The sequence below is a fragment of the Neolamprologus multifasciatus genome, chromosome 4, assembly GCF_963576455.1.
Source record: "Neolamprologus multifasciatus chromosome 4, fNeoMul1.2, whole genome shotgun sequence".
In the NCBI taxonomy this organism is placed as follows: domain Eukaryota; kingdom Metazoa; phylum Chordata; class Actinopteri; order Cichliformes; family Cichlidae; genus Neolamprologus; species Neolamprologus multifasciatus.
In genome coordinates, this window is record NC_140442.1 from 31,742,898 (window position 1) to 31,814,986 (window position 72,089).

The window sequence follows — 72,089 nt, forward strand, 5'->3', positions numbered from 1 at the left end:
ATGTACTAACAGAGACTTGGAGGAGAGAGACCTAATATTTAATAATCCACATTTCATCGTTTTACTCTTTGGTTCAGATGTGGATACTGCATTGTTCTTTCTTTGTGATTGTTTAAGTTGTTTGTTGCTGGTTTTTAGTTTGTTTTTTGTCTTTTTGGAAGCAGACACAGTCTCTATGGAGATGGGTTTTTGGGGGGGTAGCAGGAGGAGAGAAGCTGCAGAGAGGCGTGTAAGACTGCAACTCTGCTTCCTGGTCCCAACTCTGGATAGTCATGTTTTGAGGGGTTTAATAAATTTGTCCATATTTCTAGAAATGAGAGCTGCTCCATCCAAAGTGGGATGGATGCCATCTCTCCTAACAAGACCAGGTTTCCTCCAGAAGGTTTGCCAATTATCTATGAAGCCCACATCGTTTCTGGGACACCACTCAGACAGCCAGCAATTTAAGGAGAACATGCGGCTAAACATGTCACTCCTGGTCTGATTGGGGAGGGGACCAGAGAAAACTACAGAGTCCGACATTGTTTTGGCAAAGTTACACACCGATTCAATATTGATTTTAGTGACCTCCGATTGGCGTAACCGGGTGTCATTACTGCCGACGTGAATTATGATTTTATTGAATTTACGTTTACCCTTAGCCAGCAGTTTTAAATTTCCTTCAATGTCGCCTGCTCTGGCCCCTGGAAGACAATTGACTATGGTTGCCGGTGTCTCTAGCTTCACATGTCTGAGAACAGAGTCACCAATTACCAGAGTTTGACCCCCGGCGGGTGTGTCACCGAGTGGGGAAAAACGGTTAGACACATGAACGGGTTGGTGGTGTACCTGGGGCTTCTGTTTAGGACTACGCTTCCTCCTCACTGTTACCCAGCCTTTCCCCAGCTGCTTGGGGTATGCCGGGGAACAGCTAGCGGGGCCTACGCTATCTTCGGCTGCACCAGCTACAGGGGCCTGGCTAGCTAAGGGTGAGAGCAGGGTGCAAAGCCGAGTCTCCAATTCAGTAATCCTGGCCTCCAGAGCTGCAAATATGCTACATTTGTTACAGATATCATTACTGCTAAAGGAGGCCGAGGAGTAACTAAACATCTGACACAATGAGCAAGAAAGTGCAGAAGGGACATGTGAAGTAGCCATGGTGCTAACGGGTCGGCTACGAGCTAAGCTAGCGAAACAGTACAGAGACAGTGAGTGAATACTATAAATTAGGTAGTGAGTACACAGAAAGTGTGCTTCGGATGAAGCACGTGAAGATTATACTGTGAAAAAAGAATGTATTTAAAAGTTGTTAATTAAACTGCTAAGCAAATAAGCTACTCAGAAACACCACTGTGTTTGAGCAGGAACAGGAAGCGATACTATACCACAGAGCGAGCGAGCGAACACCAAGTGACAGCGCCACCGACAGGGCTCAGAGAGCATCAGAGAGAGGAATATAAAATATATTTTATATTTCCCGATTGCAGTGGAGTAGAAGAGGAATTATGGAAGCAACAATTAATAGGAAGGACTGTAGATTTTGACCAGTTAATTGAGTAATCTGATATTCTTGCAAAAGAGTTTATCAATTCAATCACCCCAGAGATATTGGTTTGTGAATTTTGGAGAAAGAGTAACACATCATCAGCATAAAGGCTGATTTTATGTTCTACGTTCTTGCATTTTATGCCCTTAATTGCTGAATTCTGTCTAATTGCTGCTGCTAGTGGTTCGATAAAAATTGCAAACAGTGAAGGGGAGAGTGGGCATCCCTGCCTGGTGCCCCTCAGGAGACATAAGCTGGAGGATGTCTGGTCATTTGTTCTGACACAAGCTGTTGGGGAATTATATAATATTTTTAACCAGTTGATGAAAGAAGATCCAAAACCAAATTTGTGTAAAGTTGCAAATAGAAATTTCCAGTTAACTCTGTCAAACGCTTTTTCTGCATCTAAGGAAAATATTGTAGTTTCAAGGTTTTTACTGTATGAGTAGTCTATCAAATTAAGTAATCTACGTGTATTTGTTGATGAGTGCCTACCTTTTATGAAACCAGTTTGGTCAGGATGAATTAAAAGGGGGGTTATTTTCTCTAGTCTCTTCGAGAGAGCTTTGCAGATTATTTTGAGGTCTACATTAATAAGGGATATTGGACGATAGCTTGAGGGATATACAGGGTCTTTGCCTGGTTTTAGCAGGAGATTAATGTTTGCAGAATTCATATTTGATGGAAGTCTGCCCTTTTCTTTGATTTCTAACAACGTTCTGTAAAAAACTGGTGCCAGAATCGTCCAGAATTCTTTGTAGAATTCTGCAGGAAAGCCGTCTGGACCTGGAGCCTTATTATTGGACATATTTATCAGGGCTTCCTGGAGTTCACCTGATGTCAGTGGCGAATCCAGTGCCATTGCTTGAGAGTCTAATAATTTTGGGAGAGTTATGTTGTCTAAAAATTGATCAATTTCATTTTTAGATGGGTTTATTTGTGGTGAATACAACGTTTTATAGAAATCCCTGAAAATGTTGTTTATTTGTTTCGGTTCATATATTGTGTTCCCAGATGAATCTTGAACAGCACATATAGTTGTTTTTTCTTTATTTATTTTTAACTGGTTTGCTAGAAATTGACCGGATTTATTACTATGTTCATAATTTTGTAAGCGTAGTCTTTGTACTAAGAATTTTGTTTTTCTATCAATTATCTCATTTAATTCTAGTTTTGTTTTGCGTATTTTGTTCAATGTTTCCTGATCTTGGTGGGACGCGTAGGCTTCTTCTAGTGATTTGATGTTTTTTTCTAATTCCTGAATATTTTTGTTTTCTTTTTTCTTTTTATGTGATGAGAAAGAAATTATTTTACCTCTCATCACAGCTTTCCCTGCTTCCCATAAAACAGAAGCTGATGTTCCGGGAGTGTCATTAAAGTCTAAATATGAAGTCCACTCTTTTTTAAAATATTTAATAAAGTCTTCATCTTTAAGCAGTGATGTATTAAATCTCCAGTTTTTACTTGGCATAGTATTATTCTTGTGCATTAGTGTTAAAGATACAGGAGCATGATCGCTGACAACTATAGGGTGAATCTCAGTGTCTGAAACGTCACTCAGCAGTGAGCTGCTGACCAAAAAATAATCTAGACGAGAGTAGGAGTGATAAACATGTGAAAAAAAAGTATATTCCTTACTGGTGGGGTGAAGGGAGCGCCATGCATCGCAAAGACCAAAGTCGCTCATATACTGTTTGATTATATTTGTGGACTGCCAATTACGCTGAGTTCCTGCTGTATTGAGCCTATCCATTTCTTCATTCAGTCCAAGGTTGAGGTCGCCTCCAAGCACAAGTGTGCCATCTAAGTGTTCAGAGAGTGCACTGAAAAAACCGTGAAAGAATGAGGGATCATCAACATTTGGACCATATACACTTACAATACATAGCTTTTTATCAAGTATAGATAGTTTAATGATTAAGAATCTGCCCTCTGGATCTATAACTGTATCGAGTACTGTGAAATTAATTTTTTTATGGATTAAAATTGCTACTCCCCTTTGTCTAGAATTATAACAGGCTGAGAACACATTAGGAAACTCAGGTGTTTTAAGTTCATTCGAACCTGTAAGAGGTCTGTGGGTCTCTTGTAAAAGGACAACATCTGCCTGTAGTTTTTTGAGTTGGTTAAATATTTTTAACCTCTTTTCTCTGGAGCCAGCTCCATTTACATTCCATGTAACGAATCTTAGTGCACCCATAGATGTCTGTGCATAACTAGGGGTGTACTCTGTGTGTATCGCTTAGACAGGTGGAGAGAATATATCACTTGTTCATAAATAAGGAGAGGGAGAGAGAGAAAAAATGTGTGGCGAGATGCTCCCCGAGTCTGACTATGTGTTTGCATATTTACTAATATGAGTATGCTTGGCTTAAGTGTGTGTATCCTGTAGGTCTGTGTGCGCTGTCTGACTGATGTAAATGTGCTGCCGTTGAGCGCATGACTGTGCGTGATCGTGCAGTGAGTAAGTGTCGAAATAAATGATGTTGTTTGTGGATGAGTGTGGAAGCAGGTGATCGAAGCAGTGAAAGAAAAAAAGAAAGAAACCAAGGACGAGGGTGAGCAGCATAAAAACAAGAGGGGGAAAAGAGAGGGAAAAAAAAAAAAAAAAAAAAACGAGAAGAGAGAAAAGAAAACGTAAACATTCCAATTAAATCACTGACGGAGAGTGACGGTGTTAATACTGCTATGAAATCACACTTAAGATGCGATTTGTAAGTTAAACAAATGTTAATCCAAGTTAGTGTGAGTGGATAGGGAAAGGGTGTAGCGGATTCTTATCTGGTCTGAAGTTAATACAGCCACGGAGTGATGTTGGGGTCGCGGTGGAGCTGTCCGTCCACGTACAGCCGGTCCACAGCGATGACAGCGCGGGAGCCTTTCTGGATGAAGCCGCGTCGAATTGGGAAGAGGACCCTGCGTCGTTCCAGGATCTCTTTGGGGAACTGATCGTTCACGCTGAAGTCCGTTCCTTTTAATTCCCTGCCGCGGCTTTTCACATGTTGCTTTTGTTTGAAGTGGCCGAATTTGGCCACGATAGGACGTGGTCTCCCGGCCGTAGCCCGAATGGGGCCGAGGCAATGCACCCTATTGAAGACGATGTTCTTCACCGTGTCCTCCGGCAGCTTCAGGTGGGTTTTGATGAAGCTTTTTACCGTGGTCTCCGCGTCCTCTCCAGCGGCTTCTGGAATACCAGAAAATACTAGATTATCACGCATGCTACGAGCTTGTAGATCAATAACCGTTTCTTTTATTTTTTTATTTTCTCTATTGAGCTGGGTAACATTTTCTGTGAGAGATTTCACCGACTCCCTTAGCGTGGCATTTTCAGCAGCGAGCGTTTCCACTTGCTGCTGGCTGAACTCCAGGGATTCTCGCAAGCATTTAAATTCCCGGTGAAGAATCTCCACCAGGGACAGCCTTGCGTCGAAACTGGACAATCGCTTGTCGATTGACTCCAGTATGTCGGCAATATCTTTGCCAGCTGGCGATGTTGTGCCGGGGGAATCTGCCGGGCGTTGTCTTTTCGACGACGGCGTCTCAGATTTGGCCGGGGAAGCTGCACTCTGGGCCTTCTTCATCACGAGATCCTGAAAGCACTGATCAATATAATCTTGGAGAGCCTCTAAACTCTCCCCGTTGTTCTCCAGGGTGTTGGAGATAATTTAGACAAATATTGTTAGTTATGAGACAATTGATAAGTGTATTTGGTAATACTGAAGCTTAAAGAAATTTGTTCAAATCTAAACTACCATTTGCTTTAATTTTCCGCCAAAATCTCCGGCGTCTGACGTCAGTTACAACATTAGTCGCTTACCTTGACTGTCACTTCCGCTTACCTCTGCCTGACTTGTGACTTGTGAATTCTTGTGCCGGCGACCTTCGGGTCGGTCCCCCGAACTGTTTTTCTGTTGTTGCCGTCTTCACGGCCGGCCCCCTGAACTGGCCTTTCTTGGGCTCCAGTGTTTCCTGTGCACTGCTTTTTGTTTTCTGTTCCTGGCCCTCCGTCCTGGGCCCCCGCCGCCCGCCCTGGTTGGGTTGTCTTTTGTTTTTCCTGTTGGGCTGTCTGGGGCCAGCCCTTGAGGGGGGGGGGGTACTGTCACGGTCCTGGGTCAGTGACCCAGTGTTTTGAGTTCTTGTGCCTCTGTGATTTTTGTATTATGTTCTTAGTTCACTTTGTTGTCCCAGCTTATTCTTTAGTGTAGTGTCTTTGTTTGGTTTTCTTGTATTCTGTTTAGTTCTCTGAGTATTTAGTAGCTCCCCTCTGTGTCTCTTTGTTGTTGGTATTGTCTGTGTTTCTTAGTTGCTCTGTCTCCCCTAGTCTAGTTTGCGTCTTCCTGTTTTACTTTGAAGGTCTGTGTCTCATGTGAGTGTATCCTACTTTGCTCCCTGTCTCGTCAGTTCTGATTTCCCCCAGCTGTGCTCTCCTTCTGTGTCTCATTCCCCTCGTTACTTCCCAGTGTATTTAAACCCTGTGTTTCTCTGAGTCAGTGTCGCGTCGTCCCTCTTGCTGTGTGGATCTCCCTGTGTCTCCCTTGTGAGTTTAGTTTGAGTTTAGTTTGAGTTTCCAGTTTAGTTTACTTTGTACGCCTTTCTCCCGCCAGCAAATAAAGCTGAGTTCTTTGTGTTTAAACCTCGTGCCTGAGTGTCTGCATTTTGGGTCCAACTCCTGCCTGCCGCACAGCGATACATGACACTGTAGGTGTGTTTGTCAGCACGAAGGATCTGTCTCTCCATGCAAGCGCTGCAATAGGCGAATGTCCTGTCTATTCCTCTATTCCTCCTGTCGCCCCATGACACCTTTAACCAGCTCAGCATGTCTATTGTGTATTATTGTAGGGTCTTTATCTTACAATACAAAAATGCCTTGGATGACTGTTGTGATTTGGTGCTATATAAATAAAACTTAATTGAACTGAATGTCCCTGATGTAAATGATTTCAAATAGTGCCCACAAAATTGTGCAGGACAGAAAAAGCATTTTGAATAAAATCCAGAAACTCAAAAACTAAGCATTTTCAGTTAAGAGAACTCCTGAAAGAAGACGTTTAAACCTTACACAGAGTAGCACTCGGACTCAGCAGACCATAAAATAGGAGTGAAATGAGTCCTACTCTGTTTCCTACAATCTGATTTACACACCCAGTCTCACGGAGGCATTGTGCTCCAGCATCCAAACATCTGGGACTTGTCAGAGCGCTCAGTACTAAACTAGGGGAGTTGGTTTTTTACATATTCACATAAATATGTCCTCACGATGAACACAGAGCTGTGAGAATCCAGTACAACGGCAGATCATGGCAGGCCATAAATGTGGTGCTTTTTTCTGGAATCAGTTTAAATTAAAGGGAAGTTTAATGACCACTACAGTCGAGATTGTTCATTAATTGTAACTTTATGTTTGCTGGCATGGCTCTGTGTTCTCACTGCCTGTGTCCATACACCAAAAGCTGGAGAACAAAAGAGGTGGTACTTAAGTCAAACGGACTGTTGGTGTTTTACAAATGCACAGGAACTAAAACAGCTGATCTGTTCTATATTAGACACCAAATAGATGCCTAGAAGGATATCAGCTGATACAATAGTACCTGCTCTGGTGTTATAGTGCCCATACCCTGAGCTTGACTTCATAGCCTAGCTGAACAAGTCTTTTTGGCTTTTGGCTGTAGCTCAAGAGGTCTACTAGGAAGGTTGGTGCTGCTCCTGTCTTGATCCCGAATATCCATGTGGAAGATACTAACCCTGTGTTACTCTCTGATGCACCCATTGGCATGTGAATGGGTGTGATGAGATTAGCGAGATTGTTTGTTCATTCAAGGCTCAATGTTGAAATGGCTCAGGGGCTTGTCTTCTTATGGGAGTGTTGGCAGTTTGATCTCTGACTGCACCTTGGGCAACAACTGAACCCAAAGAGGAGGAAATGTTTGGGAACATTTTCTATTGTTAAATCAAGCAGCAAAGATGGGAAAAAAAGATGTGACTTAGTGACATGAAAAATAAGAGCAAAAGTTGGGTAACAGAAAAGGTGACTATGTTTGATTGTGGCTTAAACTGCAATGTGTTTACATAGCAACACTTTACTGATTATTGTCTAACTTTAAATGTTATTGATAGTTGTAAATCATTTTCTCTGTGAAAACAAATGCCAATAAATGCTCACAGTAGTAGTGGAAGGACCACTGCTTAAGATTCCTGTGAAATGCCAATGGAGCCGTTATCTCCAACTCAGAGGATTTAAAAGAATTTTCTTCCTGCTCCTTCGAAGCAGGGAAACATTAGGACCAGGACTGAAACTTTGCTCGTGCTGAATACATAGACAATTTTAGAGAATATAGTTTGTTCTGGACCCCCTGAGGTTATTACTCCAGCCTCTACTCAACACAGCCGACCCAGCCTCCTCCTGTGTCAGCTGGGAGCTCTGGAGCTCAGTTTCAGTGCAATATGTTGCAAAAATGCCCATCAATAGGATGTTCCAACCTCCTCCTTTTGAACTTTAAACATGGTGTGGCATTCAGAGAGTTCCGTTTTTGTCTCATCTGACCAGACTATACTCTCCCAGTATTTCACAGACTTGTCTAAAAATTGTTCAGCAAACTTTAAATGCGCTTGTGTGGTGAGCATGCATACAGGCCATGGCAGCTGATTGCATTACTTATTGTTTTCTTTCATTCTTAGTCTCTCTGTAGCGCTCCACAAGTGGTCCCTTGCTCTTGGACAACTCTTATGATAATTACTTTTTACTCCTCAGCTTGAAAACTTGGAGGGAGCTCCTTGATGTTCTTTTCACTTCCATAATGTGGCTCCGTCGGTGCTCAGTGGAACCTAAACCTTACTTTAAAAATGCTTCTGTAACCAGTGCCATCAGAATGTTTTGTAAGAATAAGGTTGTGACAGTCTTGAGAGAGTTTTTTTATGGGATGTTTATTCTGCGACTCCTTGGTAATGAGACACCTCTTATGTCTATATATAGATATTTCTATATATAGACCTGTATTTGCTCCTTTGTGTAAGGAGGAGCAGGATGAGTTTGTCCAGATCCATACAGCACGAATGTCTCTGACCAAACAACCAGAAACAGACTTCATCAGGGTGGTCTCAGGGCCTCACGTCCTCCATAGTGGACCCTGTGCTCACTGTCCAGCACCACTGAGCCCAACTGTGCTTTTCACATGAGCACATGTGGCAGACATGAAAGGGTTTGGAGAAGCTATGCATAGTGTTATGAGAGCTTGCAAAGGTTTTTTAAACACCTGTAACTACCATAACCATACCCATTTGTTCAACTGAAAGAATTTCAACACTTCCTAGAGACTCCTCATAACTCTTGAAACACAAAATATTTGAGCTTTCAGGAATAGTTCAAATATTTTGTGTTTCAAGAGTTATGATGAGTTAATGCTTTAAAGCCTGAATCGTGGAGTGTTTATTGAATTGCTTTGACAAAATGTTTTTCAAAATTAATTAAATATAAATTTTCAGATATGGGTTTTAGTATGATCATATTTTACATAATATTTTGCTGTACCATTTTTATTTATTTATTTTAGATTTTATTCCTTAAATCCATCCATCCATTCGCTTCTGCTTATCCTGGCTGGAGCCTGTCACAGTTGTCATAGGGCAAGAGGCAGAGTACACCCTGGACAGGTCGCCAGTCTGTCGCAGGGCCAACACACAGAGACAGGCTGTATCCCAATTGAGGGTCTGCAGCCTTAAAGGCTGCATTTTAAGGCCGATTACGTCACAGCGACGCGACGAAGGCTGTCCCAATTCAAAGGCTGCTCATAATGCGGCCCTCAAATGCGTCCTTCATTTCCCTGAATTTTAAGGATGGGTCAGTGTAGACTTCGTGGCCCAACATATCCCAGACTTCATAGCACGGCGGTGGGTGTGGGCTGAAGCGGAGCGGCCGAAGAGCAAACATTTAAAAAGTAAGTTCTGAATATCATGTCACTTATTTATGTGCGAATGTTTAATAATGAAGAACATTAAAACATTACTGTTGGCAACATGTCGGCAGAGTTATGTGACATTAGTGATGTTTGTACTAACTTGGTTTTAGAGCCTTTACTTTCAAATATACGCCGTTCAATAGTCGACCTTAATCTTACAGAGAATGTGATGATTTTATGGATAATTAAAGTCAGTCGTATATCCACAAACACAACAAGCTGAAAGTCAGTGATGCTGCTCGGTTTGCAGTCCTGAATATCACGGCACAAGCAGGATTCACTGCACTGTTAATGTTAGCTATGTTGGTAGCCACACTAGTCTTCATCTTAGTGGCACCAGCTATTTTAGCTAAGTTGTTACATAGTTGAAAATAAAACCTCTTCTAGTTGAAATTCTGGTGTTACTCTCCATATTTATGTTGCAGCTTTTGAGCCGTTTCGCACGTCACTTAGGTGTGGAGGTAAGGGACGGAAGTGACGGGAAAAGGTAAGCGACCCATGTTGTAGGTGACGTCAGACGCCGGAGATTTGGCGGAAAATAAAGCGAATGGTAGCGTAGAATTTAACAAAGTTTCTTTAAACTTCAGTGTTACCAAATAAACTAACCAATCGTCATATAACTAACAACATCTGTTCTATCATCTCTAACACCCTGGAGGACAACGAGGAGAGTTTAGACGCTCTCCAAGATTACATCGACCGGTGCTTCCAAGATTTAGTAATGAAGAAGGCCCAGAGCGTGTCTTCCCCGGCCAAAGCTGAGACGCCGTCATCTAAAAGATATTGCCCGGCAGACTCCCCGGGCACAACATCGCCTGCCGGCAAAGATATCGTCGACATCCTGGAGTCAATCGACAAGCAATTGTCCAGTTTTGATGCGAGGCTGTCCCTGGTGGAGATCTTACACCGGGAATTTAAATCTCTAAAAGAATCCCTGGAGTTCAGCCAGCAGCAGGTGGAAACACTTGCTGCGGAAAACGCCACGCTACGGGACTCGGTCAAATTTCTAACCGAAAATGTGACCCAATTAAACATAGAAAATAAAAAAATAAAAGAGACCGTTATGGATTTACAAGCCCGTAGCATGAGAGATAATCTTGTGTTTTCTGGTATTCCAGAGTCTGCCGGAGAGGACCCGGAAACGACCGTGAGAAGCTTCATTAAAACCCACCTGAAGCTGCCGGAGGACACGGTGAAAAACATGGGGTTTGAAAGAGTGCATCACATCGGGGCTCCGAAGACAGGAAGCGGGAGACCACCTCCTATTGTAGCCAAATTCGGCCACTTCAAGCAGAAGGAGCAGGTGAAGAGTCGCAGCAGAGAGCTGAAAGGAACGAATTTCAGCGTGAACGACCAGTTCCCCAGAGAGATCCTGGAACGACGCATTGTCCTCTTCCCAGTCCGACGTAGTTTTATCCAGAAAGGCTCCCGGGCTGTCATCGCTGTGGACCGGCTCTACGTGGATGGACAGCTCTACCGCGACAAGAGACCCACATGCCTGTCACAGGTTTGTGCTTGCTCATAGGGGGTCATATGATTGTTGGGCTTTTCTCTGTATCTATGAAGCGCCTTGAGGCGACATTTGTTGTGATTTGGCGCTATATAAATAAAATTGAATTGAAATTGAATTGAATTGAACAGGTTTGAATAAACTTAAAACACCTGAGTTTCCTAATGTGTTCTCAGCTTGTTATAATTCTAGACAAAGGGGAGTAGCAATTCTAATACATAAAAATATTAATTTCACAGTACTCGATACAGTTATAGATCCAGAGGGCAGATTCTTAATCATTAAACTATCTATACTTAACCAAAAGCTAGGTATTGTAAGTATATATGGTCCAAATGTTGATGACCCCTCATTCTTCCACGGTTTTTTTAGTACACTCTCTGAACACCTTGATTGCACAATTGTTCTTGGGGGAGACCTCAACCTGGGACTAAATGAAGAAATGGATAGGCTTCCTGTTTCAAAATCAAACACCGGTTTGTGAGAAGATGATCTTCTTTTTTTAACAGGCAGATAAAGTTTTGCATTACATGCTCCTCCCGAAACACAGAGGATGCTGGGACTTGTAGTTTTTTCCTTCCGGTGCGGTCTTCCTCTTTGTTTGTTTGTGTTCAAGTTATTTCGATCATGTAAACATCAACAGAACACGTGAAGCCACACAGAGTTTGTATGTCGAGGTGGGTAGGAGGGTTTGAGGGTTTGGGGAGGGGTCAGAGGGAAGAGGTCTCTCAGTCTTGACAATCCACATTGATGGCATTGCATCTTTCAACGTGTTTGTGGGTCGATTTGGATGCTCCAGGTGTAAGAGCAGCCACTCAGCCTCTACTGCAGATGTGTGTCACAAGTTCATCTAGTAGTAGGCTATGGCACTTGGCTCTGTTTATTACTAATTACTATTGTCTCCCCAGAAACACTTCCATTTTTTTTTTCCTATTTGTGTTTTCGTTTTTTGTATTTGTGTTTTCTTTTTTCCTATTTCCGCTGTCGATTTTTCTATTTCAGTTGTGTTTTTTGTGCTTTTGCAGCATTTTTCTTATTGCTGGTGTTTTCTTAAGTTGCAGTCCGTTTGGCCTCTCAGGGCCACCGTAGATATAGGCCAAAAATAAATACATAACATCATTTCAGTCACTTTAAAGGTTTATTTGCAAGACACAAAAACAGAAAACAGTAAAAGTTACAAATGTATTGTGCATGAAACAAGAATTCAAACGTGGCTCAGATGTGTGTCACAAGTTAATCTGGCTGTAGGCTATGGCACTTGACCACAGGTGGCGCTAATTGACTTGACTCCATTTGAGTGCACACAAAGGAAACTGCACACTTTAGTTGTGAAGCGAAAACGCTGAAATCGCAGTAACACGTACGAGGGGAATGATAACGAAGACAAGATGCTCCTGATCGTTACTCTTGCTGTCCTGTGAACAGCATCGGCGTGGTGTTAATTGTTTGCTTTTGTTTTGGCGATCGCCCTGTGAATGAGAATATGACCAGGTAAACCCGCGACATTTTTAAATAGTTTGTCGTTCAACAGCAACAAGACTGACAGAGTATGTTTGAGGAAACCTCACAAATGTCACAGATTAAATATTTGGTGTTTATTTGCTGGTTTGTCGGTAGCAGCTCCTTAAAAGTAAGTCTACCACACATCTGTTTGACCAACACCAGTTGATTTGGATCACCGGTCCAAACAATTTGAACGATTGTTATGTTACGTTATGTTACCTTTTGTGTTGAGTTTGACTGATATTTGCTGGATAGCAAATGTTTTAAAGCTATGCAACCTTTATCTGTACATAGCAGTTAAACTGTTGAGATCAATCTTTATTGATAATATACATTATTTATTTATGAATTACTGTGTACACAAGAATAAGTTAATGTATTAAGCTAAACTGGCTGAAATTTTTGTATTATTCTTGGGATTTTTTTTTTATTGGCCCTGTTTATTTACAGGCCAGGTGAGCCTTTAGGAATTTAAAATGCCGAGCCAATGAACGGCTGGGAGCAGGAATCTTTCTTCACTGAAGCTTCCACTTCCACGGGTCTGGTAGGAAGTTGTCGAAGACGACGCTCTGCCCCCTCCCCCCCCCCAGCTCATTATTCAATTACACTGATTTCCTTTTCTTGTCTTTTTTTTCTTTGTTAGAAAATTTACTATTTATTTAAGTTTTTTAAGACAATCTCCATAATCTTTTTAAAATCAAAACTTTAAGTCAGGATGAGATTGTGTTGTTGGCCACGAACACATTTGAATCCGAGGGGATTGAAGCCTCCAAGAAAGTTTTGTTTGAGCTCTGCCCCACTACCTCACAGCGGTGCGTCGGATATAAAGGACAGCATAAAGACGCCAACAATATTAAACTCTGTCTTAAAGTGCTGAATGAGTGTGGGGAGAATATCCCAAGATTTGTATCTCATCACCTGGATGATTTGCCGCCTGTTACATACTCCAGCATGGATGTGTGTTGTCTACTACGGCGAATGGACCAGCTGTGTGCTGAGGTGGGTGCTTTAAAACATGTAGTTAAACTACAGGCGGATGTCTGCGAGCAAGTCATGACCAATGCTGTGGAGGTCGACCACCGTGTGACTGCTCTTGAGTGTCGGTCTGAGGTACCGGCTGAGCCTGTTACGCTGAATGCTCAGGGGTCGGGGACCGCTTCCCACTTTCCCCTGGGGAAACACGCAGAGGAGCGGTGGGGGAGTCGAAGTAAAGGCGGCCCGCGCGGAAGGCAGGAAGCCGGAGCTTTGGCTGCTTCAAGGACTGGGACAAGCACAGTGTCAGCGTTTTGTCCGGAGATGTTGCTAAGTGGTCAAGATCGGGCTCCGACGACAGCCTCAGGTCGTAATATGGAAACTACTGCAACGACGGAGGATCCCGTTGAGACAGTGCTTTCTACATGCTCCCCACAATGGAGTAAAGTTGTGAAAAATGGCAAGCCTCCTCACAAGCTGGAGAAGGTTAATTCGGGTTCAGGAATGCATGCTGTTACCACTGGACACAATAAGAGGCCTGGACCTGTATCGATTATTGGCACTGGAGCTGTGAGTACAATCAGAACTGTGAAAACTAAATTGCTGAGCGTGTTTGCCACTAAATTTGCCCTGGATGTAGATGCAGAAACTCTTGCTCTGTATTTGAGAGAGAAACTCAAAAGAGATGTGACCTGTCAAAAAATTGCTGGTAAACGTAGCAGGTTCGGCTCTTTCAAGGTTACTGCTGAATGTAATGATGTGGGTGAAATGTACAATCCTGAACTCTGGCCTGAAGGGGCTCTGGTCCGGCGTTTTTATGAACCTCGTAAGACCGGTACGGTGGTGCCAAGCTCAGGGGATCCAGCAGGGGAGATAACTGCGCCTTTTGGTACCAACGTATCAACATGAAGATGTCTATTAGGATATTATCTTACAACTGTCGTGGTCTACGTTTGGGACAGAGTGCAGGGGACAAAGCTCGACGGATTGTAGTGGACAGTCTGCTTGCAGAATGTGACATTTTATGCTTGCAGGAGACATGGTTGTCCAAACAGGACCTGGGAAAACTTAACTGTCTAAATGCAAGTTTTTTGGGAGTGGGGGAATCAACAACTGATCTCAGCACAGCTATAGTCAGAGGCAGAATACCTGGAGGGGTTGCTGTGCTCTGGGATAAAAAAAATAGACCCTGTGATAAAGCCCATTAGACTGGATGTAGACTCGTGTATTGGTATACAATATACACAGAACAATAGTAGTTTTATCATTCTTAATATTTATACTCCCTATGAATCTTGTCAAAATGAGCAAGAATACCTCAGTAGGCTGGCTTTTATTAATGCATTTATTCAAGACAACGATACTTACAGCATATATGTTTTGGGTGATTTTAATGCTGATCTCACAGACAGCAGTTCTCGGTTTGCTAACCACTTAACTCCCTTTTGTCAAGTTAATAATCTTATCTTGTCTACCAAAGTGTTACTGCCTGCAGATAGCTATACATACTTAAGTGAAGCCTGGCATAGTACATCATGGCTGGACCACTGTATCTGTACAGCTGATGGACATGCAGCTTTCACAAACATGACTATTAGGTATGAGGTAACTGTGTCAGATCATATACCTTTTGGTTTTACTGTGAATGTGGAACTAATGCCAGCAACAACTGGGAATAATATTACTAATATTGCTACCAGTGTAAAATTAGACTGGTCAGCATGTAGTGAAGATGATTTCTTAGCTTATCATAGTAATACCGATATACATCTGAACAACATTTCTTTGCCCAAAGAAGCTCTTTTGTGCAAGGATGTCAACTGTAAGAATACTGTGTATAAACATTTACTCTGCTCAATGTATGATGATATAGTGACTGCTCTGTATGAAAGTGGCACACTGCTTGATAAACAATATAAGCATAAGAAACCTAACATCAGACCTGGCTGGAAAGAACATGTATCCATGTACCATGATGAAGCTCGCATAGCTTATAAATGTTGGGCCATGGCTGGAAGACCTAAACAAGGCCCAGAATTTGAACAGAAAAAATGTGCGAATGCCAGATATAAGTACGCTGTTCGCTTTATAACTAAAAATGAGCAAATGCTGAGAGCAGATTCTTTGGCCAGGAAAATGCTGTGTAATAATATGGCAGATTTTTGGAAAGAGGTGAAAGCTCTTAATAACTGTAAACCATCTCTACCATCAACTGTTGAAGGTGTTTCTGGGGCAGATAACATTGCAGCGTTATGGAGACAGCATTACAGTGCGTTGTTTAACTGTATAAAAAGTGATCCATATGAGGACAATCTTGACATGAGTAATGACACAATAAATGTAGGGACACATGAAGTATATGAAGCCATTCATAGGTTGTCTGATAATAAAGCTTCTGGTTTGGATCACATCACTGCAGAACATTTAAAACATGCTAGTTTAAGGCTAGCTCCTCTTTTAGCGCTCTGTTTCACTGGGTTTATGATTCATGGCATATTACCAGACTCAATGCTGTGTATTTTACTGGTACCAGTTATGAAGGACAAAGCTGCAAAAGTGAGCTGTTTGGATAATTACAGGCCAATTGCACTCGCCAGTATTTTATCTAAGGTGTTAGAAAGAATCTTGTTTGACAGAGTTAGTGTGTTCATCTCTTCTCTGGATAATCAGTTTGGCTTCAAACCAAAGCACGGCACTGACATGTGCATATATGCACTCAAGGAAATAGTCAGTTTGTATAGGGCTAAAAATTCATCTGTCCTCATGTGTTTCATTGATGCCTCTAAGGCTTTTGATCGAGTGAACCACAGAAAACTTTTTGATAAATTGAAGACACGGGGGGTTCCTCAATACATCGTGAGGATTCTCTCTTACTGGTATGCTCATCAGAACATGCAGGTTAAATGGGGAAGCAGTATTTCTGAACCCTTTGGTGTCAGCAATGGTGTCAGACAGGGTGGGATTTTGTCTCCAATTTTATTTAATTTATATGTTGATGATTTGTCCATACAGCTGAGAGCCTGTAACACTGGGTGTATATTAGGTAAAACATTGATAAATCATCTTATGTATGCAGATGACCTGGTTGTTTTTAGTCCAAGCAGTGCTGGATTACAGGATCTTCTTAATGTCTGTACTGAATATGGTGTGCAATATGATATTGAGTACAATGCTGCTAAAAGTGCTGTTTTGATATGTAGAACCAAGCAGGATAAACAGCTAAATTTCCCTTTGTTTAAACTGGCACAAAAAACTCTTGAAGTTCATAAAAAGGTGAAATACCTCGGTCACTTTATTACTGAGCAAATGAATGATGATGATGACATGTACAGACAGCGGTGTAAGCTCTATGTGCAGGCAAATACGATTGCACGCAAATTCAGCTTTTGTTCACTTCCAGTTAAAGTGGCTTTGTTTAAAGCGTATTGCACACCGCTATATACTGCCCCCTTGTGGTCATCCTACAAACAATGTAGCATGCTGAAGCTGCATGTTGCATATAATGATGCGATGAGAATCCTTTGCAGGATACCTAGAAGTGGTAGTGCCAGCCAGATGTTTGTAGCTGTGGGTGTTTGGACTTTTAAAGCACTTTTAAGAAAGTTAATGTTCAATTTTAGAGAACGACTGGATGGTTCAAGTAACAGTATAATTTTAGCACTTACAGATCCGACAGTGAGTGGTTCCCGTTACTCATCCAGTCTGAGAAAGCACTGGTTAAAGTGTTTGTGTATTTATTGATTTATTTTAAGTAATTGTGTAATATATATATATATATATATATATATATATATATATATATATATAGCCCCATGATGGACAAAATCCAACAGATGAAGAGAGCAAGCAGAGTCATTCATATAAATCATGTCACTGTAATCCAGGGCGGGTAAAAAAAAAAAAAAGGTGGCAGCAACAAACTTTTTCCTGTGAAACATGATCTGTTCCTGGAAGAGAAGCCCAACTTCAGCCTCAGAGTCTTTATTAGATGTTCAATGTGTGGCTTATGGTAAAATGGTAAATGGCCTGTATTTGTATAGCGCTTTTCTAGTCCCTAAGGACCCCAAAGCGCGTTACACAACCTGTCATCCACACACACATTCACACACTGGTGATGGCAGCTACATTGTAGCCACAGCCACCCTGGGGCGCACTGACAGAGGCGAGGCTGCCGGACACTGGCGCCACCGGGCCCTCTGACCACCACCAGTAGGCAACGGGTGAAGTGTCTTGCCCAAGGACACAACGACCAGGACTGTCCAAGCTGGGGTTCGAACTGGTACCCTTCCGATTACAAGGCGAACTCCCAACTGTTGAGCCACGATCGCTTATAGGAAAGACTGTCATCAATCACAATACCGAGGTATGTGTGTGAGGCCACGGCCTCTGATTTGGACTCCTGAGATCAAATATATTTTCCTTTGGGTTTGTTTTCTTCCCATTTGTGGCTTTAATTTAGTGTTACATCCTGTTTGTTTGCTTCCATCTGTATACATGTCCAGTTTCATGATTATGTTTCTATTCTTACATTGCTGTGTGATCACTGTTCCCTCTGCTAACTGTTGTGACCTTTTGTATCTTACACTGAGACTTGTCATATTTGTATCTGCGCCTAAAATAAAAAAGTTTTCCATGCTAAAACACAGCTCCACCTCCTGCAGTTCTCCCTCTGAACCACTAGATGTCTCTGTTATCTAAATGAAGATGTGCAGCACAGCAACCACAGCAGCGCTCAGATCACACGTGTCCTGTTATTATGTATAAAAGCATGAAACAGGTGGGATCAATATTAATGTTGTGGAAATATATGAAAAAGCAACAGAAGAGTGAAAACATTTTGTGTTTCTAGAAAGATCTTTCAGCTCATAGCTGCTCACAGACTGTATTTACAAGTGACAAACTGCAACTCTACAGTACATCTACAGTATATATCAAATATATTCTGTATTCAAATCTATTGAGTGATGTTTGAAAGTCTTTCCAGGTGAGTTTGATCCAGGAAGATCTGAAGCCAGAGTCAGACAGAGACTGTGCAGAGACTGTAGAAGGACAGAGCAGCAGCAGAGCAGTCCAGATACACTGATGATCCTCTGTCAGATCCAGAGGGACACACAGGGATGATGCTGGACTCTACATTGTGTCTGACAGTGGAGCTGTTCTCAGAGCAGTTCACTCTGCAGCACTGACAGTCATCTGCACTTCATTCCTCTGGCAGTCACTGCTGGATGAAGCTCTCCTCTCCACCTCCCAGTAACATGGCCCAGTCAGAGCGTCTCTACACACAAGCTGCTGCTGCTTCAACCTCTCTGTATCATCAGGACACAGCTGCTCCTCTCTCAGCACACACACCGTCCTGTTTACGGCCAGCTCCACCTGTGCAGGTGGACCACGCCTCTTGCCCTATGACAGCTAGGGCACAGGCTGCAGCCCTGTGAGCCTAAGCTGAATAAACAGTTAGCAAAAATGATCCATAGATGGCCTGAAATCCCCCAGTTAGCAGTTTGGTAGATAGCTATGACATGCTAATCCCATCCAGCAGCTGTATTCTACCTGTAAGCTGATCCCTGCTGAGCCAAAGCACTTTTTCATATACAAATTACAACCTTTAATAGAAACCTATTGGTCAGCATCTTATTAGCCTGCTGTTAGCTTCATTCCACAGAAAACTGAGAGAAACGAACAGAGTTGATAAAGAATAAAGAGAAATGTGCTGATTTAAAGCCTTTGAAGTGCTTCAGATGATCTCTGTCCACTTCTGTCCACTCATTCATTCATGTAAGCTTTCTAATGCAGCTTTGATCTTCACAGTCTGCTTCATGAAACTCATTCTAACCCTGAATGTCAGAGTGTTCCTCCTTCTCTTTCCCATCATTCATGCTGGCAGTGGAGGAGATTTGGATGTTGGACTGTGTTTTGGATGATGTGTGTATGTTTGTGTTGGACTGCTGTCTGTAAAGCAAACGCACATTTTGCTTTGGATTTCAGTGTCACACAGACTTTAAGGTGGAATGAAGAGTTGGAGAGTTTCACAGTGAATTATCCAGTGGAGGATTTTTCTTCTTCTTTGAAGCTTTGAAATGTGAAGATTGTTCTGCTGCAGTCAATGGACTAAACCAGAGAAGAAGAAAACAGACTTTACCATGAAGATCCTCAGTGTGGATCAGTATAATATCAGCCTGATGTCTGCAGTTTAGTGTCAGCACAACTTTCACATCATATTCATCTCAGCACAACTAAAACATGCTGACTGACCTCAGAGTTTCAAGTCCACATCCTGGAATCTCCAGGAAACCACACAGATGCTTCACTCCTGAATCCTGCAGGTTGTCGTTGTACGTCAGGTCCAGCTGTCTCAGATGGGAGGGGTTGGACTTCAGTGCTGCTGCCAGATGATCACAGCTGATCTCTGACAAACCACAGTTCTTCAATCTGTATAAAGAATGAAAGATGTAAGTTTATTAGACAAAGTGCTTGAAATCATTCAGTGTTTCATCATCTGTTCAGAGCTGAAGAAGGTTCAGATTGTAGAAGTTTAGAAAATGGAAACTCCAAACAGCTGAAGCCAACAGGAAGCAGCTTCAAACAAACACAACAAGAGAAAAAACTCTGAATGTTTCACATTAAAGTCGTACATTTCTCATAAAAACAGGACAAAGACTTGAAAAAGTCGTGTTTTTCCTTCCAGGAACCACATGGCTTCACTTTTAAAGGTGAAGTGTGAAAGAAATGGACATATTTGAAGTCCAACACCTTTTTCCAGTCACATTATTAAAGCAGACAAACTACAAGCTCATTTTCATTCCAACAAGTCATCTTCTGACCTGGACTAACAACACTGGTCTCTATGTGCAGCTGGCTGTGAGACCAGTGCTCAGGGACCGTCTACAAAGTGCAACACTGAAAGAACATCACACACTCATTTGCTTCCAGCACTTTCACACAAACATCTACTGTCATTATTGTCACCAAACTCTGTGGATCCTTTATTGCAAATTCAAATGGGATCAAATGGTCAGACAAAAGAGCGTTATGAGGAAATATGATGAAATGTTGTGTATTAGCAGCAAGTTATTGAATCATTTTCCTCAGAAACCAAACAAAATGATTGACAAACATGTTTTTACAAACTCAGTGTTGGACTTGGATCAGCAGGATAAGCTGATGTTTAAAGGCATTTGAGTCTCGCTGTATGAGAGTCCAGTTATTACTCAATATTTATGGATGATGTTCTTTCAGTGTTGATCTTTGTACACGCTCCCTGAGCCTCACAGCCAGCTGCACATGGACCAGCTGACATTACCCAGCATTAGAGGCGGCTGTAAAAAATTCATGTTCCCATTTAAATGGTTTTAATTGGAATAAAACAATGTTGATTGAATCCTGAATCGATGTTTAATATAAATGTATTTTGCCAGAATCTCAGGTTAAAGCTCACAAAAGTATTTCAACAACAACCAAACAGATAAAACAGTAAATGAGAGCAGCTGAACACACAAAGATGGAAACACAGAGCGTGGATCGTTCACTCGACGGCACGTACACGGACACGCCGTCGGGGCTGAAAGTGGACAGCTCACAGATCCTGAAGCTGCAGGTTTCATCTGTCTCCAACCAAAACTGAGTGAAGCAGCAGCAAAAGAAGATCCAAACTCTGCTTTACGTTTGACAAACATCGTCATGAATTCTCTCTGACTTTGACGTTTACTTCCTGCACAGCTCTCTCTACCCGTGTACTTCAAGAACAGTTTACCTTCAAAAATCTGTTTTCTGCATCATTCACTGCTTATTACGCACCAGTCTGCTGTTGTGTTCACTGCTGTCGGCCTCTGAAAACAAAGCCTCATTTCTGCTGTTCAATACTGAAGAAATTTAAACCTTTTAAAATGATGACAGATTACAAACTCTCAGCTGTGTCTGTAATCAAACCTCTGTAACTTTGCTTCACTTCAGCAGCATCAGCTCATGTTCACATGTTGATTCATGGTTTGCTTCAGTTTTTGATGGACTGCAGAAGATTTTGAAGGTTATCTGCTATAAAAAGCCAGAAGAGGAAAATCTGCTTCATGTGTTTCTGTTTGATCCTCAGTGACTTTGACACAAAGGCCTCTGCTGTGATGATCACACCTCTGATCAAGTCGCACAGTGTCAGCTTTGTTTTTATACATATGGATATGTGCTGATAAATGATCAGAATTATAATATTTCCCACTCTCTGCTGTGTGCCGTGACCTTTGACCTGCTAAAGACAGTCAGCTGTGGATTATTCATTGTTGTGTCTGATACTTAGAACTGTGAGGAAGACGCTACACAGTTAATCAGGGTCCCCTCTCTCTGAACCAGGAAAGGTGGGCAGGCCGCGTGTGGGCCGCGGGCCATACGTTGAGTCTCACTGTTTGAAATGTGAACATTGTTCTGCTGCAGTCAATGGACTAAACCAGAGAAGAAGAAAACAGACTTTACCATGAAGATCCTCAGTGTGGATCAGTATAATATCAGCCTGATGGCTGCAGTTTAGTATCAGCACAACTTTCACATCATATTCATCTCAGCACAACTAAAACATGCTGACTGACCTCAGAGTTTCAAGTTTACATCCTGGACTCTCCAGGAAACCACACAGATGCTTCACTCCTGGATCCTGCAGGTTGTTGTTGTACGTCAGGTCCAGCTCTCTCAGATGGGAGGGGTTGGACTTCAGTGCTGCTGCCAGATGATCACAGCTGATCTCTGACAAACCACAGTTCTTCAATCTGTATAAAGAATGAAAGATGTAAGTTTATTAGACAAAGTGCTTGAAATCATTCAGTGTTTCATCATCTGTTCAGAGCTGAAGAAGGTTCAGATTGTAGAAGTTTAGAAAATGGAAACTCCAAACAGCTGAAGCCAACAGGAAGCAGCTTCAAACAAACACAACAAGAGAAAAAACTCTGAATGTTTCACATTAAAGTCGTACATTTCTCATAAAAACAGGACAAAGACTTGAAAAAGTCGTGTTTTTCCTTCCAGGAACCACATGGCTTCACTTTTAAAGGTGAAGTGTGAAAGAAATGGACATATTTGAAGTCCAACACCTTTTTCCAGTCACATTATTAAAGCAGACAAACTACAAGCTCATTTTCATTCCAACAAGTCATCTTCTGACCTGGACTAACAACACTGGTCTCTATGTGCAGCTGGCTGTGAGACCAGTGCTCAGGGAGCGTCTACAAAGTGCAACACTGAAAGAACATCACACACTCATTTGCTTCCAGCACTTTCACACAAACATCTACTGTCATTATTGTCACCAAACTCTGTGGATCCTTTATTGCAAATTCAAATGGGATCAAATGGTCAGACAAAAGAGGGTTATGAGGAAATATGATGAAATGTTGTGTATTAGCAGCAAGTTATTGAATCATTTTCCTCAGAAACCAAACAAAATGATTGACAAACATGTTTTTACAAACTCAGTGTTGGACTTGGATCAGAAGGATAAGCTGATGTTTAAAGGCATTGGAGTCTCGCTGAATGAGAGTCCAGTTATTACTCAATATTTATGGATGATGTTCTTTCAGTGTTGCACTTTGTAGACGCTCCCTGAGCCTCACAGCCAGCTGCACATGGACCAGCTGACATTACCCAGCATTAGAGGCGGCTGTAAAAAATTCATGTTCCCATTTAAATGGTTTTAATTTGAATAAAACGATGTTGATTCATTCAATCCTGAATCGATGTTTAATATAAATGTATTTTGCCAGAATCTCAGGTTAAAGCTCACAAAAGTATTTCAACAACAACCAAACAGATAAAACAGTAAATGAGAGCAGCTGAACACACAAAGATGGAAACACAGAGCGTGGATCGTTCACTCGACGGCACGTACACGGACACGCCGTCGGGGCTGAAAGTGGACAGCTCACAGATCCTGAAGCTGCAGGTTTCATCTGTCTCCAACCAAAACTGAGTGAAGCAGCAGCAAAAGAAGATCCAAACTCTGCTTTACGTTTAACAAACATCGTCATGAATTCTCTCTGACTTTGACATTTACTTCCTGCACAGCTCTCTCTCTCAGTGTACTTCAAGAACAGTTTACCTTCAAAAATCTGTTTTCTGCATCATTCACTGCTTATTACGCACCAGTCTGCTGTTGTGTTCACTGCTGTCGGCCTCTGAAAACAAAGCCTCATTTCTGCTGTTCAATACTGAAGAAATTTAAACCTTTTAAAATGATGACAGATTACAAACTCTCAGCTGTGTCTGTAATCAAACCTCTGTAACTTTGCTTCACTTCAGCAGCATCAGCTCATGTTCACATGTTGATTCATGGTTTGCTTCAGTTTTTGATGGACTGCAGAAGATTTTGAAGGTTATCTGCTATAAAAAGCCAGAAGAGGAAAATCTGCTTCATGTGTTTCTGTTTGATCCTCAGTGACTTTGACACAAAGGCCTCTGCTGTGATGATCACACCTCTGATCAAGTCTCACAGTGTCAGCTTTGTTTTTATACATATGGATATGTGCTGATAAATGATCAGAATTATAATATTTCCCACTCTCTGCTGTGTGCCGTGACCTTTGACCTGCTAAAGACAGTCAGCTGTGGATTATTCATTGTTGTGTCTGATACTTAGAACTGTGAGGAAGAAGCTACACAGTTAATCAGGGTCCCCTCTCTCTGAATCAGGAAAGGTGGGCAGGCCGCGTGTGGGCCGCGGGCCATACGTTGAGTCTCACTGTTTGAAATGTGAACATTGTTCTGCTGCAGTCAATGGACTAAACCAGAGAAGAAGAAAACAGACTTTACCATGAAGATCCTCAGTGTGGATCAGTATAATATCAGCCTGATGTCTGCAGTTTAGTGTCAGCACAACTTTCACATCATATTCATCTCAGCACAACTAAAACATGCTGACTGACCTCAGAGTTTCAAGTCCACATCCTGGACTCTCCAGGAAACCACACAGATGCTTCACTCCTGGATCCTGCAGGTTGTAGTTTCCTCTCAGCTCCAGCTCTCTCAGATGGGAGGGGTTGGACTTCAGTGCTGCTGCCAGATGATCACAGCTGATCTCTAACAAACCACAGTTCTTCAATCTGTATAAAGAATGAAAGATGTAAGTTTATTAGACTAAGTGCTTGAAATCATTCAGTGTTTCATCATCTGTTCAGAGCTGAAGAAGGTTCAGAATGTACAAGTTTAGAAAATGGAAACTCCAAACAGCTGAAGCCAACAGGAAGCAGCTTCAAACAAACACAACAAGAGAAAAAACTCTGAATGTTTCACATTAAAGTTGTACATTTATCATAAAAACAGGACAAAGACTTGAAAAAGTCGTTTTTTCCTTCCAGGAACCACATGGCTTCACTTTTAAAGGTGAAGTGTGAAAGAAATGGACATATTTATATCATGTTATTTGGGCAGGAGTACATTCCCCTGTTAGGCTTAGAAAGTTTCTCCATAAGCAGAGTTTCTAACTCTTATAGCTTTTAGCACATCTGTATCTGTGCAGGCTGGCAGCTTTTTGGTGGCTCTTTTTACCCCACACTGGTTGTGAGTGTGTAAATAGCCCCACTAGTTCTTTTGGGTTGCAGTTAACTTGGGAGGAAGGGTTGGGTCTGCCATGACTAGATGAATAACAATTATCTGGGATACATAAATTTCATAATGCATGCATATATCTCTATCAACGAAACCTGGCCTGAGGGCTGCCCTTTTTTACATTCAGTTATTTCTCTTAGAAATGTTGGAACTAAATAATGAATGCGTTACAGTTAAAGTGACACTGGTCAGTGTAAATGGCTCATTGGGACAAAGAAACCTTTAAATTAAACCTGATATCGAGTGTCAAACAATATCAAAGCTGTAAAAGATGTTTACAGTCAGAATTTTTAAAACTATGATTGTAAATAAATTCAAACAAGTGAGCTTTTCTCTTTGTGCTGAATATCAACACTGTGATTTCTTAGACTGTAAGCTTTACTTTAGCACAACCAGTTGTAGAAGCTGTCACTCCAAATGTCTTTTGATAACAAGAAAAAAATACCTTTTCATTACACGGCCTGAAGTTCTTCTCCGACATCTTCTGCCATCGGCTTTGTCTGCTGGTTTGAAGACAATAAACCACAAAAAAGATGATTTAGTCACTTTGTCTGCATCATGCAGCTCGAATGTGTCATGTAACGATGTTGAATAGCCGTCGTTATCCCTCTGCTGTGTCTGTAGGATTGTACTGTACAGCATCTCATTGATATGTGAGGAATGCTAATGTAACACAATAACAGACTTACATCATTAAAATATAAAGGGCAGGAGATATTTAGATATTTTTATATTTATATTACATTTTATAGCTGACAGATATTACTAAATAGGTAGAATTTACTAAATAGCTGGATGAACATGAAAAATATGTCCATAATCACAAATGACCATGAGAGCCAGTAGAATTAATTCAACTGGACACTCAAAAGACGTCCTTAAATACTCTTTAAGTGGCAGAACAAACGAACAAACAGTTAATTGCTTACTTGAGATGAAATCTGCTCAGCTACTTTGAAAACAGCTTCTAACTGGTTCCTCCTTTAACAGGATGACTGCTCAGGGGTAAGGCCATTATGCAGTCCAGCAACCTTTATGGTTCTGCTTTGATTCACCAGGAACTATTAGGGAAACCTTCCAGCGCCTCCTGTGAAAGACACAGGGATAAACACAAACATTTATTAACATGTTCCACAGTCTTCCAGTTTGATTTTCTCATCCTGTGGACAACAACGTGCATGGATGCAGGTTTATTGTTAACTTTTGTAAGGTTTCTTTACTGAACATATCCAGCTGCAGCTCCACTGTGATCCTGAACTGGATAAGCACTAAAGAAATGTGTCAATAAATGGACAAACATCAACTTACTATATTTATCCAAACAGACTGGACCGATAATGCTTTACTGAGTTAGAGACTTTAACAGTCTCTTCTATGTAAGAATGTCTCATGCTGATATACCTGCAAACTTGACAACAAAGGTTTTTCAGACTGCATGTAGCTGTCCTCTATGTCAGCTCACACATTTATATTCATGTCACATTTATTTCTGCTTTCCCAGTTTTATAATTATTACTTACATTTTGATTAGATACCTTGAGTTTGTAAATGATCAGATTACATAATTGGAATACAATGTATCCAATTCAGGGTTGCGGGAGGATGAAGCCTATCCCAGCTGATACAGGACAAAGACAGGCTGCCAGTTTATTTATTTTCAGGGCTAAGACAATATGTGTAACAGAAAATCCACTTAAATGTTTGATATTTCTAATAATAATCATAATTATGACTATTATTGAAAAGTTTCTTTATAAATACATTTTGATTTTTTTATAACCCCTAAAATATAAACCTGAGCTGTTTCAGATTCTGACCTCAGTGAGCAGTCTGTGTCCTCATTGCAGCTCCCTCTTGGAAGTACGTCTGCTTCTTGTCTTCCCCCAGTGATGACCGCCTGCAAATGTTTCTGAGCCGTCTTCAACCTGCTTTTAACACATTAAAGTCCCACAGACAATGCAGCCTGACTCAATCTGATTCTAGATGTTCAGCACAAACAGAGACACACAGAGGTACCGTTTAAAGTTTAGTGTTAACTTGAGTCACTGATCATTTACAGTATTACAGAGTCTGGCAGTCTTTGCGTGATGTCCATGTCACTCTAAGTTTCTAGCTGACTCTCAGGTGTGACAGGTGTGCCAGCAGGAAGGAGTAATAATAACCTGCATCCTGAGGTTTGTCATGCAGGATTAAAGGAGCCAGGCTTTGTTCACACAGCTAGGATTGTATTTTACACTGACCCTGGGTCAGTATAAGTATCATACAGTTCAAACGAAGCACTGAAACTTGCACATATTTATTACAGATGCACTGAAGCTAATCGAGATATTTGCTGTCAGTCTGTGGCTGCGATTAAACACTTTACTGGAAACTTTATTAACTAGAAACTTCATCAGTCATGACAGAAGCTAATATTTCTGTGCTAACATCGTTTAAACAGTAACAGCTTTACTCCAATATAAGCTAACGTTTACACCGTAACTTTAAGCTAGCACCATAAAGACGGTAAAACACGTAATAATATCTACAAATGCATCTTAAAGCTGTTATATTAGCACTCGGTGTATTACTAACATAACCACATTAACATTATTGACACTCGCTGACTTTTAATAGTCATTCTATAAACGCTGTCCGTTTAAACGGTCTTACCTGTAAACACTGCTGTATCCACCGGATTCCAGCCAGAGTGGATTCTGGAGTCTTCCCACGCTCCTGTTAGTGATCCTCCATCTGGATGGATGATAACAACCTTCTGAATAATCCAGCAGGAGATGGCCCATATCTATGGGACTGATTTGTGCTAATAACGCCCATTGTATGGACTGATAACAGCCGAAGCGGGTGAATAAAGTCACCCAGTCGCTAGCTGTGCCATTACCCAGCATACATCACTCCCTCCATAAATGCAATAAATGATACAAAAGTAATGGCCAATAATTATCTGCTGTATCTGCTGTTTCTCAGGTAGTTGTTTAATTATATAATTTATTGTGTTCTGTATACATCACTACAATGTGATTTTGGAAATATATAAATATACGGACAACAGGCTCTTCCGCAGCAATCTCTTGTCGTCAATAAGCAACGTTAAGGGAGCTCTATAGTATTCAATGAGAGGACCCTGCACGTCAATTCTCGCCGCGAGGGGGGTACCCTGCGCGTCGATAAGTGAACCAGAGGGAGCCTGACCATGCGTCACACATTTGACGAGTTGGGAGTGAGAACGTGTAGGGTGATCAGGACACTGGGACTGAGGCGGGTCTAAAGGCGGGTCTTTCTGTGAATCCGCACGCTCATTGGCTAATAACTTGAGATTGACACATCGTTATCCAATGAGCGTGCATATATATATATATATATATATATATATATATATATATATATATACACACATATATATGTATATATATATATATATATATATATATATATATATATATATATATATATATATATATATATATATATATATATACACACATATATATGTATATATATATATATATATATATATATATATATATATATATATACACACATATATATGTATATATATATATATATATATATATATATATATATATATATATATACATATAAAAACACCCAGCACGCCCCTGCGGGCGGTTTATCCTTCAAGCTCGGGTCCTCTACCAGAGGCCTGGGAGCTTGAGGGTCCTGCGCAGTATCTTAGCTGTTCCCAGGACTGCGCTCTTCTGGACAGAAATCTCCAATGTTAGTCCCGGGATCTGCTGGAGCCACTCGCCTAGCTTGGGAGTCACCGCACCTAGTGCTCCGATTACCACGGGGACCACCGATACCTTCACCCTCCACATCCTCTCGAGCTCTTCTCTGAGCCCTTGGTATTTCTCCAGCTTCTCGTGTTCCTTCTTCCTGATATTGCTGTCATTCGGAACCGCTACATCGATCACTACGGCCGTCTTCTTCTGTTTGTCTACCACCACTATGTCCGGTTGGTTAGCCACCACCATTTTGTCCGTCTGTATCTGGAAGTCCCACAGGATCTTAGCTCGGTCATTCGCCACCACCCTTGGGGGCATTTCCCATTTTGACCTCGGGACTTCCAGGTTATACTCGGCACAGATGTTCCTGTACACTATGCCGGCCACTTGGTTATGGCGTTCCATGTATGCCTTGCCTGCTAGCATCTTGCACCCTGCTGTTATGTGCTGGATTGTCTCTGGGGCATCTTTACACAGCCTGCACTTGGGGTCTTGCCTGGTGTGATAGACCCCAGCCTCTATGGATCTTGTACTCAGAGCTTGTTCTTGTGCTGCCATGATTAGTGCCTCTGTGCTGTCTTTCAGTCCAGCTTTGTCCAGCCACTGGTAGGATTTCTGGATATCAGCCACCTCCTCTATCTGCCAGTGGTACATACCGTGCAGGGGCCTGTCCTTCCATGATGGTTCCTCGTCTCCCTCCTCTTTCTTGGGTTTCTGCTGCCTGAGGTATTCACTGAGCACGCTGTCAGTTGGGGCCATCTTCGTGATGTATTCTTGGATGTTTGTTGTCTCATCCTGGACTGTGGTGCTGACACTCACCAGTCCCCGACCCCCTTCCTTCCGCTTAGCGTACAGCCTCAGGGTGCTGGACTTGGGGTGAAACCCTCCATGCATGGTAAGGAGCTTTCTTGTCTTTATGTCAGTGGCTTCTATCTCCTCCTTTGGCCAGCCTATTACCCCAGCAGGGTACCTGATCACGGGCAGGGCGTACGTGTTGATGGCCCGGATCTTGTTCTTACCATTCAACTGACTCCTCAGGACTTGCCTGACCCTCTGCAGGTACTTGGTGGTTGCAGCTTTCCTAGCGGCCTCTTCATGGTTTCCATTCGCCTGCGGGATCCCCAGGTACTTGTAACTGTCCTCTATGTCTGCAATGTTGCCTTCTGGTAGTTCAATCCCCTCAGTTCTGACTACCTTCCCTCTCTTTGTTACCATCCGACTACACTTCTCCAGCCCGAACGACATTCCAATGTCATTGCTGTATAGCCTGGTAGTGTGGATCAGTGAATCGATGTCTCGTTCACTCTTGGCATACAGCTTGATGTCATCCATGTACAGGAGGTGGCTGACAACTGCTCCGTTCCGTAGTCGGTATCCGTAGCCAGTCTTGTTAATGATCTCACTGAGGGGGTTCAGGCCTATGCAGAACAGCAGTGGGGACAGAGCATCTCCTTGGTAGATCCCGCACTTGATGGTGACTTGTGCTATGGGCTTGGAGTTGGCCTCTAGTGTTTAGTGTTGTACGCCACATCCCCATTGAGTTCCTGATGAAGGCTCTCAGGGTCCTGTTGATCTTATATAGTTCTAGGCATTCCAGTATCCAGCTGTGGGGCATTGAGCTGTGGGGCATTGAGTCATAGGCCTTCTTGTAATCAATCCAGGAAGTGCACAGGTTGGTTAGTCTGGTCTTGCAGTCTCGGCTGACTGTTCTGTCTACCAGTAGCTGGTGTTTTGCGCCTCTGGTATTCTTGCCAATTCCTTTCTGTGTCCCGCTCATGTATTGACCCATGTGCCTGACAGGAGCTTCCATGTAGTACTGAGGCAGGTTATTGGTCGGTAGTTCGAGGGGACTGGTCCCTTCTTAGGGTCCTTGGGGATCAGGACCGTCCGACCTTCGGTTAGCCATTCCGGGTGTCCCTCGTTAACTAGCAGCTGGTTCATTTGTGCTGCCAGACGCAGTCAGCTTCTTTAGCCAGTAGGCGTGAACCATGTCGGGCCCTGGTGCTGTCCAACTCTTCATACTGGAGACCCTTGCTTGGATATCTGCCACTGTGATGGTTACTGGACCCTGTTCAGGGAGGTCGCTATGGTCTGCCCTCAGATCCACATATATATGTATATGTACATATATATACATATATGTATATGTACATATATACATATACATATATACATATATATATACATATACATATGTATACATATACATCTGTATACATATATATACATATACGTATATGTATACATATACATATACATACATATACATGATAGCCTCTGATTTGGATTCCTGAGATCAAATATATTTTCCTTTGGGTTTGTTTTCTTCCCATTTGTGGCTTTAATGTACTGTTACATCTTGTTTGTTTGCTTCCATCTGTATACATGTCCAGATTCACGGTTATGTTTCTTTTCTTACATTGCTGTGTGATCACTGTTCCCTCTGCTAACTGTTGTGACCTTTTGTATCTTACACTGATACTTATCATATTTGTATCTGCGCCTAAAATGAAAAAGTTTTCCATGCTAAAACACAGCTCCACCTCCTGCAGTTCTCCCTCTGAACCACTAGATGTCTCTGTTATCTAAATGAAGATGTGCAGCACAGCAACCACAGCAGCGCTCAGATCACACGTGTCCTGTTATTATGTATAAAAGCATGAAACAGGTGGGATCAATATTAATGTTGTGGAAATATATGAAAAAGCAACAGAAGAGTGAAAACATTTTGTGTTTCTAGAAAGATCTTTCAGCTCATAGCTGCTCACAGACTGTATTTACAAGTGACAAACTGCAACTCTACAGTACATCTACAGTATATATCAAATATATTCTGTATTCAAATCTATTGAGTGATGTTTGAAAGTCTTTCCAGGTGAGTTTGATCCAGGAAGATCTGAAGCCAGAGTCAGACAGAGACTGTGCAGAGACTGTAGAAGGACAGAGCAGCAGCAGAGCAGTCCAGATACACTGATGATCCTCTGTCAGATCCAGAGGGACACACAGGGATGATGCTGGACTCTACATTGTGTCTGACAGTGGAGCTGTTCTCAGAGCAGTTCACTCTGCAGCACTGACAGTCATCTGCACTTCATTCCTCTGGCAGTCACTGCTGGATGAAGCTCTCCTCTCCACCTCCCAGTAACATGGCCCAGTCAGAGCATCTCTACACACAAGCTGCTGCTGCTTCAACCTCTCTGGATCATCAGGACACAGCTGCTCCTCTCTCAGCACACACACCGTCCTGTTTACCATCATCACCACCTGCAGAGAGAAGGAGGAAGAGCAGAGGAGATAAACGAGTGTTTCCAGAGACTCTTCATCAGCTGTCAGTCAGTGATGCAGCACATCCAGTATAAAGAGCAGCAGGGACTTCAGTGCTGGGACTGTACTAGGACTCATTGTTGCTTCACTTTCTCTAATCTTTGGATTTTTATTGAAGTTGCTGAAAATGTTTTTCCCTCCTAGTTTGAGTTTGGACTTTCATTCATTAGAAGAACCTTGGTGTGTCCACTCTGAGCTCTGTAGGAACCCCAACAACAAGCCCAACAATCCAGATGGACGTTCCAGCTGTTAACTGGAGGAATTCCATCCAAACATCTGCTCTCACTAAATTCTTCCTCACCTACAGACTGTGTTCTTCACTGCTTTAAACTTGGAAATCAATGCAGTCATTGGTCTGCGTGCTGCTTTGTTCAGAGAGCTGATTGGCTGTTGACAGCGTTTGATCAGAGCGTGTCAGCCGTTACTATGGTGACCATAAAGGTGAGAAACAGGAAGTGTTTGTGTCCAATCCTGAAGCCTGTCACCGTTCTCCTCTCACAGCTTCACTGAGAAGCTGCAGCTTTACAGGAAACACTGGATCTTTGTTTCATACTGACTGTGTTTAGTACAATACTGCTGACAGCACCACCCACTCACTCCATCACTCTACTGACCTCAGAGTCTCCAGTCTGTAGTCTGGACTCTGCTGAAGATCAGACAGCTGCTTCACATCTGGATCCTTCAAGTTGTTGTTGAACAGGTCCAGCTCTCTCAGATGGGAGGGGTTGGACTTCAGCGCTGCTGCCAGATAATCACAGCTGATCTTTGACAAACCACAGCGTCCCAATCTGTGTAAAGAATGAAAGATGTAAGTTTATTAGACAAAGTGCTTGAAATCATTCAGTGTTTCATCATCTGTTCAGAGCTGAAGAAGGTTCAGAATGTAGAAGTTTAGAAAATGGAAACTCCAAACAGCTGAAGCCAACAGGAAGCAGCTTCAAACAGGAAACTGTGCAGAGTTTCAGACTATATGTCCTGATGCAGCCAGTTGGATTTTGGAGATTTGAATCTCTGTTCTGTGACTAAGTCCTTGAATCATTTCTTCCAGTTGGTCCAACAAGACAGACTAAATATTGGACATGTGTTGTGGCTCCATTAGGGGAGCTTCTAAATGTGATGTGATGGCCCCTCTGGGTCTGTCAGGTCACAGCACTGAAGAGAGCTCAAACTGGGCACACAGTTGTTCCAGTCTGGACCAAAGACTCTATACTGGGACTGAGGGACTGCTTTGACTGCACCCACTGGGACTTTTTAAAGGCTCATGTTCTCACTTAGATCATCGATTTCTACTGACATTTCTTTCTGGGAAAAATGGGGATTACTTTGGAAACAGGAAGTATTTTCCCCAATAAGCAGCCCTGGATTAGTAAATCACTCCAACATGTTCTCAGGCAGAAGAAGCTGTCTTGTTATGAGGGAGAGAAGAAAAAGATTGAGGCACAGAAACTTGTTGAAAGAGAGATAAAGCAGCTAAAATCAGGTGTAAAAGTAAAGCAGAGGATGAGCTGAATAAAGGACACTCAAGGCTGGCTTGGAAAGGAATGAAGTCCATGGTGGGGATGCAGAACAAGGAGCAAAGATGAATGTGATGCTGAATCAGCAGAAGACTTGGACTCATTTGATTCCAGCTTTGATATCATTGATTTCAATGAAGAGCTTTGTGATTGTAGCAAAGGGCTGGTAGCTCTGAGAGTCCCACTGATGAGGTGTTTGTGTGGAAATCTCTTAGTGGGACCAAAGAGAGAAAAAGCCCTGGTCCTGATGCTGTGGGAGGGAAATGATTGAAGTGTGCTGTGAGGAACTCACTGGGAGATTTTCACACATTTTCCAGTCCTCCTTGGAACAACAGGAAGTTCCCAGCATATGGAAACAAAGGTTAAGTGTCCTATGGCACTCAGTGATGATGCTGTGGCTCCACCACCTCCACCTCTTTGTAAAGGAACTAACTGTAATCTGAAGCTTCAAATGGAACTAAGACTTCCTCCACTAGGTGGCAGTGTCTGATGAGAAAGTGTTAGTGGAGCTGGCCTGGAGTCAGAAACAGGAAGATGCAGGATTTGGGCTGAAATGGGGAAAGTGGTTCGCACTAGTGCCTTAAAGCAAGAAGGTTGTAGGTTGAAGCTTGTTGGCCTTTCTGGGGAGGTTGGATGTTCTCCCACAGTCCAATGAAATGCTGCTTAGGTTCATTGGTGCTTCTAAATTGGCTGTAGGTGTGGATGTGAGAGAGTGCTTCTCTGTCTCTCTCTGTTGGCCCTGTGATGGACTGCTCACCTGTGCAGGTGGACCACGCTTCTTGCCCTATGACAGCTAGGGCACAGGCTGCAGCCCTGTGAGCCTAAGCTGAATAAACAGTTAGCAAAAATGATCCATAGATGGCCTGAAATCTCCCAGTCAGCAGTTTGGTAGATAGCTATGACATGCTAATCCCATCCAGCAGCTGTATTCTACCTGTAAGCTGATCCCTGCTGAGCCAAAGCACTTTTTCATATACAAATTACAACCTTTAATAGAAACCTATTGGTCAGCATCTTATTAGCCTGCTGTTAGCTTCATTCCACAGAAAACTGAGAGAAACGAACAGAGTTGATAAAGAATAAAGAGAAATGTGCTGATTTAAAGCCTTTGAAGTGTTTCAGATGATCTCTGTCCACTTCTGTCCACTCATTCATTCATGTAAGCTTTCTAATGCAGCTTTGATCTTCACAGTCTGCTTCATGAAACTCATTCTAACCCTGAATGTCAGAGTGTTCCTCCTTCTCTTTCCCATCATTCATGCTGGCAGTGGAGGAGATTTGGATGTTGGACTGTGTTTTGGATGATGTGTGTATGTTTGTGTTGGACTGCTGTCTGTAAAGCAAACGCACATTTTGCTTTTGATTTCAGTGTCAGACAGACTTTAAGGTGGAATGAAGAGATGGAGAGTTTCACAGTGAATTATCCAGTGGAGAATTTTTCTTCTTCTTTGAAGGTTTGAAATGTGAAGATTGTTCTGCTGCAGTCAATGGACTAAACCAGAGAAGAAGAAAACAGACTTTACCATGAAGATCCTCAGTGTGGATCAGTATAATATCAGCCTGATGTCTGCAGTTTAGTATCAGCACAACTTTCACATCATATTCATCTCAGCACAACTAAAACATGCTGACTGACCTCAGAGTTTCAAGTCCACATCCTGGAATCTCCAGGAAACCACACAGATGCTTCACTCCTAAATCCTGCAGGTTGTCGTTGTACGTCAGGTCCAGCTCTCTCAGATGGGAGGGGTTGGACTTCAGTGCTGCTGCCAGATGATCACAGCTGATCTCTGACAAACCACAGTTCTTCAATCTGTATAAAGAATGAAAGATGTAAGTTTATTAGACAAAGTGCTTGAAATCATTCAGTGTTTCATCATCTGTTCAGAGCTGAAGAAGGTTCAGATTGTAGAAGTTTAGAAAATGGAAACTCCAAACAGCTGAAGCCAACAGGAAGCAGCTTCAAACAAACACAACAAGAGAAAAAACTCTGAATGTTTCACATTAAAGTCGTACATTTCTCATAAAAACAGGACAAAGACTTGAAAAAGTCGTGTTTTTCCTTCCAGGAACCACATGGCTTCAGTTTTAAAGGTGAAGTGTGAAAGAAATGGACATATTTGAAGTCCAACATCTTTTTCCAGTCACATTATTAAAGCAGACAAACTACAAGCTCATTTTCATTCCAACAAGTCATCTTCTGACCTGGACTAACAACACTGGTCTCTATGTGCAGCTGGCTGTGAGACCAGTGCTCAGGGAGCGTCTACAAAGTGCAACACTGAAAGAACATCACACACTCATTTGCTTCCAGCACTTTCACACAAACATCTACTGTCATTATTGTCACCAAACTCTGTGGATCCTTTATTGCAAATTCAAATGGGATCAAATGGTCAGACAAAAGAGCGTTATGAGGAAATATGATGAAATGTTGTGTATTAGCAGCAAGTTATTGAATCATTTTCCTCAGAAACCAAACAAAATGATTGACAAACATGTTTTTACAAACTCAGTGTTGGACTTGGATCAGCAGGATAAGCTGATGTTTAAAGGCATTTGAGTCTCGCTGTATGAGAGTCCAGTTATTACTCAATATTTATGGATGATGTTCTTTCAGTGTTGCACTTTGTAGACGCTCCCTGAGCCTCACAGCCAGCTGCACATGGACCAGCTGACATTACCCAGCATTAGAGGCGGCTGTAAAAAATTCATGTTCCCATTTAAATGGTTTTAATTTGAATAAAACGATGTTGATTCATTCAATCCTGAATCGATGTTTAATATAAATGTATTTTGCCAGAATCTCAGGTTAAAGCTCTCAAAAGTATTTCAACAACAACCAAACAGATAAAACAGTAAATGAGAGCAGCTAAACACACAAAGATGGAAACACAGAGCGTGGATCGTTCACTCGACGGCACGTACACGGACACGCCGTCGGGGCTGAAAGTGGACAGCTCACAGATCCTGAAGCTGCAGGTTTCATCTGTCTCCAACCAAAACTGAGTGAAGCAGCAGCAAAAGAAGATCCAAACTCTGCTTTACGTTTGACAAACATCGTCATGAATTCTCTCTGACTTTGACATTTACTTCCTGCACAGCTCTCTCTCTCAGTGTACTTCAAGAACAGTTTACCTTCAAAAATCTGTTTTCTGCATCATTCACTGCTTATTACGCACCAGTCTGCTGTTGTGTTCACTGCTGTCGGCCTCCGAAAACAAAGCCTCATTTCTGCTGTTCAATACTGAAGAAATTTAAACCTTTTAAAATGATGACAGATTACAAACTCTCAGCTGTGTCTGTAATCAAACCTCTGTAACTTTGCTTCACTTCAGCAGCATCAGCTCATGTTCACATGTTGATTCATGGTTTGCTTCAGTTTTTGATGGACTGCAGAAGATTTTGAAGGTTATCTGCTATAAAAAGCCAGAAGAGGAAAATCTGCTTCATGTGTTTCTGTTTGATCCTCAGTGACTTTGACACAAAGGCCTCTGCTGTGATGATCACACCTCTGATCAAGTCGCACAGTGTCAGCTTTGTTTTTATACATATGGATATGTGCTGATAAATGATCAGAATTATAATATTTCCCACTCTCTGCTGTGTGCCGTGACCTTTGACCTGCTAAAGACAGTCAGCTGTGGATTATTCATTGTTGTGTCTGATACTTAGAACTGTGAGGAAGAAGCTACACAGTTAATCAGGGTCCCCTCTCTCTGAACCAGGAAAGGTGGGCAGGCCGCGTGTGGGCCGCGGGCCATACGTTGAGTCTCACTGTTTGAAATGTGAACATTGTTCTGCTGCAGTCAATGGACTAAACCAGAGAAGAAGAAAACAGACTTTACCATGAAGATCCTCAGTGTGGATCAGTATAATATCAGCCTGATGTCTGCAGTTTAGTGTCAGCAAAACTTTCACATCATATTCATCTCAGCACAACTAAAACATGCTGACTGACCCCAGAGTTTCAAGTTTACATCCTGGACTCTCCAGGAAACCACACAGATGCTTCACTCCTGGATCCTGCAGGTTGTAGTTTCCTCTCAGCTCCAGCTGTCTCAGATGGGAGGGGTTGGACTTCAGTGCTGCTGCCAGATAATCACAGCTGATCTCTAACAAATCACAGCTCACCAATCTGTATAAAGAATGAAAGATGTAAGTTTATTAGACAAAGTGCTTGAAATCATTCAGTGTTTCATCATCTGTTCAGAGCTGAAGAAGGTTCAGAATGTAGAAGTTTAGAAAATGGAAACTCCAAACAGCTGAAGCCAACAGGAAGCAGCTTCAAACAAACACAACAAGAGAAAAAACTCTGAATGTTTCACATTAAAGTCGTACATTTATCATAAAAACAGGACAAAGACTTGAAAAAGTCGTTTTTTCCTTCCAGGAACCACAAGGCTTCACTTTTAAAGGTGAAGTGTGAAAGAAATGGACATATTTGAAGTCCAACACCTTTTTCCAGTCACATTATTAAAGCAGACAAACTACAAGCTCATTTTCATTCCAACAAGTCTTCTTCTGACCTGGATTAACAACACTGGTCTCTATGTGCAGCTGGCTGTGAGACCAGTGCTCAGGGAGCGTCTACAAAGTGCAACACTGAAAGAACATCACACACTCATTTGCTTCCATCATCCAACCTGAAGAGGAAACAGAGACGCCTCCCCTTCACAGTAAAAGCTGCTCCTTTTGGACACAGTATCAAAGAAAGTCTACAGTATAACATAGAAAAGACAGAAAAAAAGTTTGGGTTGTTTTTAAATTGTGCAGAAATGAAACTACACTAAGCTCAATTATGTGACAGACATTTCATCCCATGTCAGTTTGGCCTCATCCTGGGCCGGATTATCCAGCACACACTCTGACCACAGGCCCAGGGGCCACGCACAGCTGGGCTCCATCCAAGAGACAGGAAACAAACCAACACAATAAGAAAAAGCACCATGTGATCTTCTTACATCTTCAAGACAAACATAGTAAAAACACGAGCATATTTGTTTCCTGATAAAATGATGTGACAGGTAGAACAGAGTAAAGTGGTGGTGTTACAGCCTTTCTCCCCTCTGCTGCCGAGGCTGTTAGTCTCTCCCAAACTCAGCTACAGGACTTCCACATGAATGAAAGCAGCAGAAGTGGCTTTACAAATGAAAGAGGAGGAGGAGAAGAAGACGAGAGGGAGGCCACCCTGACCATCACTCCAGCTGAAAACATCACACTTCCATTAAAGTTGGTGAGAAAATGTTGAGCAGGATGAGCTGCTGGCTAATCTGGAGGCTGTAGCAGCAGCTCACAGTCACCGTGGATTTCCACTCATGAAAAAGCTCTGGCTGCTTCATTTCTCATCTCATATCAGAGACTTTAAAGCTTCACTGAAGCTGTACTGTGATGCTTCCATATTCCAGTGAGGCCTCCATAATGATTTCAGCTGTTCTGTACACACTGTGTGCCCTGTATGGCTCAAAGTCTCTGCAGCCTGTTTTTATCTGCTATCATCAGATCTTCATCATCCTCATTCACATCCCTCACACACTCTACAGCCTCATCAGCACTGACTTCATCTTCACTGACTGATGGAGCACAACATGAACCTGTGGAGGCTGAAACACTGTCCTGTCAAACATCTCCCCGTCACCACTCCACTTCTGTCAGCCTTTAAATGAACCCTGCTCAAGTCTGTCACTTCTGTTTGGAGCCAAAAGGAAAAACTGTTGTTCAGTCGTTTGGAAAGTCAACATTTCTGAAAGCACTCAAACTTCTTTACATTTGTCTTCAGACACATCCTGAACATTTAGGAACTAAAGAAAGTTCCAAACATCAATCAAAGACCTGAAATATAGAAAAACAACAACAGCCGCAGTCAGTGAACTCACCTCAGAGTCTCCAGTCGACAGTTTGGACTCTCCAGTCCAACACACAGAAGCTTCACACCTGAATCCTGCAGCCAGTTTCCACTCATGTCCAGCTCTGTCAGATGGGAGGGGTTGGACTTCAGAGCTGAGGCCACAACTTCACAGTGAGTCTCTGAGAGTCCACACCGAGTCAGTCTGTGATGATAGAAAATATAAAATGTGTTATTATAAAAGCAGAAAATCTGCATTATAAACACAGACTGAATGTATATGAAGACAAAACAGAGTGAGGTCATAATCTGATGAATCTGCTCTTCACATCTGTGCTTCAGCTCCTCTTACTGTGTTTGACATGACACAACGATTGAGTCTCTCTCAGACCTGCAGACTTTTAATGAGAATCTTTGTTTGGCTTTAATCTGCAGATGAAGGAGGAAGATGGTGTCACATTTAGGCTTCCATAATGTCCACAGTCTGTCACTGAGATCTGATCCAGAGTCAGAGTGAAGACACACATTTGGACTGTTTCCTGTTTTGACTCCAGAACATTTTGAATGAGTTCAGCTCAGTGAAGAGTTCCAGCTGGAAAGATGATCTCTGTTTGCTACCTGCTGTCAGGTACGACTGTTCACGTCCACACGCAGGAAAAACCTGCTGACTGTTACCAAACGGAGCAGAAATCTCATCACTGGACAATAATGATGAATGAACTCAGAGCTGCTGATATCAGATCTGATTTCAGGAACTAAACACAGAAATGATTGGCTCATTTTAGCTTTCTGAGCCATTATCTGCTGGTGTGTCGCTAGTTGGCAGAAAATGATTTGTATTCCTGTTCAGGGCTTCAGTGTTTATGAGTCCAGATCCAGGTGACAGCAAGTCAAAATGATGTCACCTGTCTGTGTCCAGCAGCAGCCTGTATTCACTTTGAATATTGTTATCACCTGACATGGATCAGTTTGTCTTTGATTGGTTTGTAAATGTCACTGTTTCCATTGGACCTGAGTGATGGTACAAAGACAGAGAGGGAGAGAAAGGAGAGAGAGGATGGAGACAGCAAAGAGAGAGCAAACACACACAGGTGAGAGTGGACAGGTGACCAAGGTCAGCAACCAATCAGAGAGCTTCTGTTTGAGCCACAGTCACTGATGATGACTGCACATAACCATCAGTGTGTTACTCTGATATCAAATATGGATCCTGCTCTTCTAATAACGATCATCAGATGATATTATTGTTATTTTGTAGCTGAATATGATGTTTGTGTGATTATCAGTGAAAGCAGCAGTGAGGAGGATGGAGAGAGAGAGAGGACAGAGGGGGAAGTTAGAAACAATAAAAGGATTTTTCATGGATTTCATGGATGATTTGAGTGATTTCCAGCAGGACACTTAAACATGTCAGTGGACGTCCTGAAGAACATATTCACTGATATGAAACGTGTCATTGAACAGGAGAAATATCAGTGGAAACATGGTGGAAACAGCTGTGACTGCATGGACACACTTCAAATCTGTTCTCCACTCTTGGATTTGGGATCCATGGAGCTGCTGCTGAGTCTGTACGATAAAGGATGGTGTGGAAGGTTGCAGCGTACGGACACAAACACTTTGTGGTTACAATCTGATTTTATTTTCAACATTAAACTACTAACCTATACTGATCAGTGATGTTAATGATCACATCTGGACTCACCGAGCCTTTCTGCAGTTCCTCACAGCAGGAATCAGTCTCTGTCGTCCCTGCTCTGATGTTTTGTACTTCTGCAGGTCCAACTCATCCAGAACCTCCTCTGACATCTGCAGCATGAAGGCCAGAGCTGAGCACTGGATCTCAGAGAGTTTCTTCTCTGATCTGTTCTCTGACTTCAGGAACTCTTGGATCTCCTGAAATAATGAGAGGTCGTTCATCTCCATCAGACAGTGGAAGATGTTGATGCTTCTGTCAGGAGAGATTTTATCACTGTTCATCTTCTTCAGGTTGTAGATGACTCTCTGGATGGTTTCTGGACCGTTCTCTGTCTGACCCAGCAGACCTGCTAAGAGTCTCTGGTTGGACTCCAGACAGAGGCCATGAAGGAAGCGAACAAAAAGGTCCAGGTGGCCATTTTTACTCTGGAGGGATTTAAACGTGGCTCTCATCAGCAAATCATCAGAAAATGAAATGTAATAGTAAGGATCATCTGGATTATTTTCCAGGAAGTCCTCCAGCACCTCTATCTTCCTGTTGGTGTGACAGTGGAACATGTAGACTGCAGCCAGAAACTCCTGAATGCTCAGATGAACAAAGCAGTAGACTGGTTTCTGGAAGATCACACACTCTCTTTTGAAGATCTCTGTACAAACTCCTGAGTACACCGAGGCCTCTGTCACATCCAGACCACACTGCTCCAGGTCTTCTTGGTAGAACATGATGTTTCCTTTCTCCAGATGTTCAAACGCCAGCCTCCCCAGCTTCAGAAGAACTTCCCTGTCAGCCTCCGTCAGCTCCTGTGGACTCGTCTCATGTCCCTCGTGGTACTTGTTCTTCTTCCTCTTTGTCTGAACCAGCAGGAAGTGTGAGTACATGTCAGTCAGGGTCTTGGGCAGCTCTCCTCTCTGCTCTGTAGTCAACATGTGCTCCAGAACTGTAGCAGTGATCCAGCAGAAGACTGGGATTCTACACATGATGTGGAGGCTCCTGGATGTCTTCATGTGGGAGATGATTCTGCTGGACAGCTCTTCATCACTGAATCTCCTCCTGAAGTACTCCTCCTTCTGGGCGTCAGTAAAGCCTCGTACTTCTGTTAGCCTGTCAACACATGTAGGAGGGATCTGATTGGCTGCTGCAGGTCGGGAAGTTATCCAGACGAGAGCCGAGGGAAGCAGATTCCCCTGGATGAGGTTTGTCAGCAGCTGGCTGACTGATGACTTCTGTGTGACATCAGACAGCAGCTTCCTGTTGGTGAAATCCAATGAAAGTCTGCTTTCATCCAGGCTGTCAAAGATGAACAAAAGCTGAGAGACAGCCAGCTTCTCTGCTGTGACCTTCTGTAATGTTGGATGGAAAACATGGAGCAGCTCCAGAAGACTGTACTGCTCATCTCTGATCAGGTTCAGCTCCCTGAATGAAAGCAGAACCACCACACTGACATGTTGGTTCTCCAAGCCCTCTGCCCAGTCCAGAGTGAACTTCTGCACTGAGAAGGTTTTTCCAACACCAGCCACGCCGTTGGTCAGAACCACTCTGATGGGTCTCTGTTGGTCAGGTAAGGCTTTAAAGATGTCCTGGCACCTGATTGGAGCGTCATGGAGGGCGTCCATCTTGGAAGCTGTCTCCAGCTGCCTCACCTCATGTTGGGTATGAACCTCTTCACCCTGTCCCTCTGTGATGTAGAGCTCAGTGTAGATGGTGTTGAGGAGGGTTCTACTTCCTGTTTCATCACTTCCTTCAGTCACACGTTCACATCTCCTCCTCAGACTGATCTTATGTTCATCTAAAACCTCCTGCAGACCAACATCTGCTGAAAGAAAGAAAAACAGAAAGAAAACTCTTCAATGTCTGAACAACAACAAGATGTCCAGTTTTCAGAAATGAGTCCATCAGCAGACAGATGTTCAGTCTTACTTTGTACACACCTGCTCTGACTGGCTGTCTGCAGTCCAGCTGTGCTTCTGGATCTTTCTCCACACTGGGGACAGGACGAGTCTCCTGATGAAGCAGACTGGTCCCAGTATGAGGAGTTGCACTGTCTGCAGAACCGGTGTCCACAGCTGGTAGAGACAGGATCCTTCAGGATGTCCTGACACAAAGCACAGCAGGACAGCTGCTCCTCCTCACAAACACCACTCCTCTTCCTCTTCCTCCCTCTGTGAACACATTTCTTTATCACTAAAAACATTGACTGTTAGTGACAAACATCCAGATTGATGACACTGTGCAGAAGCTCTGATGGTGACACAGAGAAGTCAAAGTGGAGATACTTCTGTGCACCTTTGATTAGACTCATTATAAAAAGGAAAACAAAGTTAACACAGTCATGTTTCCAGTTCACTGACTTACATTTATTCCATGGACACTCACTCTAACCTGAAGCACAGCTACAACCCAACATTGTTGAGGCCTCATCTCCTCCTTTCCTGACTGTAGAGGTTAAATATGCAACAACCAACAAATAAAAGAATTTGGTTCATTTCAAAGAAATTCACACGGTGACCAAGTAAAGTAACCGTAGTAAAGGAGACAACATCCCGTTGATGGTGGGATTATTTGAAAGATTTGCTTTAGTCACGTCACCAAATGCAGTTGAAGCACCCGTGGATCCATGTTTGACCATTCTACCACTCTGAGCTCTGCTTTTTAATCATTTTATTATTATCATCATTCATTTATTAATTCTTTGGAGGGGGGCTATTTCCTCATGCCGCACTAATAAGGTGATGTTCAAGGGGAAATATAACAGAAACTCTTTTAGTGTTGTTCATTAATAAATTAACAGATAAACTGTGAAGAAGAAAAAACTGAGATTTAAAGGAGAGAGTGAGAAACTTGATCATCCATCCTCATAATACATGTTTATCAGTATCTGCTGTGACCATACTGCAGTAATAACTACAAGTCTACATTTCTGTGACTGTTGATCAATCACAGCAGGAATCTGAGCTCATCTCTGCACACAGAGCAGCTTCAGCTCTGGGATAAACTGCTCGCTTCACGTCCTTCTCAGCTCACAGACACTCATCCTGATATTTTCCTTTAACATTTGATGGTATGATTCATCTGAGTTTACACTTTATCTGCATGAATACTGAAACGTTAATTGAAAAGAGATGTTTAATAATCAAATATAATTATGTTTGTTATTTGTGGATTTTAAATGTCCTTGACAGAGACAGATGATAATCATTATCCTGCACCGTGGTCTCAGGTTTGGTCGAGCTAGCACAAAGAATGGCTGGCTATGTTGAACTTCCTCCTGGGATCTACACTAAGAAGTGAGTCCAACATTAGCAGGGTCGCTTTCCTTTATCTGGATTCACTTTAGCATTCACAGTCACGTGAAGCTTGTTATTAACTCGATAAGTCAACCCAGGGTTTCAGCTGAGCGTTCACATGAAACACATGGTGTTGGCAGCATCTGATCAATCATATTCATGGAGACGTGTATCAGCAACAGAGCAGCTGAGTTTGCAGAAGGAAGTCAAACTAAACCATAGGAACAATATGAGGAGATTACACACATAATAAAATACTAGCAGTAACACAGCTGCTGCAGACAAATCAGTCGTGTGATCGTGTGTGAGAGGAGAAGGACTGTAAAGGAGTTTGCTATTAAAAGCTCTGTATGAATGTGGGAGCATTTGAAGGGCTTTAAAAAGGCCAATATAAAATAAAAGGCAGCAAAATTGCTGACTGTGAAAGTCACCAGACTTATCAGACCTCTGTGATTAAGACCTGTAAGAACACCTATTTGTACTTGTTGGCATTATATCAAATACACACGTATATTAAGCCTTTGTATGAACTCTGGTTGAATTTGTTACTTTCTTTTTGTGTGTGTGTGTGTGTCCCGTTTTGCTCTTTAGCCATCAGAATTGTTGTCTTAGGGCCAAGAAAGATGCCAAGCGGATTTATTTTACCAAGTGGATCATCATGGCCTTGCCATATTGGTCCATTTGATTGACTTTTATTATAATTTTGAATTTATTTTATTTCCGGTTACTTCAAACGGGACAGACATGACTGGGGGATAGGACAGGGAGAAAGAATAAAAGAAAGAGAAGGAGAGAAAGAAAACCAGAGGGGAGAAGAGACGCTGAGAAAGGGGGGAAGAAAGAAAGAAAAACAAACAAAACACCTGGATCACCTGTATGGAGAAAAAAAAACAGAAGAGAAAGCAAACAAAAAAAGAGCAACATAATAAAAACAGCACCATCACAATAAACTAGCTAGCAGTAGATAACAGTAGATACTAAATATAAAACGCTATTGTGCAGCACGCAAGATAGACAGCACACAATCTGCTTTGAGGCAGCAGCCAAGAAAGGTATAGTCCGCGTCTGTGAACACCCGTGTGTACACCTGTGTGCACACCTGTGTGGATCAGCATGCTTGTATTCCAAAGGTTTCTCCATGTAACGATCTGCTAGGGAGTGTGGGGAGCCATAGCCCCGTCCCCCAGGGCATGAAGCAGGTATGGAGGAGATCCAGGCACCAAACATCCAGAGGCCCCAGAGTACAAGGACCCGAGGAGGACTACCAAAAGGGGGGGAACCGTGCCACCTTCCTAGGAAGAGCTGAGTAGAGCCCCAAACGAGAGGTCACCCAGCAGCTACAGAGCAGAGGCCACAGGGGGTTGCAGTGGCGTGCCCGCAGGTTCTGCCGGCAGCCAGCTGTGCCAGAGAGGACCGAGATTCAGGCCCAGAGGCCAGAGGCCTGAGGGCATCCCATCCCCCGGAAGGGGCCCAGCTGGGCCACAGGCGCCAGGCCCCGCCAATCGGCCACCAGGAGTGAGCCGGTACATACATGAGCGCCCAGTCCCAGTCGACAAGGACCACCAACACACCAACGTCTGAGGACATCAGCCACCGGCAGGGAGTGTAGTGAGGGGAGATAGGCCTCCGTACTTTGGAGGGCCTGAGATGTTCACAGAGAGGTCGAGTCTAAGACCCAACCTGACATATAGACACAGACGAACAGGCGCACACGGACACAAACGTGCATTCCCACCCCCATATACACAACCAAATACTCGGCACTCACCCAACGTGTAGACAGACACAAATAGATACTGCACAGACAGTCACACTCCCCAAACATACTCTATATCCCAGGTCCAGGTACCCCCGCCCCCAGAGGGGCAAGCCGCACCTAAACCCAGGAGATGTAACCCTTCTCTCTGGGGTGGAGGCAAGCGGACCACCTCCTTATCTGCAGTAGCAGGGAGGCCCCGCATCCCAGACCCCAATCTGACGGCCAGCACCTCCTCCCAGCCCCCCAGCCCTGATGGCTAACATAACCGGGGTGAGTGAAGATGCCAAACCTCCCTACGCCCGCTTATATGTAGTGTTGCTGTGTGCTGTTCTAAAGTGCATTTAAAACACAGGAGAGCATGGTTCCTGCTTCCTATCAGAGAGCAGCACGGCTCCTCCCGAAAACCCTTAGTGTCTATATGCATTTAAAATTGAGGGTAGGGCACCAGCGCCAGAGGTGGGTCGGAATACACCGACCATCCTCTGGATGCTGTTAAACGTGCCCACCCCCAAGGCCCTATATGTATGTGTTATGTGAGAGTGTGAGTAATGTGGATGTCTAGGTTGCAGAATAAAATTGAGGCACAGGCGGCCAGAAGGGGACAGAGGGGGAGTGCCTCCCCTGCACCTTGGTGACATACCTGTACCCCAAGCCCTGCGTGTATGGGTGGGTGTGGTAGAGTGGGAATAGGGAGGCAGCTGAGGATGGGGAGGGAAGAAAAGGAGGGGCAAGCGGCCCCCCCTTGGGGCCAGCTCCCCCACTGACCCCAATAGGCTCCCCGACACTCTGGAACCCACCAGGACCGGGGCCCGCAGCAGCAGCACCGCCCAGCCCCACAGAGTCCGGGGCAACCGACCCGACTCCACCTTAGAGAAAACTGCACCCACCCCATCATCCAATCATCTCCCAAACTACACAAGACAATAAACACCCAGGTTGAGTTCATTCTCTACCTCTCCTATATCTTTCCCCTACCTGCAGAGTGAGCTCCTGTAGAGAGGAGACCACCTGCAAAGATATAACAACCTCCCCACCAGTTAGAGAGCCTCCTAGTTGGGCCGATGCACCAGAGGTCCCCTGCACTGGAGCTGAGTCCCCCTGCACCCACCCGCCCACAGCTCCGGCGACACAACAGCCAGGACCCAAGCCCCCAAGGCCCAGCCAGCACCCCAGAATGGGGGCGGAGTACCCCCAGACCCCCAAGCCTCCACGCCTGTCCCGGACCCACCCAGGGGCAGCCAGGCTACCAGGCCAGTAACCAATGTCTGCCACAACAGACCATCCCCCATCTCCGTTGTACGCAGCCACAAGGAAAACACCATCTAAGAGTCCCCAGAGCCCCTAACCGAGTCATGGCCACATCCCCCGGGTTAGGCCCTTCAGGGAAACATCCCTACGGACTCCCCAGACACCCTAAGGCCGTCCCTACCCCCATATCAACCACAATAGCGAAGGCAGGACCAAACCATGACCCCCCACTAGGTGATGAAGCCGATCAAAGGAGCCCAAAGGGATTGATCAAATGTGATGGCAGAGGCGGCATCAAGACTAATGTGATCTATTAGATGGTTTTTATATTGGTTAGAATTAAGATTATTTTTATTTTTCCAGTTAATGAGGACCATTTTCTTGGCAATGCATAGAGCCGTAAAAACAACGTGGGCTGTGTTTATTTCTGCAGTGACCTCATCCAAGTTGCCCAGCAAGCATACTAAAGGGGAGGCCGGACAAGACAAGTCTTCACATATCTCACGCCAAAATTTCTAAATTTGTTACTTTCACACTGTGAAACATCACAGAGCCTGCAGCTGCAGATCTTTTTTTTTCACCTGGAAATTTACTTTAAATGTTAGATGGAAAATGTATTGCTCAGTTTAACCAAAGTAAGAAAAATAATCCATAAACCTTCATAAATACAAACATCTCCCGAGAACATTGAGCTGCTGAAGTGTCACTGAAGGGAAAAACTATTTGTCCTCCTCCATCCAGCAACACCTGAAACACCTGAGTGGAAGCTCCTCCCTACACTGTGTTTGAAGCAAAGCACAAAGGAGACACCTGCTGGAGCAGCTGGAGTCCTACAGACACTCAGCCTCTTCACTACACAAACACCTCCTACAACATCCACTCTTTCCACTCTGACTGCTGTGTTTGTGGTAACACTCCAACACACAACGCTTCACACACCAACATAGAAATGTGTGTGAAAAAGAGCTGAGCTGATATTAAACATGAGGATTTATTCATAAATACAGAGTCAGGAACAACATCTAGACACACATTACCTCTCAGCAGCAGAAGAACATCCTTTAAAGTTTACACGAATATCCTTCGACTCGTTGCTCTTTAGAGACACACAGCTGGGTTCAGGTCCAGGAGATTCTGGCCTCTTATTGATCCTTAAAGAAAAACAATAAATGTAACAGCTTCATGAGATAGGAAGGAAAAACTGGAAATATTAAATTAAAGACATGATGAACAATCTCATAAAAATAATGTACTTACTCTTTGTCACATAACAGTCTTTTGTTAAAGTGTACACCGATATCCTTCGACACGTTGCTCTTTAAGGAAACACAGCTGGGTTCAGGTCCAGGTTCTGGATTAGTTTTAGGGTTATGTCCAGCTGAGCCTGGTACGCCCCACAGCTCTGGGCTTTAAAACAACACACACAGAGGTATGAGTGTGAATAATGACTATACACTTTATCTGCATAAATACAGAAAAACAGACCCAAACACCAGAAACCATCAGTTTCACCATGTAGAATATATTGTTGTTTCCTTGCTTTTAATTCAGAGAAAAACTCTGATTTAGATTTTCTCTGTTCTCTTTGCCACAGCCCATCCCAGCAGCAGCTGAAGCAGCTGACTGTCACAACACTGAACAACACTTTAGGAGGAATTTCAGAGGTCAGTAAAGCTCCAGTTTCAACATCAGTTAATTAATCATAGTTCAGCATAAATGTTAACCTGGCTGGCACACATGTTAATGTTAGCCATTTAAATATTAGCAGTTAGCTGAGGCCACGAGAAGAAGAGGCCCTAGAAGAACAATGGATGATAACATTAGATTTTCAAGACTAGGCAGAGACGTGTTTTCCTTTACTGTCTCTCACAGAGGAGGGAGCAGATACCAGACGAGGTCACGGAGGTACGGGGAGGATTCGCAGCAGACAGCAAGACTGCCACGTCCATGCGAGAGAGCGATGGCTACGATAATCTCTGTTTTTGTCTCACTATATAATGTTGTACAGCCCATTTGAGGGTTATCCTCTCTGTGAACCAGATGCTTGATTTCACACAGAGGTCCACCAACTCAATTTGATCAGTTATGGGACGATTTACCTCGACAGGCTCCTTCACTCGCTGCTTTTAAACCTCCTTTAAAACACACTTTTACTCCCTGACCTTTGACCCAGTGTGACATGTTGACTCACTACCTCAGACAGCTTAAAAATAGTCTTTTTGTTTTTTGGTGCTGCCTAAAAGAACCGTAAAATATCTGTCCTATATACAGTTATGTTCATATATTTTTGTACTACATCAGCAAACTCAAAAATATAGTTTGTAATATTTTAATCCTTATTTTTAAAACTGTTTTTGTCATTTTTTCTTCTCCCATTGCATCAAAAATCATTATTTACACTGAATAAATGAGTCAGCAGCTCTCTTACATTGTTGCTGCAGGTTCATTACTGAAGTTTAGAGGTATTCCTTTGGAGCAGTCACTCCTCACAGACACACAGCTGGATGCTGCAGATCCTGCTCCATCCTCTTCCTCCATCTTCTTGATGTCAGGGTGCAGTTAGTCTGAGAGGCAAACACACACACTCAGAGGTGCTGTTGTACTGGAAGCATCACACTGACGGGTTTCTAAAGTTCTCATTGATCATTTCATGGAGTTTCTGTGGTAAACACTGTCCTGTGACGTATGTGTTATGGTGAGGGTCATGAGGGCGAACCAGCCCCACTCCTTACTCCTCATATTTCAGCCTGAAGCACAATAACAGCCTAAACCTAACCAGGAGGCTGTAACCTCAAAGGGACTTCATGGTTAGAAATAAAGGTTCAATGAAATGAAGCAGATCATAAAAACACGAGTTCCAACTTTAAAAGAAGCATCCACACGATGACGGCACAGCAGAGGAGCACTTTCTCTAACACACTGATTCAGTTCCACTGACACAAGGACACACACACACAAGCCTTTATAAGAAACAACACAATCATCTGCGCTTGACTTGTCAATCCAAGTCCTTAGCCCATGAGCCCGCGGTATCACACCACAGATATTCCCTTACTTTGAAAAAAGAAAGCCAGTTTTCAGAACAGACCTGATGTTTATGCTACAGCCTGTTTACCAATATAATCAATATCAGATATCAGAGCAACAGAAACCTCGGTGATCAGGACGCTGGGACTGAGAACAGGAAGTGGCTCAAACGTCACAGTTTCATAACGTCACCCTGAACTCCACTCACGGAGTTTCTGTCGCCATTGTAGTTTTTAAAGTCCCGTGATAAAGGCGGGTCTTTCTGTGAATACGCGCGCTCATTGGCTAATAACTTGAGATTGACAAGTCGTTATCCAATGAGCGTGCGGGAACTTCCGACATAAAGTTGTTTCCTTTGAAAAACCAAAGTCTGATTATTTTTGCCTCCACTGACGGAGCCTGTTGTTCCCGCCACAGAGACAGTAACGTCAGAGCGGTGTTAACACTCACCCTGCCTCAGCACAGCTCTCACTCTCCTCCTGCTCTCTCAGCTAAACGGAGGCTCAGCTAAACTCACTTCCTCTCTACTTACAGGAAACCAGCGCTCAGAGGAGCCGACCGGCCTCACATTTCACCCACAGACACGAACAGCGTGGAATTATTTTATGTCATAAGAAGAAACATATTCATGTTAACACTCGCCTGCCTCAGCTCCACCTTCCTCCTCCTGCTGCTCTGAAGGCTCAATACTTTCACTTTCACTGCTCCTCCCTAAACACAGAGGATGCTGGGACTTGTAGTTTTTTCCTTCCGGTGCGGTTCCTCTTTGTTTGTTTGTGTTCAAGTTATTTCGATCATGTAAACATCAACAGAACACGTGAAGCCACACAGAGTTTGTATGTCGAGGTGGGTAGGAGGGTTTGAGGGTTAGTCACTACTACACTGTAAAAACTGTGACTAGAGGTTACTTAAAAAAGTTATGGCAACAAAGTGACACTTAAAATAATTAAGTAGATTTTAATTTCAAAAGATTTAGAGAGAAAATGTTAATTAAATTCAAATAGAAAACAAAAGTAGATATTAATAGAATTAAACTGTAAATATGTGTTGGATTTAGGGACAAAATCTCAAACTGAAGGTTGAAATTGCCCAACTTTAACAAAAAAAATAATTGATATGAAATAAGTCTCTGAGAAAAATTACTTTGAATTTACTAACTATCTGGCAAAGGTTTAGTAAAAACTTCCTAAAATATCCATTACAAAGAAATGAATTTTTTTTTGTTTTTTCAGTAAAACTCAAATTGAATTCTATAATTTTCCAAATAAACCTTAAAAATAATGACTGAATAATAAGAGAAAATCTACGGTGGCCCCTAGAGACAAAGCATGTACAAACTCCAAAACACTTACAAAATTCAAAACACATGCAAACTCCAAAACACAACGGAAGTGCTCCAGGACGCTAGGGGCAGTGTTGAGCTCGAATTGCAAAATAAACGGCAAGTTTGTTGCAAACACATGGGCTGTATGGGACGGTCTAGTCTCCGTCGCGCTGCCCAGGTTGCCTAGCAACCATGATACTAACCGCTGGGAACGTGTTATACAATTTTGTTTGACAGAAATGAAGGAGAACATATTTTGTTCATTTGTTTGTTTGTTTCTACATGATCTTTGTGTGATTTGATAAGTATCTGAGGCTGAGATGACAGGACTATAAAACATGATTTTTGGCCTTAATTTCTGTACTGAACGGTCATTTTAAAATTAGCTAGTAAATAACAATTAGCTAATGTTGTTCATGAGACTAAAGTAATATCACTTCGGTAATGTAAATATAATATGGCCAATATTATGGTTATTATATTAATCATTATTAGCTATTACAGCAGTGAACATGAACTCTGTGTCAAATACTGAGCTTCAGTACAGATTCAAGTTGGAGTTATTTATGTCTTATCACCTTAAATCGTCACTCAAAGAGAAGTATCTTTGACAGTGTATATATAGGTGTATCATATATAAGAGACAAATGTTGTTCCTTCAGTATGTTTGCATAACTAAATTTGGCTCAATGCTTACATATATGTGTAAAAAGAAAATGTACGAGCTGTGAAAACTGTTTCTGATAAAATGAAGAGTACACAGCAAATTCAAAAGTGTTAACTGTTTTGGTGTTAGTAGTCTTCTTGCAAAAGTAGAGTTAATTTTACTCTAAGTAGAGTCACATTCTTTTAATGTAACTCTAAGGTGTAAAATGATAGTAGTTAAAATCGAGTGTTAAAAATGAGTGTTTCTATTTCAAATCTGGAGGTGTTACAATGGAAACATTAACTCTTGACCTCTTAACTCTGAACTCCTACAGGGGCTATGACACAATAGAGTAAATTCACAGACTCCGCCCCCAGCACCATAGGCTCCAATCAAAGCTGAAGTGAAGCCATTTCAGAACATTTTGCTCTACATATTTGAGTTGTTTGCCATGCTTGGTAAGTCATTTTTTTCAAAGATTGTTTCAATTATTATTATTAGCTTTTATTTCTGTGGCTCTTTGGAGTTGAGACAAAGCTGTGTGAAAGGCATTAGCCATGTTGCTCGCTGATAGCATAATATTCTGTTTTAGCTAGCTGAAAGGTATTGTTTGCGGGCAAATACCACAGCCTTGAAAAATGTGAATTTTCAGTCAAATCTTTGGTCAAATACACCTAAAACAATGTCTAGAATGTGAAATGTTGGTATAATGGTGCTACTTGAAGCCTGAAAACGATCTCCCATAAAAAAACGAGCAAACAGCAGTAGAAGACGTCCTGACTGGGTTTTACGTTAGCATTTAGATCCCTCAAGAGTTTTGTGCACACGGTTTAGGTAAAAATGAAAAAGGTTGCGGTTTTACATTTAGTTCAGTACTACCTGTTGCCTGTGTCCTTGTATTTTGGGAAAATGCTTTACACAAGTAATGGCTCAAAAATTATTCCTTTTTTTTTACTGTGCTGCAATTGATTACTGGATTATTTGTGCCATTAATTAGTGTCAGCCAATTTTTATTCAATCTCCACATAGGATATGCTTGTGAAGATGGAATATGGGGGAGAGCAGAAGTGCGTTGAAGTCCCACAAAGTGATGAATGAAGGACATGCATATTGTATTGAAGAAATAAGTGATGAGAATTCTGTTATTTGCATTTATCAGCTCACCTATGTTAGACCTTTTGATAAACAAAATTCTAATGAAATCGAGAACATGTACACTGTTACATCTTTCAGAAAATGTTTTGAAATTGTGGTCCACAGTTCAGAATAAATGTTTTTCAAAAACCATTGCGTCTTTTTAGTAAATGTTTATTTCCAAAAGAAATTTCTAGAAGTTCAGAACAGTAAAATTCCCGCTTTTTAGAATTAATTAGAAGATAACTCTTACGTAGTTGTCAATGGAAAATTGTACTTAGTAGTCAGTATAATCTTTTAATGATATAAGTTTGTATATGGTAGAATACTGCATGTAACCATTTGTGTTTATTGAAAGGATGTCTCATCCTAGGAAGTCTGTAACATTCCAGGGTGTTCTGGCTTTCACCCCCACATCCTAGGAGCATGAGAAAGTTCGTACCTTGTTTTATTGTTTTACGGTAGGATTAACGTAGTTATATCTGTTTCCAGTCTAAGTGGTTTTGGTTTGATGAACTGCTGGACTTTCCAGACCAGCAGTTTTAGGGAAGTCTTTATGGGGTCACACTCTGACCCCCCCTCACACACACACACCACACACACACCAAACAAGCACCCACTGAAGTGTATAAATAAAGGACCAGGGCAAGTCCTCAGTGCGAGTCTCTGAGTCTCACTCTAGGCTGCCCTTGCTAGCAAGAAAATCTGTGTGTTTCTCCTCTCTGATTCTCTGCTGAAGAAGTGATTTAGAATATATCTCTTAACAGTAGTTAAACTAAAATACTCTTTGAGAGTTAATATATAAACTCTTAACACCTAGTTAGCATTAGTAAGTGTTAAATTATCAACTCCAGACAGATTTGGTGTCTAACACTAAATCAGAGTTAACGTACCAACTCTCCAAAAAGAGTTAAATTAACACTCTCTGGTGTGGACCCATATAGACACTTTAATAGTGTTGAAATCAAATCTGACAGTGTTAATTTGGACATGCTGGATTTGCTGTGTAGACTGATATATTAAATATTCCTTTATTGGGTAGGAAATCATCAGTCATACAGAATAAATATCAGAGCCTTAAACTGGCTGACTTCTGCTAAATGGGTCAAACTGGGCAGAAAGTCTACAAACACATAACATCCTTATAGAATATGATGTAACACTATAGATCAACTTACCTCAGAATATATAAAGCATATAAACAATTACAGCATTATGATGCAACAAACACAGCAGTGCTACTAATCCAAAATACTCAAAGCTTCATAGAACTGAAACAAACATTTATTTTTAGCTCCATTCTGCTGCTGATACATACTTTAGGTTTCTGAATATTAAACTTGTTGCTGCCTTTCATAGTGTGTAACTTGAAGGCCCTGAGTACTTTCTCCCACACTGACAACACTGGATGATAACATTATTTGAACATTACCTAATAAGACTGATTCAGGACAGACAGTTAGTGATGTTAAACTTTCCTAGCAGTCCTTCACAAACAGGGAACAGTCTGTCTATTCTCTCCATCTGTCAGCTGCTGCTGGCTCTTCCTCCTCCTCTTCCTCACACACTGCTGAGTTTGTCCTGGTGGATCATCAGGGGTGCAAAGCCTCACAGATGATGTGCAGCAGTGGGTCCCTCAGTCTGTCCTCACTCTGGACACTTGCAGTTGTCACACATGGAAATCAAATGTGTGATAAGCTGCAGGATTCAAACACAAGTGTAACTTATAAATACATGTTCATACTTTTATTACACAATCAGAGAGAAAGAAACAGAGAGAGAGTGCAGGACAGACAGACAGGTGACAGTCTCAGGTGTACACACTGCTACAAACAGGAGGATTTAGTGTTTGTGTTATTACGAGTGCTAAACAAGAAGAGTTCCCAGCTGGTACAGTGGACACATGTGTGACTCCTGTGATTAAAGCATCTTTCTTTCAGCGTAACGAGTGAACCGTCAGCTCGTTCAAACACACGTTAAAGTCCGTGTGGCTCGACACCACCAAAAAGAGGCAGCAATTTAACATAGCTAACATTAACAGTGCAGTGAATCCTGCTGGTGCCGTGATATTCAGGACTGCAAACCGAGCAGCATCACTGACTTTCAGCTTGTTGTGTTTGTGGATATATGACTGACTTTAATTATCCATAAAATCATCACATTCTTTGTAAGATTAAGGCCGACTATTGAACGGCGTATATTTGAAAGTAAAGGCTTTAAAACCAAGTTAGTACAAACATCACTAATGTCACATAGCTTTCCCGACATGTGGCCAACAGTAATGTTTTAATGTTCTTCATTATTAAACATTTGCACATAAATAAGTGACATAATATTCATTACTTACTTTTGAAAGTTTACTCTTCGGCCGCTCCATTTTTTTCAGAAAAATTATCTACACCACCGCCGCGCTATGAAGTCTGGGATATGTTGGGCCATAAAGGCTACAGCGACCCATCCTTAAAATTCAGGGAAATGAAGGACGCATTTGAGGGACGCATTTCGAGCGGCCTTTGAATTGGGACAGCCTTCATCGCGTCGCTGTGACGTAATCGGTCTTGAAATGCAGCCTTTAAGGCTGCAGACCCTGGCTGTGTCCTTCAAAAGAGACTCTAGGCGTTCTCAAACGAGGCTCAAAAGGCAAGGTTAGGGAAGCCATGAACTTGGCCTTATCAGTGAGAGATCGGGCCACGTAAGCTTTATGAACTCCATTGGCAGATGATACTCTGGCTTAGTGGGTGGATCCACTGTGCATGTGGCAGGTAGGACTACGTTTTTAAGAGGGTGATACATGGGAGAAATGCTGTGGCATGCACTTATTTCAAGCAACAATCAATTATTTCAAGCAACAATCAAGATATAATCAAGAGGTGATGTACCGCTATGGATATTAGCTTCAGCTAGCCCTGAAGTCCCCACCCGGCGTAACAGGTGTAGAGGTGCGCACAGGTGTTTAATTCGAGTGCCACTGCAGTCAGCTGTTGACTGCACTAACCAAACGTCATCAATCAGGTTTGCCCTGCTCAACACTCGCTCAATCACAAACAAATCGTTTATTTTAAACAACCTTTTTATAAAGGAATCTCTCAACTTCATGTGTTTAACTGAGACGTGGCAACAAAACGTGGATTATATACATCTGAAGGAAATTTATTCGACTGGCTGTTCCGTCATCGGAACTCCACGTCTTTCGGGACGTGGCGGAGGTCTCGCTGTTGTGCACCAGGACAGATTCACATGCAGTCTGATGAACTCGGATTCTTTTACCTCATTTGAACTTCAGATGATCAAGGTCGGCTCTTTGCACACCTTTTATTGTATTTTAATCTACCGACCTCCCGGCCCTGCCGGAGTCTTTTTAACTGAATTTAACGACCTCCTATCATCCATTATTAAATTAGAGAAGGTGGTAATGTTGGGAGATTTTAACTTTCATATTGATGATGCATCCTGTAATATGGCTGCTGACTTCATGACTATCACAGAGTCTTTTAATTTTATGCAGCATGTTTCTGGCCCTACACATGTAAAGGGTCACACATTGGACCTTGTTTTCTCCTTGGGTTTAAATATAAATGACATTCGTGTGGAAAATGTCCATGTGAGTGACCATAGCTGCATATATTTTAACTTGTCGTTTTATTTGGATCCCCCGGCTCCCAAAATGACGATTGAAAGGCGAATCATAAACCAGAACGCCGGCAAAAGGTTCTCTGCCATGTTCGACGCTGAAATGACTTACAATGATTTGGACTCTCTTGTCTCATCCTTTAATAACCAGTGTAATTCTATTTTAGACATAGTGGCACCTCTGAAAAAAAGTACTGTCCTATGTCTGAAATCTCATCCTTGGTTAAATGAAAACATTCATAATTTCAGGAGATACTGTCGCAAGCTAGAACGTTTGTGGAAGGCTTCCAAGCTTGAGGTTTATAAGTTACACCTTAAAGAATCTATCCTCTTGCTAAATGACATGTGGAAAAATGCCAGAACAGAGTATTTTTCACACCTCATAGCTTCAAAAAAGAAAGATCCTAAATTCTTGTTTAAAACAATTAAGAGTATTGTTTCTCCCGATGCTCCTAGTGCACCAGTTCACTCAACGTCCGAATGCAATGAGTTTATGAACTATTTCAGAAATAAGGTCATTGCCATCAGGTCTAATATCTCTCTATCATCTTCTCAATATCAAACTTTCAACTTGCTCTCCTCTGATACTTGGTCCTCTTTTACTCCTGTTACATTACAAGACATCAGAGACCTGCTTTGTCATATAAAACAGACTTCAAGCCCCCTTGATGTCCTTCCATCTTCATTTTTCACTAGTGTGTTTGATTCAATTGGCCCCTGTATTGTGGAAATGATAAATACTTCTCTTCATACTGGCTCAGTTCCTAGCTTATTTAAACAAGCTATTGTTGAGCCAATATTAAAGAAACCTCAGCTGGATCCATCTCTTCCTAACAGTTATAGGCCAATATCCAAATTGCCTTTTATATCGAAAATTTTAGAAAAAGTAGTACTAGAGCAACTTAACTATTTCCTAGATAAAAATGCTGTTATGGACACTTTCCAGTCTGGTTTTCGTAAATTGCATTCCACTGAAACGGCCTTACTTAGAGTATCTAGTGATATCTTGATGGCAGCAGACTCTGGAGAGTACACAGTGCTGGTCCTGTTGGATCTCAGCTCTGCTTTTGACACTGTAGATCACAGTATCATGATAAACAGACTCGAGAACTTGTTTGGGATTACTGGTGTTGTTTTAAAATGGTTTATATCATATCTGTCTGAGAGATCTTTTACTGTTTGCATGAATCATGTCACATCAGAATCAACAGTTTTGCTGTGTGGGGTACCTCAGGGATCTGTCCTGGGTCCAATTCTCTTTTTACTTCATGTATTTCCCCTAGGTCAAATTATTAAGCGCTATAAATATATCTCCTATCATCTCTATGCTGACGACATCCAACTATACTGTTCCTTCAAAATGTCTGAGTTTTATAAATTGTCTAATTTAAGTAATTGCCTGACAGAAATCAACAAATGGTTATATGACAATTTTCTCCAACTAAACTCTGATAAAACAGAAACTCTAATTCTTGCTCCAGACCACATGGTCCCAGAAATTAGACAGCATATCAGCAGCTTAGACCCTTCTGTAAAATCATGCCTTAGAAATCTCGATGTCATATTTGACAGTTCGATGTCGCTCGAGCAACATTCTAAGCAGCTGGTCCGAAACTGTTTTTATCATTTACGGAATATCTCTAAACTCAGACTAATGGTATCAAAGCTTGAACTTGAGATGATTATTCATGCTTTTATTTCTTCTCGTTTAGACTATTGTAATGGCCTTTTTACTTGTTTTAACAAATCAGCCTTAAATCGTCTTCAGACTGTGCAGAATGCTGCAGCACGTCTCTTAACAGGCACCAAGAGAAGATCACATATCACTCCAGTCTTGGCCTCCCTTCACTGGTTGCCCATAAATTTTAGGTTTCATTTTAAAATTTTACTTCTAACCTTTAGGGCCCTACATGGTCAGGCTCCTCAATATTTATCTGACCTGCTGAAACCACATACATCTTCTCGGGCTTTAAGGTCATTAGATCAGAGACTGCTGGTGGTACCGCGCACTCGTTTTAAAACTCGTGGTGATCGGGCCTTTCAGACTGTGGCACCACGGTTGTGGAATTCTCTCCCACTGTCTCTTCGCTGCACGGACTCCATTGATTCTTTTAAGAAACAGCTGAAGACATTTTTATTTAGAAAAGCATTTGATTAATTTCTCCTTATGCTGTTTTATAGTTTTATTGTTTTACATTGTTTTATTTACTGTTATATTGTTTTTATATTCCCATTTCCTGTGTTGTAAAGCACTTTGTGATTTTTATCTGTGAAAAGCGCTATATAAATAAATTTTACTTACTTTTACTTACTTATATATCCACCAGCCACGTGACCAATCCAACACCAGCAGTTGGCTCAAACAGACTCCAACGAACGTTCATGAAAAGTGGGAAAGTCTGCAAGACCACGTGGCCTAACGGACAAGGCGTCTGACTTCGGATCAGAAGTTTGAGGGTTCGAGTCCCTTCGTGGTTGGTTGTGTCCTTGAGGAGCAGGCATGCGTTCCCAGTTTGTTCGCAGCAGGCCGACCTTGGATCCTTTATGTCATCCAAAATTGCTACGCTGTGGTCAATTTCATGTCCTTCAACAGAGACTCTACGAGTTCTCAAACGAGGCTCGAATTGCCAGGTTGGGGACTGAAGCCATGAACTTGGCCTTATCAGTGCCAGGCTCGAGTCATCTTGGCTTAGAAGCAACCATACAAAGTCAATAACATGCCATGACCTCAAGCGACACGGGTGAAAAAATCACGACTTGGAAGCATGCTGTTGGTGGAACTCCACCTGGAAAAGATCCAGTGTGCTCTGTTTCACTCCCCGTTGAAGGAATGTGTTGGAGTTGGTTCAAAAAACAGCCATGCCGCTATACTTGAAGCATTTTCATTAGGAAACACAGTGCTTTCAACTGTTTTCCTATTTTAGTCTACTAAAGTATGACTTTGTTAATTTCTCCAGCCACATTGTTCATCAGCTGAACTGCATAGGTGGCTTCTGATCAGTAGGAGCTTCCAAGAGTTGACTTTCATTGGTACAGCTTGAAGTAATTTCTTGTAAACACACATTTCTCTTGTGTTCTTAACAGTTCTTCCACCCTCTTTTTGGTATATTAGTCAACAAAAGGATTGGTTCACACACATGTTGTAGGCCGGTTAGCTCAGCTGGTCAGAGCGTGGTGCTAATAATGCCAAGGTCATGGGTTCAATCCTACGGTGGCCCCTAGAGACAAAGCACGTACAAACTCTAAAACACATGCAAACTCCAAAACACATGCAAATTCCAAAACACAACGGAAGTGCTCCAGGACGCTAGGGGCAGTGTTGAGCTTTTGTTACCTAGTAACTACACAAGCCAGGAAGTACCAATGACCGGATTTGGACTGTATCCCAATTCAGGGTCTGCAGCCTTAAAGGCCGCATTTTAAGGCCTATTATGTCACAGCGACATGACGAAGGCTGTCCCAATTCAAAGGCTGCTCGAAATGCAGCCCTCAAATGCGTCCTTAATTTCCCTGAATTTTAAGGATGGGTCGGTGTAGCTTTCATGGCCCAACATATCCCAAATTTCATAGCGTGGCGGTGGTGTGGAAAAAAAACGGCGCCGAAGAGTAAACTTTCAGAAGTAAGTAATGAATATTATGTCACTTATTTATGCGTGAATGTTTTTATAATGAAGAATATTAAAACATTACTGTTGGCCTCATGTCGGGAAAGTTATGTGACATTAGTGATGTTTGTACTACCTATGTTTTAAAGCCTTTACTTCAAAATATACGCCGTTCAATAGTCGGCCTTAATCTTACAAAGAATGTGATGATTTTGTGGATAATTAAAGTCAGTCATATATCCACAAACACAACAAGCTGAAATTCAGTGATGCTGCTCGGTTTGCAGTCCTGAATATCACGGCACAAGCAGGATTCACTGCACTGTTAATGTTAGCTATGTTAAATTGCTGCCTCTTTTTGGTGGTGTCGAGCCACACGGACTTTAACGTGTGTTTGAACGAGCTGACGGTTCACTCGTTACGCTGAAAGAAAGATGCTTTAATCACAGAGTCACACATGTGTCCACTGTACCATCTGGGAACTCTTCTTGTTTCGCAATAACACAAACACTAAATCCTCCTTCTCTGGTGCTGTTTTGTAGCAGTGTGTACACCTGAGACTGTCACCTGTCTTTCTGTCCTGCACTCTCTCTCTTTTTCTTTTTCTCTGATTGTGTAATAAAAGTATGAACATGTATTTATAAGTTACACTTGTGTTTGAATCCTGCAGCTTATCACACATTTGATTTCCATGTGTGACAACTGCAAGTGTCCAGAGTGAGGACAGACTGAGGGACCCACTGCTGCACATCATCTGTGAGGCTTTGCACCCCTGATGATCCACAAGGACAAACTCAGCAGTGTGTGAGGAAGAGGAGGAGGAAGAGCCATCAGCAGCTGACAGATGGAGAGAATAGACAGACTGTTGCCTGTTTGTGAAGGACTCTTAGAAAAGTTTGACATAACTAATTGTCTTTCCTGAATCAGTCTTATTAGGTAATGTTCAAATAATATTATCATTCCAGTGTTTGCAGTGTGGGAAAAAGTACTCAGGGCCTTCAAGTTACACACTATGAAAGGCAGAAACAAGTTTAATGTTCAGAAAACTAAAGTATGTATCAGCAGCAGAATGGAGCTAAAAATAAATGTTTGTTTCAGTTCTATGTAGCTTTGAGTATTTTGGATTAGTAGCACTGCTGTGTTTGTTGCATCATATTGTTGTAATTGTTTATATCCTGAGCTAAGTTGATCTATAGTGTTACATCATATTCTATAAGGATGTTATGTGTTTGTATACTTTCTGCCCAATTTGACCCATTTAGCAGAAGTCAGCCTGTTTAGGGCTCTGATATCTATTCTGTTATGACTTAAAGCAGTTATGACATGGTCTGATTTTCTCACCCAATAAAGGAATATTTAATATATCAGTCTACTCTTCATTTTTATCAGAAACAGTTATCCAGCTTGTACATTTTCTTTTTATAAATACATGTAAGTAATGAGCCAAATTTAGTAATGCCAACATACTGAAGGAACAACATTTGTCTCTTATATATAATACACCTATATATGCACTGTCAAAGATACTTGTCTTTGAGTGAAGATTTAAGGTGATAAGACATATAAATAACTGCAACTTGAATCTGTACTGAAGCTCAGTATTTGACACAGAGTTCATGTTCACTGCTGTAATAGCTAATAATGATTAATATAATAACTATAATATTGGCCATATTATATTTACATTACCACAGTGATATGACTTTAGTCTCATGAACAACATTAGCTAATTGTTATTTACTAACTAATCTTAAATGACTGCTCAGTCCAGAAATGAAGCCCAAAAATCATGTTTTACTGTCCTGTGGTCTCAGCCTCAGATACTTATCAAATCACACAAAGCTCATGTAGAAACAAACAAACCAATGAACAAAATATGTTCTCCTTCATTTCTTTCAAACAAAGTTGTATGACACGTTTCCAGCGGTTAGTATCATGGTTGCTAGGCAACCTGGGAAGCGCAACAGAGACTAGACCGTCCCATACAGACAAACTTGCCGTTTATTTTGCAAATCGAGCTCAACACTGCCCCTAGTGTCCTGGAGCACTTCCGTTGTGTTTTGGAATTTGCATGTGTTTTGGGGTTTGCATGTGTTTCAGAGTTTGCAAGTGTTTTGGAGTTTGCATGTGTTTCAGAGTTTGCAAGTGTTTTGGAGTTTGTACATGCTTTGTCTCTATATCAGTGACGTCCCGACGTCCTCTTGCACTGACAAAAACATGCAAACAAGTTAGTGGAGCTATGCACCATGCAAATGACTCTTGAAATTTGACAAAAAAAATTCTTTAAATAAAATTCCAAGCTGAAATGTCTGTGGAAAATACCTTGGCTATGATAGCCTGCAACTTCAATCCCATGGCTCCCCCCTTGGAATGGAAAAGGGCCAACAATTTGGGAGTGTACTCATCCAGCATGGACATGAATTTGGGTTCAAGGTGTACCAGGGTGATCCTGTAGAACTCATCCTGCAGCTGAATGACAAATAAAACACGATAAAGCCTCAAATTATTTGAAGTTTGAAAGATTACATTAAAAAAACAAAAAGGCCTACCCAAAATGAATTTGGTCTGACTTCCAGGTGAGCGTACGCTGGCGTGTCTTTCTGCCGCTGCTCTCAGTGTGTGTGTTCTCCGTGCGTAGCTCTGTTTTAATCTTTCACTAAAGTATTTAATTTTTACAGTCTTAGCCTCCAAGCACGGCTTTTATTTTTGACCCTGGAAAACCTGGATTTTATCCTTTTTTTTCTGTGATCGACTCTCCTGGGGACCTGTTTCACCAGCCTAACGCGAGCCCTCGCTGCCCCCTGCACGTACTACTGTTCGGCCTGTCATCGCATCAAGTATCTGTTTTCTCAAGCTGCCAATGTTGTGCACAGTGCCGGGTAGGTAATCACAGCTACTTTTCCGGCACTGGGCTGTAATTCGTGGCTGTGGCATGCTGGCTAACATGGTTTTAACTTGGCTGTGTGAACAAATGGAGAAACTATGATTCCCCTTTTAACCATACGATGGATATGCCTACTGTTGCTTGGTTTTATCATTGAACTATGCAGTGTTTTTTATAGCCATATTAAAGGCTCGGACCTTTGTGCAAATGACGGAATGCACTATTCAAAATTGGAACTGCTACATCTTAACAGAAGGACTCGGCTGCCTCCCCAAACTTATGCGCGCTGTGTTGCTTTGGGGATAGCTCGCTGTCCACGCTATATTCACCGGGGCTGCCGTCATGATCTGCATGTGTATAATCATCCTGTGGCAAACGGACTTTCTCACCAAATACCATCTATTTGGTCAGCTTTCCGACGTAACCCAACTAGACTGGAAAAAAGAGGTGCCAACACCACCAATTTTCAGCATCTGGAATTTGTACCATCTGGTGCTGTCACACATTCAGTGTCGGATTCTTCACCACTTAAATTGGCATTAATCAATGCAAGGTCCGTGGTGAACAAGACTTTCATATACCGTGACCTGTTTGTTTCTCATGGCTTGGACTTTCTCTTTATTACTGAAACTTGGCTACCTACTGATGATCTAGCTGCTTTTGTGGAACTGACTCCTGAAAACTGTAACTTCCTCAACACACCTAGGACCTGCCGTCGTGGAGGCGGCCTGGCAACAGTCTTCAGAGATCATTTTAAATGTAGAATGCTACCCAGAAGTGTCTACACCAGTTTTGAACTGCAACTGTTTATGCTGGATCTGTGCTCTCCTGTACTCTGTGCTCTAGTTTATAGGCCTCCTCACCTTAACAGAGACTTCATTAAGGACTTTTCGTATTTTCTATCCGTGACATTACCAACCACTGATAGGCTTCTGATCCTTGGTGACTTCAATATCCATATGTGTTGCCCCTCTAAACCTTTGGTTAGGGAGTTTTTACAACTTTTGGACTCATTTAACCTGACCCAGTCTGTCAACGGCCCTACACACAAGCAGGGCCACACTCAACCTCATCTTGTCATCTGGGCTCTCAGTGATCGGCGTTGAAGTGATTGATGTGTGTCCGTCTGACCATAATTTCATTTTGTTTAATATTCCAATTCCTCACTCATCCCCCAAACAAACCCAGGCCCCCTCTCTTATACGCCCTATAACACCTGAAACTGCTCCCCAATTCTCAGCTGCCTTCGCTGCATCTCCTTTAGCCATCTTTGATGAAAGTTCTCCTCATAGCAATAGTCCTGATGAGCTTCTTGCATGTTTTAATTGTGCTTGTACCAACATAATGGACTCAATTGCTCCTTTAAAATGTAGATGGCAAAAATTTAAAACTCAGCCTTGGCTAAATAAGGTCACTCGTGCCATCAGGCAGGAATGCAGGAATGCAGGAAAGCAGAACGAAAATGGAAGAAAGATAAGCTCCACGTTTCTTATCAAGTGTTTAGAGATTGCTTAAATAACTATCAGCGCACCATCAAGGTAGAAAGAGCAAATTATTTCTCCATGATCATTAGCAAGAAGTCTGGTAATCCTAAAGCTCTATTCAATACAATCAACTCTGTCTTGCATCCCACCACATCAGTCATATCTGAGACTGCCCCACACACGTCTGAGGATTTTCAAAAATTCTTTACTGAAAAAATTAATGATATCTGAGCACATATCCCGCTCCCATCCCAAGACCCCTCTGAACCACCTACATGTTCATTCCATTTTTCAGAATTTAAACCGGTTTCATTATCCCATCTCACTGATATAATAATGCACATGAAACCAACTACGTGCCCCTTGGATATGTTACCTATACCATTTCTCAGAGATGTGCTGAAGACAGTCGGCCCCAACATCCTTGCTATTGTAAATGGCAGTATCTCATATGGAACTGTTCCTGACTTGTTTAAACAAGCTGTTGTCCAGCCGCTTCTAAAAAAAAACCTGGTTTAGATCCGTCAGTTCTTGGCAATTTTAGACCAATCTCTAAGTTGCCATTTTTGTCTAAGGTTCTTGAGAAGATTGTCCTCCACCAATTATCCTCATTCTTAGACACGCATAATATTCTGGACAAATATCAGTCTGGTTTCAGGGCCTTCCACAGCACAGAGTCTGCTCTACTGAAGGTGTTCAATGATGTGCTTCTAGCATAACAAATACTCTTCCCCATCTACACTAACCTGTGGAATACCTCAGGGCTCTATTCTGGGTCCGGTCTTATTCTCCTTATACATGCTCCCATTAGGCTCCATTTTTCAGAAACACCAGATCTCTTACCACTCTTATGCAGACGATACACAGTTCTACCTCTCTCTAAAACCAGGTGCTGATAGTACGCTGCAGAAAGTCTCAGAGTGTCTTAGCGACATACATTGCTGGATGTCTCTGAACCTTCTCAAACTAAATCATGACAAAACCGACATTATAATCTTCGGTAAGCAGGACTCTTATTAGTCTCATAAGAAACAATTTGGGCCCATTATCAGCTAATGTACATCCCTATGTAAAAAGTCTTGTGCTATATAAATAAAGATGACTTGACTTGACATGAGATGCCTCAAACAAAGCTGGCCATCTGGCTTTGATGTCTTCAATGCTGGGGGACAGGTTGACAATTTCATGTCGTCTATGTGCAAATGTTTTAGCCATTTTTACTTTTATCACTTTGTTGTTGTCTCTTTTCTTGACTTCAGTAAGCAACTGAATTCTCTCTTCTTCTTGACTGTCCTCATCTTCACCTGCTGGATATGGCGGAAAGTAATTTACCTCTGCTATTCGAGGCTTTTTCACTTTCTTTGCAGACTTCTGGTCACCTGGACTCTTGCGTTTCATGGCATTGCATGTCAACTCAGGAACACCAAACCCTCTAAGTTTTGTACGATAATTGGCCATCTTGTATTTGATGCTTTGTTGCCAACCATAATAACCTGAGAAAGAGCCAGGTTCCTTGAGACAAGGGTATTTTGTCACAAGTGCCTCAGCAACATAACTAACCTGTGCACTTGAAGGATAGGCCGTAAATGTAAATATAGTTTCAGCCAACTTCTCAAGAATATCAGTCTTTACTTTGGAGGTGGGCAGAAGATTTCCATTCTTTTTATACTCCTCAGTGGCTCTTTCCAGGTACATCTCAGTTTCATATGCAAACTGTGGAATGGGAAACTGTTTCGGCCAGGGCTCACAACGTTCTGTGGTCTTCTGCCTTTTGAGAATAATGGTGTCCTGAGAAGAAGTAGTTGCAGCAGAGTCTGCATTGGATACAACTGACTCAGCATATGAGGAGTCATAGTCAGACAGTTGGCCAGAGGGGCCGCCAAAACTGTCATCAACCGGAGTCAAGCTTAGGATGACCGGGGTGATGCCAACAACCTTCACAGTGTCTTTGTCTTTTATCTGGTCAGCTCTGTGAAGAGTGAAGTAGTCCTGAAATTCTGGGTCAAAATACTGAAGACTGAAGTCATTTGAAATCCCAAAAGTATCCTTCACAACACTCTGCAGCTCCTCCAATGTTGGTGGGATCCCTGATGGAAGAACCAACTTCTCGATTCGGTCATCAATAATTACACAAAGCTTTGCCTCCATCTTGTTCAACCTAGAATAAAATGTAAATGGGCAGAATTAAATTTCTCTTCAATTAAAGAAAATTAGTTATTACTTTTCATTTATACAATAGTTGAGATATAAAACTATAAAACAAAAAGCACACTTCAACACACCAAATGTTGCAAAAAACAAATACTTGGGAGATGTACATGTTATCAAGTTTTTGTTGTTGTCGTTTTGTTTTCGGGTTTTTTTACCTATTATTCACAGCAGATGTAACGTTTCAGGGTTACCAAGCGTTTTGTTCCCACATTGTAAGAAGCCAAGGGCCACATGTCACCAAGTTTCTGCTGCTCCAAAAGACTGATCTTGCCAGTGTCCTCCAGTTGAAAATATCTCAGATGCTCTACATACCATGCAGCAAGTAACTTCACAATGAAATATACACAATTGTCCAAAACGACTATCTGTATTATCTCAGCAAAGTCTGGTAGTCCACATGTTGAACCATTAGACAGGATCATCCCAGCAGTGTATCTTGTTCCACTATAGGTGACAGTGGTGGCAAGCTGCACACAAGTCAGAGATGGTGATCTTGCTCTTAAATCTGCCTGTATGTCTGGATGGAGCACATCTACAGGCATTCTGGATATTTTTGTGACAAGCAGGGCAGGTTTCACCTCTTTTGATTGCATGTGGTATGCCATCATCATTTGATGCCTTGTAGAAAGGGTCAGCAACACATTTTTGAAATTGTTAGTGTGTCTCACAACTTGCTTGAAAAATCTGTGTTTCGCCTCAAAGCGCATTGTCCATACTCCAACCAATGGCCCATATTTTTCTATTAAAGCAGGGTAGTGCTCCAAAAAATGGTGTTTTGGTGTCAGCCTTTGATCAGAAAAAACTTCCAAATATCTGACACGATGTTCAGATATTTTAAATTCAAGGTAGGCAATACTTTGTGTTGTGTGAACAGGGGCAACCACTAACTCAACAATGTCCTTCAAAGTCAGAAGAAGTTGCCAAACAGGATCATCTTCAGGTACACGTAAACCAACAAGGAGAGGCAACAAACGTATTAGGGCCCAGTTTTCATTAGCATTTCCTCCTATAGTTTTGCGACCAGCAAAATTTGAAGGGATTGCTTGTGGACTGTTCAATTTGTCTGAGCCCTTACATGGAAAACATGTGATTATATTATTCAGTTCAGTCAAACTGAAGTAGTGCTTCTTCAAAAAAACTTGAAAACACAATGCTAACTCTCTTGGCACTATTCCCTCAAAAAGGTCATGAAGGACATCTGGTGGGTATCCAGACACAAAGTGAAAATTATTAAGTTGATCCGTTAATGGACATGACCGCTTTAAGCCAAAATGAGGCACTAAATTTGGATTTTCTTTGACAGCTTGTACGTGTAAAACATAGTCATCCTTTTTTCGAAGTGGGAAGACCCCAGACCATACTTCATATGTCTGGTACTCTGAAGAATGTCCAAGGCAGAATCTACAAACATATGGCCCGTTAAAACTTTCAACAAGTCCACTAATTGCATGAGCACCAAGGTTATCAGCTACAACACAGTGTAGGGCGCCTTTAATATTTCTCCCTAAACATGAAATAAAACCCCCTCCTGTTCAAGAGTGACAAGATCTTTCAAAAGTGGATCCAATACTACTTTGTATTCAAACTGTTTCACATCAACAGATTTGCAAAGTAAAGCTAGTTGTATTGATGTTAAGGCAGACTGTAATCTCAATGGCAAATTGGCCAAAACCCAATAAACTGCAGTTATTTTATGTTTTTTTTCGAGAGGTTCCTAATGGGTTACACACCTCAAATTTATCTACATAAATTATTATAGAGAGTCTTGTTTCTTCTACAGCATAAAAGTCATTGTCCTTAAAACACGTACCATTCAAAATGGACTCAAAATGTCCAGTGCTACTTGAGCACCTCGAAAAGGCTTCCACTGCAATATCTTTGTTCTTCAGTACTTCTTGCAAAGTCTTTAGAACTGGTACATATTGAAAGCTCTTTTTTTGTTCAGCATCAAGAATATATTCAATAGGATCCACAAACTGGAAATGCTCCTTAAAATACTTATTTCTCTTAAAAGCTCAACCAAGTGGCCCGCCTGCTCCAAGAGCTCTGCTAATGGGATGAGAGCTGCACAACTGTTCAGCCAAGTCCTTTATGATAGTGTGGTCAACTGTGCATTTGTTAGATTTCAGTGCTGAATCAATTATATTTTTAACCACCTCCACAGATGCTGAAGAAGAAATATAGAAGAGATCTTCAACCAAAGCATTAATGCACCTCACTGAAACATTATAAGTGCTTTCTAACTTGAGTAGATGTAAGCCAAGTCCTTGAAGAACAGTACAAGATGCACTTTCTGGATCAACATCACTAGAGCATTCATCACTGTTGAGTTCAGGGACATCAGAATGGTCAGTGTTCTGACTAGGATGACTTTCCAAGACTTCTTTCTTAAAATCAGTTAAGGAACAACATGTATGTCTCCTGCCTTTGTGCTTTAGAAATGTATTGTATATATTTGTGCGAAAGTCACATCCATTAAAAACGCAAAATACAGTTTCGTGTCTCTTCAAGTGATTTCCTATATGCTGAAAATAGTCCTTCTGAGTAGAGCAAAAAGCAGTGCAAGCCAAACACTTAAATGTGTCACGGCTGGGGCGGCAGTCGTGTGGAGGTGACGAAGGAGGATCCAAAAGCAGACAGTGGCGGAGGTGCAAGTGGGTTTTATTTACAGTGCACAAATAACCAAGGTGTGGGCAGAACTGAACATAAACCTAAACTGGAAAAGCTAATACAAAAGGAGGACATGGAGCGAGGAGCAGAGAGACGCAGAGAAACACGGAATAACATTAAATACACGGCAGATACACAAATGAACACAGACGACGCGACGAGAAGCACAGGCAGACACCAACTATAAATACACACACCAGGTAATCAGGAAATGGCACACAGGAGGGCAACACAGCTGGGAGGAATCAGGGCTGACGGGACAGGGGAAATGTAAACTGAACATACTCACATCAGACAGAGACCTTCACAATAAAACAGGAAACTCAGACACGAGGAACCAAACAAGACACAGAACTAAACAGACAGCTTTCCAAACAGGCGGGGTGACACGATAGACAGACAGAGACACAGACGCAGACTCAAAGGCAGACCGAATATAACACATAGAACTCAAACAATAATAATCATCATCATAATAAACTAGAAAATGATAATAAACTAAAAGCGCTGGGTCACCGACCCAGGACCATGACAAAATGCAGTGATCACTCCAGGCCTTGGACTCTCTTCAGCGGCATGGTATCTGGAGAAATGTGTGCGAAGGGCTCCTTGTGTTTTAAATGTGCAAGGACAACTGCCATACAGACATGGCTGGTGCTGCAAATGTTGCGTGTTGTAATCTGTAATGACGTAGTAGATTCCCCTTTGTAGTAGAAAAAGATTTGCATATCTTACACTGCCATCCCATTTGCCAGGTCCTAAAGTGATGGAAAAATATATATCTAAGAATCTAAATAGTTTTTCATGACAAATGTAAGAGCATGGGTATCTATACACATTTGATGTTGAGATTATAGAGAAGAAGAAAAAAATCCTACAAATAATAAGCAATTATTTTCTACTTATTATTTTTACAAAAACAACTAAGTTAGATTAAGTGGGGTCAACTCGGTAATTTTCTGCCGCTTCAATTTCAAAACCATTAGTTTAATTTAATATAACATGTTATCACAACTTACTTTATAATGCACAGTCTACATACCGATCAGGTGAATTTAAGTTGAGGGATCTTTCATTACCTGAAAGGAAAGCTACATTATCATTAATAGCAGTCTCCAAAATAAAAAATTTACACAATGACATGCAGATTGTTAAAGACATGTTTAAATTAATGCTAAAATTTTAAAGGTGAGGTTCCTATATAACACAAGGAAACTCTTTATTAGATTAAAAAGGGGATAGGCCCTGGTTTCTGTAGCAATTTGGTGACAGATCACAACATGAAATAACTCCCCCCCCACCCCCCCAATCTATATATAAGTCTAGATATCAAAGATTTGTTAAACAGTAATAGGTAAAGTAATAAAATGTCTGACTCTTAAGATGTTTAAGATAATTCTTCCCCCTTTTTTCAAAATTGCAAATGTGAGCACTTGATATGCAGTCATTCCAATAGATTAACACATTTCAAAACATATAAGGATGCTTACTGTTATTTTCTAATAATGGTTCTACAAATTTTCTGGCGAGATATTTACTCTTAACAGTAAATATAAATTCACTGACACTGACTTAACGCCTCTAAACGAACACAAAACATTAGAGCACTTTTGCAAATATGCGATGTCTTGATAAACTGAGCAGGTATTTGAAGTTTACACAGCACCATTCTCGCATGAAAATATCTTAAAAGTTTATTTTGTGACCCAGAAAGAATAATAAGAGTAATCAAAATATCAAAGTAATATTTCAAACTCCGCCACTCTGGTCGTGTCCAAATTCATGGGCTGCATCCTCCTGAGGACCCGGCCTTCACGGTCTACGTGGGCCGGGTCCTCAGAAGGTCAGGTAGGCTGGAAGTAAACGGCTTGGGCAAATTGGACAGTCTAGCCTTCTGATTAGCGTCACCGCTGTCTCGGTGGAGTTTAATAAACTCAGCCGTCTGCTCCTTGCTATCTAAAATATAACAGGACACTGGCGTAAATTCTCGACCGTCTCACACTTCTGTTTAAT

General features: G+C 42.0%; 1 protein-coding gene, 1 long non-coding RNA gene, 1 other non-coding gene and 1 pseudogene across 4 annotated transcripts; 2 read left to right on the forward strand and 2 right to left on the reverse strand.

Moving 5' to 3' along the window:
• Window positions 1–6,491: 6,491 nt before the first annotated feature.
• On the forward strand, window positions 6,492–11,002 carry LOC146520860 (uncharacterized). The gene has a single exon (XM_085157632.1). The coding sequence runs from the start codon at window positions 10,199–10,201 to the stop codon at window positions 11,000–11,002; it is 804 nt and encodes a 267-aa protein (XP_085013758.1). The 5' UTR covers window positions 6,492–10,198.
• Window positions 11,003–24,860: 13,858 nt separating this feature from the next.
• LOC146520861 (uncharacterized) lies at window positions 24,861–28,381 on the reverse strand. Its single transcript, XR_014873563.1, has 3 exons — window positions 27,695–28,381; window positions 25,972–26,129; window positions 24,861–25,545 (listed from the first exon to the last, which is right to left on the reverse strand). It is a non-coding gene; the product is annotated as an uncharacterized LOC146520861 (long non-coding RNA).
• Window positions 28,382–31,462: 3,081 nt separating this feature from the next.
• Window positions 31,463–50,760, reverse strand: LOC146520862 (NACHT, LRR and PYD domains-containing protein 12-like; annotated as a pseudogene). Its single transcript, XR_014873554.1, has 9 exons — window positions 49,890–50,760; window positions 48,719–48,868; window positions 48,499–48,612; window positions 43,088–43,329; window positions 41,177–42,983; window positions 39,503–39,676; window positions 37,588–37,764; window positions 35,263–35,439; window positions 31,463–32,900 (listed from the first exon to the last, which is right to left on the reverse strand). The product of XR_014873554.1 is annotated as an NACHT, LRR and PYD domains-containing protein 12-like (transcript).
• An 8,867-nt stretch (window positions 50,761–59,627) lies between these two features.
• On the forward strand, window positions 59,628–59,700 carry trnar-ucg (transfer RNA arginine (anticodon UCG)). Its single transcript has one exon. It is a non-coding gene; the product is annotated as a tRNA-Arg (tRNA).
• The last annotated feature ends 12,389 nt before the right edge of the window (window positions 59,701–72,089 follow it).

Bases quoted from the DNA above. Each gene is read 5' to 3' on its own strand.
- LOC146520860 (XM_085157632.1), top strand. From the start codon at position 10,199: ATGAAGAAGGCCCAGAGCGTGTCTTCCCCGGCCAAAGCTGAGACGCCG.